This window comes from Delphinapterus leucas, chromosome 8 (assembly GCF_059928025.1).
Source record: "Delphinapterus leucas isolate spDelLeu-1000000601 "Yukka" chromosome 8, BTC_Dleu_Yukka2, whole genome shotgun sequence".
NCBI lineage: Eukaryota > Metazoa > Chordata > Mammalia > Artiodactyla > Monodontidae > Delphinapterus > Delphinapterus leucas.
The window spans coordinates 91,522,547-91,594,635 of NC_143136.1; the positions used below are offsets into that span (position 1 = coordinate 91,522,547).

Sequence of the window (72,089 nt, forward strand, 5' to 3'; positions counted from 1 at the left end):
AAGTGTTGAGAGCAGAGGGTTGCGATTTTAAACAGGAAAGTCAGGGAAGGCCTAATGTAGAATGGACTTTACGTAAAGACCTGAAGGAGATAAAAGAGTCATGGGTCTTCTGAGTAAAGAACAGGCAGAGAGATGTAAAGGACTAATAGCATTACATTGGGGTGAGGCGTGATTAAAGAGGGACTCAAGAAGGCATATAAAGTTTCTGGCCAGAGCTTCTAGAAGGATGGCATTCTTATTCATTGAAATGCAGCAAAGATGAGATGGAGAAGGTTGAGATGGAGAAGGTTTGCTTGGGGAGATTAGGAGCTTAATGTTTACGTGTATTAAATTTGTGTAAAGCCTATTACACGCTTAAGAAGAGATTCCACAAAGGCAGTTGTGTCTATAAATCTAGAACTCAGAGAGAGAGAAATCTAAGAGCTGTCTGCCTATCAAGAGTACTTAAATAAATTAAATGAACAGCCCCAAGGTAATAAGAGTAAGCATAGATTAAAAAAATAAAAGACCCAAGATTGAGTCTTTGCCACTCCAAAAGTAAGAGGTCAGGGAGATGAGGAGGACCTCAAAAAGAAGCTGTAGGGTTTCCCTGGTGGTGCAGTGGTTGAGAGTCCGCCTGCCGATGCAGGGGACACGGGTTCATGCCCCGGTGCGGGAAGATCCCACATGCCGCGGAGCGGCTGGGCCCGTGAGCCATGGCCGCTGAGCCTGCGCGTCCGGAGCCTGTGCTCCGCAACGGGAGAGGCCACAGCAGTGAGAGGCCCACATACCGCAAAAAAAAAAAAAAAGAAGCTGTATTAGTCAGGGTTCCTCAGAGAAACAAAACCAACAGGATTTATGTAGCAATATAGAGATATAGAAAGAGATATATAATGAGGAACTGGCTCACATAATTATCGTGGCTAAGAAGTCCCATGATCTGCCATCTGTAAGCTGGTGGCCCAGGAAACCTGGTGGTGTAGTTCCAGTCCAAACCGGAAGGCCTGAGAAACCAGGGGAGCCAATGGTGCAAGTCCTAGTCTGAGTCTGAAGACCAGGAGCATGAAGGTCTCAGGGCAGGAGAAGATGGATATCCCCGCTCAAGCAGAGAGCAAATTTGCCCTTCATCTGCCTTTTTGTTCTCTTCAGGCGCTCAATAGATTGGATGATGTCCACCTACATTGGTGAGGTGATGATCTTCTTTACTCAGTCTACCAATTCAAATGCTAATCTCTTCCAAAAACAGCCTCATAGAAATAAAGCTTTGCCATCTATCTGTGAATCCCTTAGCCCAATTATCTGTGAATCCCTTAGCACATCTATCTGTGAATCCCTCAGTCAGTTGACATGTAAAACTAACCATCACAAAAGCTCTAGAAGGACTTCCTTGGTGGCGCAGTGGTTAAGAATCCGCCTGCCAGTGCAGGGGACACAGATCTGAGCTCTGGTCCAGGAAGATCCCACATGCTGCAGAGCATCTAAGCCCAGGCACCACAACTACTGAGCCTGTGCTCTAGAGCCCGCGAGCCACAACTACTGAGCCCACGTGCCACAACTGCTGAAGCCTTCTCGTCTAGAGCCCGTGCTCTGCAACAAGAGAAGCCACCGCAATGAGAAGCCGGCGCACCGCAGTGAAGAGTAGCCCCTGCTCGCCATAACTAGAGAAAGCCCGTGTGCAGCAGCAAAGACCCAACACAGCCATAAATAAACAAACAAACAAATATTTTTAAAAGGCTTATACTTCCTTCTTATTAAAAAAAAAATCCTTAGAAGTAGTGGCAAATGAGGTGTGAGGCAAAACCTGAGAGGGGGTGTCCTGAAAGTCACAGGACTGCGTTTCAAGATAGAATGTGACAAATGCTGCTAATAGATGGAATAAGGTGAGGACTAAGGGTGTACCATTGGATCCAGTCACCTGGAGATCACTGGAGATGTTGAAAAGAGTAGGATCAGTGGAGTAGTATGAAGTAAACAGAATGGGCTCAAGGGAGAATGAAGTAACATGAAAATGAATGACAGTGAGTATAGAGAACACGTTTTTTTTGTTGTTCTTTTTTTTTTTTGCGATACGCAGGCCTCTCACTGTTGTGGCCTCTCCCGTTGCGAAGCACAGGCTCCGGACGCGCAGGCTCAGCGGCCACGGCTCACGGGCCCAGCCGCTCTGCGGCATGTGGGATCTTCCCGGACCGGGGCACGAACCCCTGTCCCCTGCATCGGCAGGCGGACTCTCAACCACTGCGCCACCAGAGAAGCCCTGGAGAACACTTTTGAGGAGAATTTCTGTAAAGGGAAAGACAGAAATAACTAGTAGCTGGAGGAGGAAGTAGAATTAGTTAAGAAATTTTTTATGTAGGAGAATAAACAGTAAATTATGATGTTGATGAGAAAGACCTAACAGAGAAAGGAAAATCATGGTTCAGGAAAAAGAGGGGATAATTGCAATATCTTTGAGCAAACTGGAGGAATTGGCACCCAGGGCACAATGAGAGACATTGGCGTTAGCTAAGAGCATGGACAATGCATCCAAAGTACCAGGAGAGAAGGCGGAGTGTACAGGGACAGATGCGGGTAGGTCAGCAGATGTGGGGGGAGTTTGCAGAAGTTCTTTTGGTTGCTTGTACTTTCTCAGTAAAATATAAAGTTGAGGAGGACGAACCAAGTCATCAACTAAGAAAGGAGGATGGGGGAAGAGGTAATTGGCGATTTCAAGTATGAAATAGTCCACTGTTAGAGTGGGAGAGAAACAGATATGGACATATAATTGCCAGTTAGCATGAAGAGCCCATGTGAGATGAGTGGTCATGAATTGAAAGTGAGGCCATTTATCATAGTTTATGCTTTTCTCTAATCATGTTGAGTTGCACAGTAGCAGGCATGGAGTAGACAATTGAACTTAACTAGGGCTGTGCTTTTCCCTATGATGAAGCTAGAGAGGGGCAGAGAAATCATGAATACCTGCAAGGGAAGGCTTATAATTCTTGGTCACAGAATTAAGGCTGGATGAGAAGGGGAGTGAATCCAGAATGGTCAGGAAAAGTGAAACATTGCTATCATTGATAGATTTTAGGTTCTGATGGGTTCAAAGGGAGGTTGGAGAGAAGATACTGGAAGGAGTGGGCTGGAAAGATAGCAGGTAGTCATCAGAGAGTGCAATGCTGGAAACAGAGAATATGGAGGGGACGTAGTTCAGATAATGACAAGGTCTGTGTTATATTCATGAGAGCAAATGGCTGAGGAACACAGAGGAGCAGATCGTAGGAAGAGAGGAGCTCTGGGACTGAGAAGCCAGGTTGGACTAGAAGGGCGTTGATATCACCAAGAAGCAGGAGTGGTGCAAAAGAAAGTGACAATGAGCCAGGATCAAAAATCTTCCAAAATTCAGAAGTAGCCTGAGTCTGAGTTGACGACTAGTACAGCACCTGATCCTCTGAGATTCAAAGTGTTTTTGTGGAGAAGGAAGAGAAAATACAAAGGAAGGAGCGACGAGCGAGTAAGAGGACACCCATCCCTCCTGCAAGCCCAGTGTAGGAGACTGCAGAAGGGCTAACAGTTATCATCTGAAAGGGCTTTCTCAAGAGAGAGTCAGGGTCTGAAACATAAGGAGTCTTTAATTATAATAGACCAGGAGTCCTATAAGTCATAGTGGGAAAGTTTTAGGAATTGGGTACAGTTAGAAGATGTGATCAGAAAACGATTTCATGGGGTTTAGCATATGGAGTATAGAGAATGAAAAGTTCTGTGTGATCTCTTTAACAGTGGAGACCAGGACTTCTGGGGTGGCTTTCTTTTGCTGAAACTTTGAGTTTCTTTAACTACTGACTGATAGTTTTGTCTAATTATGGAGGGACTAATTTCTTCTCATGGAGCAAGATGCACAGGCGTGAATACATATGTACTGGGCTGTGTTTAAGAGATAATTGTCCCTGTGCTGTGATGCACTGTGCCTAAGAGATAACATATGGAAATTGGGCGGAAAGCAGAATTTGGTTCAGCATAGCAAGATCTCTACAGATTAGGAGAGATTCGCACGGCAGTGGGAAGAAGGGGTTATTAGAGTGTAAAACAACATATCTGAAATCAAGCCTATCTTACTGTTATGGGAATGTTCCTTCCACTGTCAACAGTATGTCATGCCCTGGTATCGGTATTATAGATTTCAAAGGTGGAAGGAGGAAGAAACCGACTTACATAGATTTTGAGTCCTTACGTGAGTGATAGATTACATATTTCGAAAGTTACAAAAGCAGAATTTTAATTTATTTTTTCACAAATTGGACTTGGTTTTTGTTGCTTTCAATTTCATTTCCATCCAGTGGTGGAAAATATAATCGAATGACTTTTAGGTAAATTCAGACAAATAATGGATTACTTAGCCATTTTGAGTAAAAGTTCAAATTCAGAAAGTCTTCCTCTACCCATCCTTCTCTATATGTCTTGGGTAGGGAGAGTTTGGCTGTCACTCTAAGGGAGAGCCAGCACTTACATTTGGTCTGTATAGTGAGAGTAAAGTGAACAAACATGGTGCCATGGCCTGTTAGCAATGAACGCTACGTGACCACTGGCATCCACTGTGCTCTCAGTGTCTTCCAGCCCCCCTGCCCAAGAAACCCTCTCTGACTGCATCTCCTTATCGTGTATAAAATATCTGATGAGGACCAGTGGCCATTTCTTGACCCTTGCACACTCATTTGGGTATTAGAGGGCAGAGTGAATAGGGATCTCAGGAATGCTTTTTTGTGTCACTCTGGAGCTTATGAGAACATATCCTGGGGTATGGTGTCCTCTGTTTCCCTTTCTTATTTTTTATTTATTTATTTATTTATTTATTTTGCGGTACGCGGGCCTCTCACTGTTGTGGCCTCTCCCGTTGTGGAGCACAGGCTCCGGACGCGCAGGCTCAGTGGCCATGGCTCCCGGGCATGTGGGATCTTCCCGGACCAGGGCAAGAACCCGTGTCCCCTGCATTGGCAGGCGGACTGCCAACCACTGCGCCACCACGGAAGCCCTGTTTCCCTCTCTTGCCCTTACAGGTTTAGCCATGCTATGCTAGAAGTGACAGTTTTACTTTGCAGTAGCTCCTCATGATTAAAGAAAGATTGCTCTATGAGGTTTTCTGTCTCCCTTGCCGTGACCCAGGATGGAAGACCCAGATACACTATACTATCCGATCTCCAAATTTAAAATGTATTTTTTGTGTTGCCTCACACATTTGACGTGGAGTCGTGCATATGTGTTTCTTCTCCATCCCCCAATAACAAGAATTCTCTCTTATGTCTAACATTCCTTCTTTTCCAATAACCATATTTGCTATTCTGGGTTTAAACCATCTTTAGCTTATGAAGACATGGGAATTTGGTCAGGGCAGAGAGGAAATCATTCCTTACTGAAGTCATATGCTTTATCCTTGGAGTAAGACATTTGATGTCCTTGTTCTTTAGTTCCCCGTGAAGAGAAAACTTTGGGCATATCATTGGATATGACACATAGTAGGTTTTTACATTCTCCTGAAATATCCATTTTTATTTTAGTGAGAAGCTTGGGTTGATAAATGAAATAATATACCTGGCAACTGGCAAACTCTTTGCAAGAAAGGTGCTATAGGAATGGGAATAATTGTTTCAAATTCTTGGGGATGGTAAAGAGACAATGAGCAGGTGGCTCCTCATGCTTTCATTGGCTTCCAGTTTGGTTCCAAATGGCAAACTATTGCCTGGGCAAATATTTGGAATCGAAATGACCCTACTCCATTTGTTCAGAATATTTCAGTACTCTGTGTACTATGTAAGTCACGTTCACCATTATAAAAGGACATAAAACTCGCTAGGGAAAAAAAAATGTGATTTATTAGAACACTAGGATGGAGTTTGAAAAGGAAGCAAGTGAAAGAACAGATATCTATCACCAAATGACAAAGATGCTAACAGAGGAAGTAAAGAGTCTGAGCACATTGAGAAATTTGAAGTTAAGATGGCAGAGCTTTTCTCTAGGGGTGGGCAAACTCTATGTGCTTCATTGTTATAGAGACCAAAAGCATTGTCAAATGAAAAGTAGATCTTGAATTGTGGATTTTGTTCTAAAAAAGTCAAAGACAATATTGTGTAATTTTGATAGAACCAATCATTTTTATTGAGGAGATAACAGTATTTATTTATTTATTGCCTTTAGTTAAACATGAAATCACTGTATTTTGGAATAGCTCTTGAGAATAAAAGTAGAGCAGAATGATACCATGACTGAGGGCATCAATCAAACTAAGAGAGAGGGAGGAAGGAAGAAAAGAAAGAGAGAGAGAGGGAGAGAGAAAGAAAGGAAGGAAGGAAGGGAGAGAAAAGCATAGTTATTAAGTAACATGAATTAAGGTTTGGCGGGTGGAAACTGGCTCTCTTTTGAGCTCTCTCTAGTTTATTTCATGAGATTCATTTTAAAAACAACAATATGGGTGGTATAGAGCTGGCACGTGGCACAGTTTATGCTATCAGATAGGCCTGAATCTGAATTCCCACTGTACCACTTAATAGCTGTTTGATATCAGGCAAATCTTAACCTGCCTTAGTTTGCGCAACTTGCCAAAGTATCAAGTTTTCCCCTCTGTAAAATGGAAACATTAAAACCTACTTCATGATTTGCAGGAACGCAGTGAAATACATTGATTGCTTAGCATAGTATCTGGGACATGGGTTTAGGATTTTGCATTTAGTCCTTCTTAGTGAATTTGCTATGCAGAAGACTGCACTGATACCGTCAGAACTATTTGACTTTTCTTTCAAAGACATTTGGGAATAAATTCAATAAAAGAGCCCATTTGCTCTGCTTTTTCCCACTTAATGACTGACTAAAACTGAAGGCCCAATGTCCCATTGAAAGAGGCTAGAAGGACCTAGATATTAGCGTTTCCTCGAAATAAAAAAGATTTATTCCTTCTGGCTACAGTTTAGTTGCTCCCCTGCCCGCCCCCCCCCGCCCCCCCGCCAGCAATTAGTACATTCTGGCTCCGAGTTCTACAAGCATAAATTAGTCCTCCCCACCCCAAGCTAATGGTCATTCCTGAAACAGGAATCTATTATTCTCCTCTTGTTGTGACTTATCCCAGAAAAGAACATCGCACTGGGGGATGGGCTGGGGGAGGAGTCTCTAAAGAAAAGGAGAAAAAAAAAAAAAAGATGTAATCCTTTAAGATCCTGCTCAAAAGGGTCCTGTCCATGAAATCTGTTTCTTTAATCCTCTAGTGAGAATTAATTGTGTTACATTCCCCCAAGTACTGAGAGTTTCTACAGCTCAATTTTGCATTTCTGGCTCACTTTATCATGTATTATATTTTTCTTACTTGTCAGTTCACTGGAGCAGTCAGTAACAGCTGTCAGGGCCAGGCTGAGCTCCTCCTTCGCCGTCACTTTCCCATCCTACCTAACTTCCGGTCTTGCGCACAAGTGTCCAAAGTCAGCCCCTATCAATCACTCCCTCTCTGCAGAACCCCAAGACGTGAGTTTCTTGGTTACTGTGATCGTAGTCATGGAAATGCATGTTCTTAATTTGGGAATTGGGGAGATTTTTCAAGTAACCGTAATTATCTAATACCCCATTTTAAGGTAAGAAAGATCAAAGTTTGTGGAACCAGTTGCCCTTGTAATGCAGAAAGCCCTATCCTGGTCCTGCGGGCTTCCATCTCCTTGGCTGAGAAATATCACAGACTGGTAAAGTTCACCTCCAAGCCAAAGGCACATCTGTTTACACAGTTGTAGCTATTTCTGTTTCAATATTACATTTGCTTCTCCCATGCTCCTCTCCCTTCTCAGTAATGCTTTCTCACTGCTCCGTATAAATTCTTCTATTTTTCAAGTTATTAATATGAAAGGGGCAGGAGTGGCGGCTCTTGCATGAAAGGAAGAATCACTTGGTATATGTCGTTAACGTGAATGCCTGACATTTGAGTTTAGTTGTTACCCTCCTAAAAATTAAATAATGTCTTTTTAAGGCACAAACTTGGGACTGCTATAAAGTTTGGTCTTAAACAGCCTTAGGTATCTGGGCCAGGTCTAAACATATTTTTCTTGGTGGGAAATGATTATGTCTCACGGGTCCCTTCAATACTGTTGTGCACAGGCCAGCAGACACTGTTGTTTTTAATTGGAAAATGTAAATCATACTTAAGAATTGTTCCAAAAAGACTCTCGAGCTGAGTCCTTGGATGCAGAGTTGCAGCTCACTGCAGATTCTGATAGTTGAGTTACAACTCACTGACAATCAGCGTTTTAAAATGGAGGCACTGACAAACCTTCAAGCCAGGGCAGCACAAATGGCGCCTTGATAATTTATAATCTACAGGTTTATTATTACAATGACAAATGCACTGTCATCGTTAATAGGATATTTCCCAGCAAGGACTTCTTGTTATGCAAGCCAGGTTCGGTATGTCATGCAGCGCGATAGCAATAAAGTCTACAAGAATTTGTAATGAACTTCAATTACTAATAGATTATGGTTAATGGGAAATATGTGCGGTAAAGATATGGGTTTTTATATGCGCCTTCTGGTATGCTACAAGGCAATGATTTATGCAACAATTTATGTTAACATTTTCTACTATGAAAAGGCCCAATTTGGTAGAAAGCCACTTCATCCATAACAAATATTTAAGATAATTTTGCACATAATACAAATGAAGGTATAAAATTAGATATTAATCTATTTAATTTTAGCATTTTTATTTTTGTTGAAAATGGAGACTTTTTTCTCTCCTGAGAAGTATTGTTGGTTAAAGATTCTTCCTATAAAACAGAAGCATGAGATTTATTGATGTCTTTGAGTTAAATGTAACATTTTGTATGTTAATTTCTTTTTTTTAACTTCCTGCTGTAATTAGAGACCCACTTAAGATTTGATATATTCTGGTGTCTTACTTATGTAAGTATTATTTTAAATTAAGAAAACCCACAAGCATACATGTTAAATTAACATGAATTTGTAATCCACATCATGATTCCTCTTTCTACAGAGATTGATAGCTGTAATATGTAGATGTGCATGTATAAATGATTTATGTTTGTGTGTATATGGGCGGGTTGGCATACACACAAACACACACACACATACAGTTTATATACATGTATATACACTGTGACAAAAACTGACAAAACTGAAAAATGCTAACCACAGCTTAGTCAAGTATAGACCAAAATATATATATAATTAAATTTCAAAAAACGAAACAATTCACTAAAAGATTTTAAGTTAAATGATAGTGAATTTAAAATTATGAACAGAGCAGGCACAATCTTGGGAAATCACTGAAAGCATTTTTATATCTATCAAATGTGTGTGTAAGCATGTTAAGAGCTAAGATGGTTTATAAAAAGCTTGGTGTTTAAAATTAGCAAAATCGTGTTAATGCTCTTCCTTTTATTTTAATTCCTGAATTCATTTTTTTCGTGAGTCCTATATGGTATCTTGCAAATAGCGTTGTAGGCTAATGAACGCCGATGCACTTACTACTGTCCTTACTTGAATAACCTTTGAAACATGGTTTTTTCTCCCCGATTGATGATAGTGCTAAGAATGAGGAAAGGCCTTAGCATCTCAGAGTTACACTCTTGGACTTTGGAGCAGAGACCCAGCTCTGCCATGTCTTAGCTTAGAAACTGTGCAAGTCTATCTAAACTTATCAAACGTCATTGTCTTCATCTATAAAATAAGAAAAATTAGTAAAAAATGCCTTTTTATTTTGAAAATTACATGAAATAACATGTCAAAAATTGTATATAGTGCCTGATACATAATTGGTTCTCACTTCATTTAGATATTATTAAATAATAATGCAAATGCAACGTTCAGAGGCTACTGGTTCAGATATGTCAGTGAATGATGCAATATTTCTATAATTATTCCTATTATTTTTACCAGTATTCCATACAAGTTTCCATATCTGGTGAGCCAGAGAATCACCTGGTTGATTCATACAAAGACAGATTCCTGGGCCTCACACATGGTTCAGATCTAGGGTAGAACCAAGAAATTTGCATGTCTAATAAGGTTCCCAGGTGATTCGTCTGCCCATTGAAAATTTAAAAGTAGTGAGTGACTGTGGTTTACAGAATTTGTTGAGGTTCATGTCTGCATAACTTGTTGAAACAGAATTAAATACTATGATGAATGACTAATCTGCTAGGTGGATATGTGACATCATGCAGGTTAAGCATCTAGAATGCAGGTGATTGATAAAATAGGTACACTTATCTTGATATTTTAGCACTATTTGGGGAAAAAAAGTTTTTTTCTCAGAAATAGTCACCTACTCTCCTAGACCCAGTATAACATGTGTTGTATTTTTCAAAGTTTTTTCTTATTTTCTCAGTGTTCCTTTTGGCCTGCTTTATAGATTAGAAGAAAAAAAAAAAAGATTCTGAAAAAGATGGGAAGGACTTGGTTAAGATTAACCTACTTGTGGTAGGTAGGGCATGGATTCAGCCACTGCTACTTCAAATAAGTCAACATTGTACTTGGAAGGTAGAAAGTTATTTCTGTCTCTTGTAACCGTCTGAAGGTAAGCAGTCCACCCCTAATGTGGCAACTCTGCTTCACCAGGTTTAGGGACCCAACTCCTGTTGCTTTGCGTTTCCTAGGGCATTGCCACTCTTGTCTGCCTGGTCTGAGATTAGCTCACTGTCACATCCACATTCCAGCCATCTAGAAGGAAGAAAAGCAGATGAAGAGAACATATGTCTTCCTTTGTTGGCATATCCCACAATGTTACTTCTCACATCCCATTGGCTAGAACTTAGTCGTGTGACTATATCTGGCACAAAGGGAGTATGGGAAATGTAGTCTTCATCTGGGCAGCCGTATACCTAATTAAAAATTCGATATTACATTGTCACAGAAGAAGGGGAGAATTGCTACTAGGAAACAGTCTCTGCCATATTACCTTCGACTCTCTGGCCAGCTGGAGCTACACAGGCCTTATGATTTGCCATTTCAAAGTCTCTTGTGTTATGGATACTCACTAAGTGAAAATATGTGTACACGAGATTAAAATAAAAAATCAATTCACTGGGATTGTCCTTCTCTGCCCAAGAGGGCAGGCCAGTCATACAGGAGCTGCCGCTTGAAGATAATACATTGTTGGATCAAAGTTGATTAAGTCAAACAGGTGTTCTCTTTGTACCAGAGTCAGCAGCTGTGATCAGTCCCCAGGAAGTAGAATGAAAATTCGAAGCTAGGAGATAATTCCTATAAGGAAGCTTGGATACTTAGGATAGAAAGGAACAGAATCAACAAGGATCACCCTTAGGCAGCAATGTGATGGTTAAGAAAATGGTATCTGTGGTTTATCGCTATGGATTGGCATTCGCTGTGAGAATGTGGGGAAAGTTACATAAGCAACTTAAACCTCAATTTCCTTCTTTGTGAAATTGGGATAAAAATAATGACTATCGCATAAGCTTGTTACAAGGATTAGATTAAATAATGTGACACAATACCTAACACATCATAAACACTCAATAAATATGAACTATTATTAAAGTTGAGTCCTTAAAATTCCTTAATGTCTGTTATTTAGCAAAGAATCTCCATGATCAACTATTTTTCAGGCTGGAAATCTATAAACTAGAGAGACCAAAGAAAACACAGGGAAAACAGCTAAGCCTGGAAGCTAATATTTACTTCCCCATTCTGAGGACACACAGATGGGAAACCCATGGGTCGCCAACCTTGCCCAAATAAATCCCTCCCATGAGGTGTCTCCTGAAGCAGTAAGCCCTAGCTAATTTGCTTGTCCCATTTTCTAGGTGTCTTTTATAAAATGAGAAAGAAGTCCAAACTCTTCTCCCAGTCAGACCTGGAGAAATAAAAAACCTAATAGATAATAATAAACAAACCACAAAGACTGTTATACTTCTCCCATTAAAAGCTACTGTGGGATAGATGAAGCCACTTGGAAAATGTGCAGAATAGTAGCAATCTCTTGATAAATAAGCCACGGTTGCAATGTGTTTGTGCTGATAATAGGTAGCATGGAACAACTGCCTCTTCTACAAAACCCTGGGATTTATGTCCAGTCCGCCTGCAACGGGGGCTAGAGAATTAACTCATGAAATCCATCCATCAACATGTAGAATAAGGAAGCACAGTATAGAAATGAAATTAGCATAAAATTAGTTAGCTGTAGGACATAAATAGAGGGACCGACATTTTCCTGCCTCTTTTGTATCAAATGTCTTTGGAGAATTCACGAAGCTTGGACTGTAGTTGATAACCCCTGTGATTTATTTCAACATTTTCTACCGTAGGCAGGTTGTTTGCAAAGTCCTTCAAGTATCATTAAGACAAATCAGGAAACACAGATAATTCTTCAGGAGAAGAATCTGATCATGGGAAGACACTGATTATATAGGATAGCCTCCAGAACCGCACATCACTGTATTTATTAAACCATCGCTGCAGAGATTACAGCAATCTGACATGGAGTCCTAATGAATTTTTGGCACATTTGGAAATTGTGACTGTTGTTGCCCAGGGAGCCTCTTAAATCAACCCCCCTTTTACTGCAGTTGCCTTTTTACGGTGTATCTCATGTTGAGGAATGGATTACATGAGCCATAGCTTTAACTACCCTGCATTTGTTGATCGCATACTATGAATGCATATTGCACAGTGTATGAATCACGGGGGAGCTAGGATAGGGGTGACAGATAATTTAAACATGAAATGGGTGATGCTTGGGACCTGGTAGGAATAGAGGTAGAGAAATAAAAGCAAAAGTCAAGGCAAATGGATGAGAGAACCCAGGTATTTGGCAATAGATTAAAACTACCTTATTATTGAAGTACAGTGTTCAGAAAGAGTGCCATTTCACCATTCAGTGAGGTGATTTTTTTTTTATACTACCCTTTGACCATCCTATTGCTTTTTCTTTTCTGCAATCAGATCCCTTCAATTTGCAGATGGGCATTTGGGGGCAAAGGCAATTTGGTCTGATGCAGTGTTACTCTTTAAGATAACCTACATCTATGATGACAGAGGATCATAAACTTAATTTTCCCAATGTATAGAGGCACAGTGTGAAGTCAGAATGTGTAAGGGCTAGCTTACCTTCTTTTACAAACTTATTTTGAGAGCGGAGCAAGTCATTTAACTTAGTATCTCAGCTTCATCACCTCCTAAATGGGATAGTAATAATCAGTCTTTCAAATTCATTAATTAAGAATCAAGTGAGATCTTACATGTTATTCTAACAATGACATCTGGGAGGCAAGAGGCAGACACCCACACAGACACCTTGGGGAAAGGGGTACTTGTTTTCTGGCTAAACATAGACAGGAATTGGAAATGGTAAGGAGCATTACTCAAGACAACCAAAGCACATCTCCTGTTCCAAGGCCATATGGTCTTATTCTCTGCTCCATTCTTCCCTTTCTAACTGTGACATCCTAGTGAGGTCCTCCCACGTATGGCCACTGTGGTGGCTGCTCTGGACTAGAATTCATCTCATGACATTTCAGCCCACCTACTGTAGAAAGCCACCTAACCTCTTGACTGTCCTTCAAGTGTGTCAAGCTCATTCCCACATCAGGGACTTTGTACTTGCACTTCCTTCTTTCTGAAATGCTCTTCTCCCAACTCTTTGCATGGTTGCCCCTTCACTTCATTTAAATCTCTGTTCGAATTTCACCCTTTTTCTAAAAAAAAAAAAGCCTTCCTTGACCATTCCAACCACTCTTATTTTCCCCTCCAGTACTCTTTTCTCCTTATCTACTTTTGTTTTCTTAATCATGCCTATCATTATCTGACCAATATTGATTTTTCGGTCCACCCTCCCACTAGAAATCAGGTCACTGACGTTGGGAACTTTGTTTTCTTTACTACTTTATCACCTTTGCTTAGAACAATCAGTAGTGGTGGAATGTATATTTCATGAATGAATGAAAAGATGAAAACCTAATTTTCCCAGGTTTGGAATTCTAAATTGGTAAGAGAATTAAAGGGATGCCTTTTATATTTTGTGAAGAGAAACCACTCCAGTCAATCTCTGGCCAGCCTATGTATTGCCATCCTTGTGTCAGCTGCCCACCCTTTCTTTGGTCTACTCAGACAGGGTTGAGATGGGGCCACTTTTCATAGTATGGAGCGCTGGTACTTATAGCATCAGGCAAGCAGATGCCCTCAGGTGGGATTTGAGTGGCTCAGCCCTGGTGGCACTTAGGCTTCGTGAAGCACCAGTTCAGCAATAACAGAGAGGCCATCTACCTTTAGCTAGAAATGTCAAGGTCAGGGAATAGGTTGCTTCTTCTAGGTACTATCTCTCTCTCTGGCCTCAGTCATAATTTTCCTTAATTTTAATTTTTTTAAATGTGTTCTACATTTTATACTGAATTTTTTTGAGCAGTTAATAATAATTATAGTTAATATTTTTGAAATTCCCTATGAGCCTGTCACTTTATGAGCATATTTCTGTACCCTAACTCCTAGAATCCTCATGACCACCCTCTAAGGTTGGTACTGTGATTATCATCTTCATTTTGAAGATGAAGAAATCTGATAATAGAGAAAATGAATTGCCTGAGACCGCTCAGTGAGTAATTAATAGAACCAGGATTTGAACCCAGGAAATCTGGTTCAAGCTGTCCATCTAACAAGACTATTTTAGGTAATCAGTCCCTTGTGGGGCTTATCAAGAAGTCCTTATTTTCTTAGAAATAACATTCTGATGGGGTAAATATATGTAAATATGCTTTTAAAATGACAAAATACTCTGTGTAAGCTATTTTTATTAAGCAAACATTTTAAATACATTAAATATACTTTGAGTCTGTGCAATGTCACAGACTTAAGATCTAGTATTTTCTGTGACCCTTGCATCTGTTTTTTACGGATGCACACCAGAAATTTAATTTTTTTCTTTTGCCCAGATTGGCAGAGTTTTCTTTTTTTATTTTGTTTTATTTTTTTGTTTTAATTTTTTATTGAAGTATAGTTGATTTATAATGCTGGGTAGTTTTTGGTGAACAGGAAAGTGATTCAGTTATATGTATTTTTAAATTTTTCATATTCTTTTCCATTATGGTTTATTACAGGATATTGAATATATTTCCCTGTGCTATACAGTAGGACCTTGTTGTTTACCTATTATATACATAGTAGTTTGTATTTGCTAATCCCAAACTCCCAATCCACCCGTCCCCCATCCCTCTCCCCCTTCACAACCACAAGTCTGTTCTCTATGTCTGTGAGTCTGTTTCTGTTTCGTAGATAAGTTCATTTGTGTCATATTATGGTTCCACAAATAAGTGATATCATATGGTATTTGTTATTTTCTTTCTGACTTCACTTAGTATGATAATCTCTAGGTCCATCCGTGTAGCTGCAAATGGCATTATTTCATTCTTTTTTATGGCTGCATAGTATTCCATTGTATATATGTACCACATCTTCTTTATCCATTTATCTGTCAATGGACGTTTTGGTTGCTTCCCTGTCTTGGCTATTGTACATATTGCTGCTATGAACATAGGGGTGCATGTATCTTTTTGAATAATAGTTGTGTCCAGTTATATGCCCAGGAGTGGGGTTGCTGGATCATATGGTAGTTCTGTTTTTATTTTTCTGAGGAATCTCCATATTGTCTTCCATAGTGGCTGCACCAACTTACATTCCCACCAACAGTGTAGGAGGGTTCCCTTTTCTCCACACCCTCCCTAGCATTTGTTATTTGTAGACTTTTAATGGCGACCATTCTGACTGTTGTGAGGTTGGTACCTCATTGTAGTTTTGATTTCTCTAATAATTAGTGATATTGAGCATCTTTTCATGTGCCTGTTGGGGATCTTTGTGTTATCTTTGGAGAAATGTCTATTTAGGTCTACTGCCCATTTCTTGATTGGGTTTTTGGTTGTTGTTGTTATTGAGTTGTATGAGCTGTTTGTATATTTTGGAAATTAAGCCATTGTCAGTCACTTTGTTTGCAAATATTTGCTCCCATTCCGTAGGTTGTCTTTTCATCCTGTTTATGGTTTCCTTTGCTGTGCAAAAGCTTGTAAGTTCAATTAGGTCTCATTTGTTTATTTTTGCTTTTATTTCTATTGCCTTGGGAGACTGACCTAAGAAAACATTGCTATCTATGAATTATGTCAGAGAATGTTTTGTCTATGTTCTCTTCTAGGAGTTTTATGTGTCATGTCTTATATTTGTCTTTAAGCCATTTTGAGTTTACTTTTGTGTATGGCGTGAGGGAGTGTTCTAACTTCATTGATTTACATGAGGCAGCCCAGCTTTCCCAATACCACTCCCTAAAGAGACTGTCTTTTCTCCATTTTATATCCTTGGCAGAGTTTTCAATTAAGAAAGTTGCCTATTTTTACAATAAGCAAGGATCAAGGCCCTAAAATACTTTGCTCCACTTAATACTTTGGATTTGGCAGGACTCTCTAACAAATGCAGAAAAGTGTCAGAAACACTTTAAATAAGTTAAGGTTTATACTAAGGGCAACAAACAGTTTTGTTGGGTTTCTTGAGCTGTGGTTACAACAAGAATATAAACACATAGGTATAAGATAGGTGCTTGAGAAAGAAAGTAATCCATTACTTAGCATCTTCTCTATGCATGGCCCCATGTTAAGCACTGGGAGATGTATGATGATGTATAAAACAACATTCCAAATTCATGTTGTAGGCTTTTTTCCTGAACCACAAAAACGGACTTGAATATTCAATATGTGACTGCCTCAAGTCCTTTGTAATATCACGCAGTGCAGGCAGGAGCCAGTAGTTCCATCCCTCACACCTGTTGTACCCTTGTATCTTTCCACCACTGACTGGTAGGTAACTCCTAAGGATTTTCTCTTGAAAAAGGCTTGACTGTTCACATTACATTAAATTGAAGCAGGTGAGAATTTATTTATCCTCGTATTTTATAGTAAGGGCTGTATGAGAAAACGGCCATATTTACAAGCATCCGTCTATAGACGGCTAGTCTTCTTCATCTTTAAGCAGCATGGTAGTTCTATTCTTGTTTTGTTTTGCACATGTGCTTTTTAGAAAAGACCGTAATTTGCTCTGTAGTCTTGATTTCCTTTTTTTTGGTGAAGTTGTTCAAGGTCGTCATGGTCCATATCCATCAATCATGCCTGCTTCACAGATTTCCTTTGTCAGTAGTACGTATCAGTATGATTAATGGTTCAGGGTTCATATTCAGGAATCTGATTGGATAACTGTCATTTCATTTGTTGCAACTGACAATTCAAAAAAATATTGATAAAGTTGTCCATGAAAAGAGAGTAATGCAAGTCAGTTTTACTTATTATGAACAATAAAGCTTGGTAATTTGTGGGTAGAAATAGGCTCTATACTCCAGTGTATTTCCTGGGCCTGAAGGAAGGCATTAATCCTTTTTAAGTGACTATACCACAGCATTAAGTGGTAGCTCTGTGATGTGAAAGAGTGAATATCATACTATGTTGAACGTTTCATCACTGGTGAATCAGGGTCCGTGACCTCTTTAGTAAAACCTTACTTTTGTTCTGTTTCTAACAGGGAGTAGTAATTATTTACTTATATTTTTAAAATATATGTATTAATTATAAAATTACTTAATTACTTAAGAGGTGTGCTTTTTTTTTAAGAATGATAGATGTTTATTATTAAAGATAATATAAGGATTATCAAAAACTTTTCAAAAATCCTCTGAAATACTACTGTTAAAGATGATTTTTTTTAAAATATATTTATTTATTTTATTTTATTTTTAGCTGCGTTGGGTCTTCGTTGCTGCAAGTGGGCTTTCTCTAGTTGTGGCGAGCGGGGGCTACTCTTTGTTGCAGTGGCTTCTCCTGCTGCGGAGCACAGGCTCCAGGTGCGCGGGCTTCAGTAGTTGTGGCTCGCAGGCTCCAGAGCGCAGGCTCAGCAGCTGTACCACGCGGGCCCAGCTGCTCCGTAGCACGTGGGATCCTCCCAGACCAGGGCTCAAACCCATGTCCCCTGCATTGGCAGGTGGATTCTTAACCACTGTGCCACCAGGGAAGCCCTAAAGATTATTCTTGATCTTAGAGGAGATCTTAAGACAGAGGGGCATAAGGATGATGGAGTATTGAAATAGACTCAAGTGTTTTCAAGAAATTTAGTGAATGATAAAAGGTATATTTTAAGTCAGTGGGTTTTTATGTCAATTGTGTTGATATAGATGGGGTTTTTTTTTGAGGAAAATCAGCTTGTTCTCAACTCACTCTTGATACTTATGTAAACTTCAAACATATCAAAGATTTTTTTACAGTGAAATTATAAAATTATTATGATTAAATATGTTAATATTCTAAAGCCTTGGTTTTAGGAGGCCTTTTAAAATGTGTCAGAAGTCCAGAAATTAAAAAAGGAAAAAAACTAAATTTGACTGAATAAAGTAGAAAAACTTTAGTATAGCAGAAAACAAACAAAACACTACAAAATCATAGACAAAATTAAAAGAGAAAACAAAGTGGGAGGAAATGACAACACATAACAAAGTTAATTAGAGTAATCTTTAAAAATAAGAAACTACAATAAAGAAATGCACATAGAGAAATACTTCTTCACAGAAGGGGAAAAATCAATAAACATATGCTTTCTTAATGTCCAAGGTATCAATAAGCATATACTTTACTAGTATTTTAAAAATCCATAGCACATATTTTATTAGTATTCCAGGAAATTCCATTATAATCAACAAATGGAAAGGGTTTTATTGTCAATAAGCCCGTGAAACTTAGTTGTCTCATTTTTCCAGATTATGTGGTGTGTAGACAGCATGTAGTCTCTTTACCGATAGAAGGGATGGGATAAGACCAGCAGTGTCATATATGATTCCACATGGAAGTCCAAGAATATCTTGGGATTTTCTAGATTTTACATATCAGAGAAAATGCTCTGTTTATATTATGAGATATATTTATAATTTTAATGCACAAATAAGTGAATGATCAAAATTGTTCAAACTATAGTTTTTGAATACATTCTCATGGTGGACATTTATGCCTCAATCACTATGAAACTCAGACTGTTATTGAAAAGAACCTTTCCCTCTTTCTTTACACTGAATTCAGGCTTTTGCAGATCTTTCATAATTTCTGCTTTGAGATCAGGTGGTGCTGTTGTACTAAAGTTGCAGGTTTCTGTCAAAAAATCCCAAAGCAGGTCTCCATTTTCATTGCCATCAATCAAACAGTCAGATATGTCCATGGTGGAAAGAAGGTCATAACACTCATACTTAATCCTCAACTTGTCCAGCATCTGCATGAGGTCAGATGACGTGACATACTGGCAGAGGTCCTCCCGGGGTAAGTGAGATCCGTACTTTTTCCATAGCTTCTCCCAGCCACTGGTTCCTGTGCAACAGAACAAAATTCATGCTTTCAGCTATCCTTCTTTTCCTTTACCTACTCTGCCAACCAGTACACTAGATGCTTGGAATAGAGCAGTCAATTTAAAAAAAAGAAATTCTTGCCTTTGTGTAGCTCAGTTCAAGGAGTGAAGGGGGTGGGAGGAGAGAAAGTTAAATAAGTAAATAAATCGTATATCAGATGGTGCAGAGTGCTAATGAAAAACAAATCAGAGCAAGGAATAAGGGGGATCAAAGAGTTGGATGGGTTGCTGTTTTATATCAGGTGGCCGCAGATATAGTCTCTCTAATAATGTGACATTTGAGCAGAGACATGACAGCAATCCACACAGATGTCAGAGAGAAGATTACTCCAGGTAGAGAGAAGAGCAACTGCAAAGGACCTGAAGCAGGAACAGGCTTGGCATGTTAAGAACTAGCCAGGAAGCCAGTGAGATTGGAATTGAGTGAACAGAGGGGAGCGTGGAAGGAGAGGAGGTTGTACGGGTGATGGTGAGCAGTAGACTGGGTGCTAAATCATATGGAAAAAGATGGAAGCCATTGTAGTGTGGTCTAATAGAACTTTCTGGACTCTTGGACATGTTCCATATTTGCGTTGTCCAGTATCATAGCCAGTAACCACTTTATGGTTATGGAACATGTAAACTGTGGCTAGTGTGACTAAGGGAGTGAACCTTAAGTGTTACTTCATCTTAATTCATTTCACTTTCAGTAGCCAACTGTGGCTTCCATATTGGACAACACAATATTAGAGTGACTTAACCTGATTTGCATTTTCATAAGGTCACTCTGGCCATACAGATGGACTATTCTCTATTGAGAATAGACTATAGGGGCATAAGGACAGATCAGGAAGAACAGTAAGAAAGCTACTGCAATAATCTGGATGTTAGATGATGTTACGTTGCAGCAGCAAGATTGGAGGTGATGAGAAGTGGTTGAATTTTTTATATATTACACTCCTAGATCCAATGCCATTTGCTAATGATTTGGATATTGTTAACAATAATAATTTGGATAGTGAAAGAAAGAAAAGAATCAGTGATGATCCCAGTCATTTTGGCCCAAGCATCTGAAAAGAGAAAATTGCCATTATTGGAAATGGGAAGAATGAGGGAGGAACATGTTTAAATGTGTTATCAGGCATCTGGTTTTGGAGACATAAGGTTGAGGTCCCCGTTGGACATTCAGGTGGTGATAGGAGGAAGGCAGTTGTTTATGTTAGTCTGGTTCAGAGGAAAGGGTCTAAGAGTAAAAATTGAAATAGAAAGAAAGAGCACAGCAAATACAATGATAGTTTACCCAGACCAAAGATGGGGTAGCCTCTCATGTCTATACAATTACAGGATGCTGCCTTGGGCAGCAACAACTAGGTTGAGTCCTAAAAATTTTGTCCCCAGCTTTAGAAGATATATTAGCAGTGTATGTTGTATTTAGTTGAAAACCTGGCCCAGTGTAGAAGCTAAGAGATACAGCATCTGTGGGAGAGATAGGTTGGACTGTTCTGACACTTCATGAATGAGATGAGGTTTGGTATTTAGTCTCTCAGAACCTCAGTTTTCTCATCTATAAGATAGAGATAACCATACTTACCCCAAATGCAACTGCAAGTATTAAATGAGATAATTGAAGTGAATCATTGCTCAATGGTAAGCACATGGCAGATGTGTAATAAGTGCTTACAAAATAAATGAATATTATATGGAATTACTTTGATAATGTATTTCCACTGGTTGTAATCTTGAGAATGTAAAAAGACAAATCTGCTTTTCAGAAATCTGTAATAATACTAATAAATCAAAACAAAAGAACAGCTGTTTATGGACTTTCTAATATACGCATCTAATAGTGGGCTGTTACAGAGACAGTGGATATGTGCAGCATTTAAGAGCGGTCTCTAAAGCCTGACTTTCTGAGTGGGAAGCCTGGCTTCTCCTCTTACTAGCTTTATGAACCTGTGCCTCAGTTTTGTCATCTATAAATCAGGGATAATAATAGACTATCTTCATAGGATTGTTCCAAGGATCACCAAGTTGATAAAGTAAGGCACTTAGAACCATGACTGGCACATAGTAAACACTGCTCAAGTGTTAGGAAATTAAGTTGGACTTGGCCAAAGCAATATAAGAGAGAACTTACAGCTCTATGAGTTTCCAGGATTAAAAATTAAGATTTCAAAGGCGTGAACTTTTTTGGTTCCGAAAGCTCCTTTATGATGTAATCAAAGTAATCGGACTCTCCAGAAAAGTATACAAACACTATATAGCCACACAATTCTGCATATAATTATAGGACGTTGGCCTCATCCATGGGCTTGGCTAAAGTCTCCTGATTTAACTCAACAAAAGAGAATAACCAAGGCAGAAAATGGTAAATAATAAATAGCCTAGATAATTGATGTTCCACTAACATTTCAGAAGAGGGAACGATAACTACAGGATAAGCTCTAGAAGAAGGTGGAATTGGAATGAAGCAGAAAAAAATAAAACCTCAGTTCAGTGGGAAAAAAAATGAGGGTCATGAGCATGTACTACAAAAATCTTTCATTCCAAAGACAGCGACTGCCTAAATAAGAATTTGCCTGCAAACAAGACTACAAGAAAATAAATATTTCGGTGGTTGAGGAAGAGCTCTGTTATCATTTTTCTTTTTTTTCACCCTGGCAGAGAAAAAAGAACCAAACACGAATTGCAGAGAATTTGCTGGCGTCAGCGTTCTGTGACTCAGTGCCATTTCTGAGCTGAGCAGTTAGAAACTTCCTGACTGATACATTATCATAATGGCTCTCGGGGGGCACAACATATGGTGTTACTTTTGTTTTCAACATGATACAAACCAGGTCCCTCACCCCCACCCCCCTTATTAAAAATAACACACCATGATTTGCCTCCTTCCTTAGATAAGGAGAGGGCAAGACAGAAAATGTCACTGACCTCCTGGCTAATCTCCTGTAACCAGATAAGTTGCATTTTAATTAGCAACTCTCTCAACGAATGCCTGGCTACTACCTTTGCAGAAAAACATGCCACTAACATTATTTTAGTGTGGGATACTCCTCATTTTAAAAATCCACCTCTTCTTATTTCTCTTCTTTTTCATCCCCAAATCAAATCTTTTATCATTATAATCAGGAACTTCTGTTTGTTATAAATAAATAAATATTTACTGAGCTGGGCTAACTTTTTAATGGATACTTAGGAACTGGAGAAAAACCTCTGTTCTGCCTATTTCGGTGTGCACTGTGTGCGTGTGAATATGTGTATCTTCTTTATTGAGTCTTTTATTCCTGTTTATTAAATCCATCTTCAAATCTCCAGAACTTGCTGTATTCTCTGATTCCATGTCTATCATGTTAGCTAAAACACGGTATCTTTTTTTGAATGGACATTCAGAACTAGCTGTAGTTGGGATAGTATAAGGCAGAAATAATAAACAATTATTCAGTTCAATTCAAACACATTCACTGGGTGTCTTCCTCTAGTTGGCAAGGGTTTTGCAAAGATCTGGGACTAGAGGTAAGAGGCAGAGCCTCTTGCTCTCCGGGAACTCTCCTTAAACTCCCTATCGGCCTCTGATCAGAAATTAGCACCTTTTTGAAAGTATGTACATGTCTGAATCCTCCATTAGATTAGGAGCCTTTCAAAGGCAGAGGAGTAACAGTCATCTTTGCAACCCCGGAGCCTAGCAGTGACCAACTAGAGGAGCTCAATAAAAGCTGAATGAACCAAATCTACAGGACTAACCTATGCAGTGAACTTGGGACCAAGAGTGTAGGCTGTGTTTGAATATGCTGAATACACCTGTCACCTTAACCAGCCTAGGTGCCCTGCATAATTAAATCTAGAAACTGACCCCATATTTCATTATCTTAGAATCTAATAAATGGCAAACAGTGGGTGTCCATATGGTGCTCAAATAACTGAGTACTTCAGTTTATTCACAGAGAGAACGCATCAGTTCAGTAACAGGTCAGTGTCTGACTCGGATGGACAGGCAGAAGCCTTAGCTGTGGGGCATATTTAAGATGACCTTTTAGAGCAAGATGTTAATCCAGACATACCATTATGCACTCAGGTGAGATACTGGCTTGATGAGTGTTCTTAGAAATTTAATTTAGTGACTAGTTCTAGGTTTGTCTGACTCTGTTGGCATCGAGTACTCAGTTTGCTGTATTGCAATGAGGCTATGGATGAGAATATTGCCCCAAAAGAAAGGAAATATACAAACAGGCTTCTTCACTTCTGGGTAATTATGAAGCAGATTCCATTTAGAAAGTGACTGCAACAAATGTGATATAAACAGAGCCTAGTGTGAACCATTTTGGTGTGGGTGTTTCAAGTTTTAGGGTAATATTCAAGTTTAAGGAATGTTTTCATTGGGCAAGTATGAAGAATGGGGTTCAAGTTGGGGCTGAGAAGGTAGTTTAGGGTAATGGTTTTTCTACAGCGGTAAGGTAGGAAGTTGATCAGGCACCTCAGATGACCTGGGGAGCTTTCCCAAACCTGTCTGCTATCCACAGACCGGTCTGGCAGATAGGGATTTGCAGTGATATCATCGAATGAAAAAGTGACTAATCAAAATGTGGATCAATTCTATACATGTTAATTGACAACGATATAAAACAAATCTGATTGGAAAGTTCTTGCGATTAACTTTGTTTTCACTGTTGGAAATTGACTATGCTCTATTTTCCTGAAAGTTGACCCATATGTTTATATCAGCTTTATTAATACGACAAAGCAGTTCTTACTATTTTTAAAAAAGAAGACCATAGGCACTTCCATACACCGAGGGGCCAACAGAATTTATCTCAGAGAAATATACTGTTGTTAAGATGGGTTTATAGGTGCACAGGTTTATCTAGGTCAGACAGGCAGAGCAAAAGGGAGTTAAACTACTCTAGGTAACAAATAAGAGGGGTAGAAGGGGGAAGTAAGGAGCTGGTATCTTAGGAAGAGCACGGAGTTAAGAGGGTTGTGTGTTACCAGTGTTTTCCTCTTTGGGATACCTGCCTCCCACTGCTGTGTGCAGTAATGAAAAATTGTAAGCTGTGTGCTGAAAAAGTTAGTAAAACATCTCCACCGTCAAACTACAGAATGAATAAGTTTTGACTCAAAATACCTTTTTTTATGAAAGCTAACTGGTTTTTGTGCTTTTACTCCCTTTCTTTGATTTTTTTTCCCCATGAATGTATATAGACATAGTACATGTGAACTACATGTGTGCATAGATGCCGTATTATGTAGGTATGATCATCTGGAAATAGGCCTTGCATGAACTAAGACTCACAGACCAAGTTCACACAGCTAGGAAGTGCCTCAGCATTCTTGATTTTATGTATCATCCTGCATTTCACTGGACCTGTTTTGGTTTGCACATATCCTGATGCCAATAAACCATGGATTCTATTAACGTATTCATGATGTAGCCAGCAGAATACTGTATCCATAAGGGCACTTAGTCCGTTCTCAGTTGCTTGTAGACTGCTCATTCCACTTCCTAAACCTTAGGCTGGCTTTTTCTTATTGGTAGGCATATACTCATAGACAGCTGCCTTCTGACACTCAAATACTTGACTTCTGAAAATATTTAAGCATAAACCAAATATATATAACAGTAGATCTTCATTTGATATGATATATATCCTAAAATCAAACATATATGACTACTGGATGAATTGCTATTTCTGTCTGCAACACTGTTTCTTTATTATTGACACAGATTATCAAGAATAGACTGCCCTCAGTGTTGATAACTAAATTGACTTCTGTATTCCTAAATGCAGTACAAAGTGCTTTACCCAAGTGTCCTAATTTAGAGAGAGGTTGGTGGGAAACATCCAGTTTACAGAAGCCCTTCTAAATGGTAAGATAGAACTCTCCCACACAAATGAGTATTTTTAACTAACCTGAGATAAAAATAGTATATCAAATGTTCCCTTAGAGAAGAGGTTGTGTACAGGAACTCTCATTTGCCAAACTCCCACATGAGTTCAAACCCAGGATTATAGGCAACAGCTATGTTTGCCATCCTTAAAGCCATTCTTCATATTTAAGAATACATGGGGACTTCCCTGGTGGCGCAGTGGTTGAGAATCCACCTGCCAGTGCAGGGGACACAGGTTCGAGCACTGGTCCGGGAAGATCCCACATGCTGGGGAGCAACTAAGCCCATGCACCACAACTACTGAGCCTGTACTCTAGAGCCCGTGAGCCACAACTACCGAGCTCTGGTGCCACAACTACTGAAGCCCGCGCACCGCAGCGAAGAGTAGCCCCTGCTCGTAGCAATTAGATAAAGCCCACGGCCAGCAACGAAGACCCAATGCAGCCAAAAATAAATAAATAAATAAATTTATAAAGAAAAGAATAAATGCATTTTGCGACATATGGTTTCTGAGTACAGGGTCTGGTATAAGCTTAGGGAGATAGAGGCTGCTGTGTACGTGGAGTGAACCTGCCTAGCACTGTGTGGACAATCCACAAAGACTGCTGAATGAAAGAAGTAATGAATTAATGAATGCAACAATGTCTGTGTTTCATTTGCTAATCTGTTTACTTATGTTCTCTGTGTGGTACTTATTGTATCATTGGAAACAACATGACATGATCAAATGCCTTCTTTGGAAAATAACACGACAACACAAAACAAAACAAGGGGACCATGTTTGATACTTATTTGAGAAAACCTAAATGAACATTGATAATGGCTCTAGAAATGCAGATTAATCAAATATGATAGTGTCCCAAATATTTAAACCTTTATTTTATTGATATTTATTAATAAACATCACAGAAGAGAGACATTCAAGAGACAAAAAGGAGGTAAATAGAAATATTTACTATTTTTAGTCTCGTTAAAAACATTCCTATCCGTTGTATTTGCTGTATATTAAATATTTTTTATATAGAGACAACAAGGATATATTTGCCTGAGAGAAAGAAGTAAACAGACATTTAATTCCACTGGAACTCCTAAATTGAAAGCCGTTGTGAAGGATTTTCCTAATACTGTGTTAATTAATTGACTCTGATCAGAAGCCAAATCAAGAATTTCATAAGGAAGATGAAATATACCAGCTGCCTTCAAACACACGTATCCATGCGCTATCACTGTTTTAAAATTCAGGCTGAAGGAAAATAACTTACCGGACACAACAGTAATGAGAATCTTAGCACGGGTAGCTAAGAGACTATGGAAGAATTTCAGCGTGGCTGGGATGTCTTTTACATAATACAGCATCTAGAAATGAAGGAAGAGAGAAACGAGATGCTTTTCTGTGTCAATGTCTTTGTTGCTTGGACTAAATACTCACTAGAAGGTTTGATGTCCAAGTTGAGTGGATTTTTATTCAACAAAACACTTAAGAAATTTAAAAATTAAAAATGTTATATATAGAGATAGAATAATAGTGTGAGAAAATATTTGGGGAGAGGGGAAACTATGGTATTTACTCAACTAGAGCCAAACAGCTTAAACTTTACTCTTTCTGGCTTCATTAACACAGACATTTATAGCTCGAGACAGTCTGCATTCCACATGGGGGCACTGAATTCTAATGCTCACTCTATATTTTGTGAGTTTTGGTAGTTCTGGGCAAAAATGGTGCTGGCACCGTAGAAACATTCCATTTCATGGAGCGTTGTTTTAAAATTAAGCCCTTTGCACTAGCTTCACCGTAGGCTCACAGATGCTTTTTTTAAAATCATGGAAAATGTGACAGGCTTTGATGTTGACAGATTCTCTAGGGAAATGGACTGGATAAAGCCTAAAGTTACATGCATGGTCCCAGGGTGCTAGGAGTCAGCCCACCCCCCCCTTTTTTTTTTTTTAAATAGATCTTTATTGGAGTATAATTCCTTCACAACACCGTGTTAGTTTCTGTTGCACAACAAAGCGAATCAGCCATAAGCCTACCTATGTCCCCATATCCCCTCCCTCCCATCCTCCCTATCCCACCCCTCTAGGTGGTCACAAAGCACCCAGCTGATCTCCCTGTGCTATGCGGCTGCTTCCCACTAGCTATCTATTTTACGTTTGGTAGTGTATATATGTCCATGCCACTCTCTCACTTTGTCACAGCTTACCCTTCCCTCTCCCCGGGTCCCCACCCCGTGTCCTCAAGTCCATTCTCTATGTCTACCTCTTTATTCCTACCCTGCAACTAGGTTCACCAGTAGCTTTTTTTTTTTTTTATATTCCATATATATGTGTTAGCATACGGTATTTGTTTTTCTCTTTCTGACCCAGAGTGAAGTAAGCCCACCCATTTTTAATAACTGAACCATCTCTGGTGAAGTGCAGGGAGAGGTCTTTCCACCCAACACAGATAGAGCTTGGAATTAAACATTGGCAGTAGAAAATTTTCCCTAAGGACTTACATCCCTGGAGTCTACCCCCATAGACACTTCTTACGTCTCATCTTCAGCTCTCTTAAACAAGAATTCAATGCTTTATGTAGATGCCATGATAGAATTTATTGCGTAAAACATAAACAACCTAAGCTATGCCCCTCTCACACAAATGAATGAAATACAGTGGAGCTGCACACGGCTTGTGCAGCATCACAGGCCATATTTAGTATCATGTCACTCCATGCTGTTCATCACAGGGACCATACATAGACAGGCACCCAGATGCCGCTAATCCACAAGATGGCTAACCATCCATGACATGACCTGGCTGAAAAGAGGAGGTGGGTCATAGCAGATGCTCTGAAATTTGATCTAATAGACACAGAATCTCTGCAGTTGATTATGAATATTAAGTTGAAGGATGTCATGAGAATGCTAGGACCGCAAGGAGCAATAGAGAGACAGAGAAATAGCACAGAAAAATGCAGAGTAGATGGAGAGGGACAGAGGAGTAATGCAGAGGAAGCAGAGTTGCTGTGAGAAAGAAAGAACAGACGTGGTGCTTTTGAGAGAAACTGGTGAATGATCTCTGAAGCTGCAACATTATATAAGAATTTTATATATATATAAATATAGATATAGATATAAATACAGTTATAGATATAGATCTATTTAAGTAGCCTGATAGTACAGCAACTGCCATGAATTCTGTACACTAAAGAGAACAGTCTCACATATATTTTTCATTTTGTTTTATGTCATATTACCTTATTTATAGCATTCACTGGTATGTTTGTAGAATACAGATTTTTTTAGATGCTAAAAAAAAAAAAAAAAAGAAGAATTTTATAAGAATGGGATCCAGAGCATATGTGGAGGGATTGGCTTTTGATAAAGGGAGGCTTTTGTAATAAGGGGAAAGAAAGACATGGTGCGTACAGGTGCAGCTATGTTTGTAAATTTGGAGAGTGGAAGATGATTTTCTACCTGATGGTTTCTCTTTTTGCTACAGAATAGGACGTGAGGTCATCAGTTGGAAATGAGTGATGGAGGAGGGATTACAGGAGGTATAAGGAGAGAGAGGGAGGTATGAGATAGTTATACAGTAGGTGACCCTTGAACAAGGCAGGGGTTAGGAACACCAACACTCTGTGCACAAATATTCACACATAACACAGAGTTGGCCCTCCCTGTATGCAGTTTCTCTGTTTCTGGGGTTCTGCGTCCAGTCATGTAGCATTTATTATTGAAAAAATCCACATATAAGTGGACCCACGCAGTTCGAACCTGTGTTGTTCAAGGGCCAGCTGTTTGGGAAGGTAGGAAAGTAAGTCTACTAGAGAAACATAGGTTTGCTGAGCAATGTTAGGACTCCCTTATAGGTAAAAGATTTTGTCCGCTAAGAAAGCAAAGATGTAGGATTGCCTGCATATGCTGATCTTGGAGTCATTTCTTCCTATGATTTTAAAAACTTTATTCCTTTGGGATGACTGTGCTTGTGGACTATAGAAAGCAAAAAGCATCTTGTTGTTCATCGTGGTATTTCTAAAATATACACATCTTTTAATGGTAGCCAACACCCAAAGCCTATACACCTATATGCTATCCAGATATGTCAGTGGCCTCTGGAAGTATGTCCCCATACCACCTACTGAATTGTCTCCCCCTTTCCAAGAAATACACTACCGTATTTCTAAGAAATACACTATAAGTGCTGGACCATGGGAATAAATTCCTATGTAATGGCTGACTAATGTCAGTAACACTTTGTTGACCTGAGAAATCATCTAGCCTGCCCTTCTGTCATGTGCACACGAGCCAGGTCATCAAAAGAAGGCAAAAGCAAGAGGATTCAGAAAAACTCTGGGATGTTGGTCCATCCAGACCATTAGAGTTACTGGAGAATTGTGTTAGGATGTGCTACACTCTACTATCTATGAACTTTCAATCCCACAAAAGTTAAGCCAGCATTGAAAAAAAATCAGTAACTATGGGGGTATTTTGCATAGAGAAAACTGGCTTTTTAAATGTTACAGAGGATCTCTTAGTATTGTCAACATCTTTAACTTCAATTTGGACAGATAATGGTCACTTGTAAAATCAGAAATCAGATTTCATTTTTCTTTTTAAAGTTAAAATATTAGGTACTCTGAAATATTTCTGAAAAATCTTTCTTCTGAGAGTATATAACAATAAATATTTCTTACCTGAATCATATGAATAAAGTCCCACTTCTGAAGTTCTTTTTTCTCCATCATTCTATTTTGATATTCAGATGATGTCTCCTTATGCCAAGTAAACTTTATGTTCTCGAGGTTTGATGTCTTGGCTACAAGCTCTAAAATACGGAGAAGAGGTGGCACACCATCAATTTTAACTGCAAATTCGGAACCCATTTCCATTTAGAATTTTAATGCAATCAGTGTTATATACATAACAGATATAAAGCACATTTTTCTTTTTTATAAATCTCCAGAAGACCAAAGAGTTCATCCTAGTTTTTCCTCTAGTGTTAAATGAAATTAGAGAATGGAGTCAATAAGAAATAATTATGAGAATCCTGATCAGACATAGGTACTATTATCTTGGTGTTAATGGGAAATCAACTGGTGAATTTTATCAATGGAAGATTGATGTAAGACAGGTGATATGATTCTGTAAGTCAGGAATCAGCAAACCATGGCATGGGCCATATCTTCCCACCACCTATTTTTAAATAGACTGCAAGCTAAAAATTATACACTACTTTCTGATTTCGTGCTTCTTTCATATCTTGTGCCATTACACTTTTAAATGGTTGAACAAAATCAAAAGAAGAATAATACTTCATGATAGGTAAAAATGATATAAAATTCAAATTTTAGTGTTTATAAAGTTTTATTGCAACACACCCACACTCATTAGTGTATGTATTATCTATGGCTGCTTTTGGGCTTCAGTGGCAGAGCTGATTAGTTGTGACAGAGACCATGTGGCCCTCTAAGTCTAAAATACTTACTCTGTGGCCCTTTTTAAAGAAAAGTTTCCTGATTCCTGCTGTAAGCAATGAAACGTAAGCTCTTTAAGGGCAGGGATTCTGTTTAAATACCTCTGAATGAATTAATGACTCTGTCTCTAAGAATAAATATCAAAAATAATAGTTGATGACCAGGGGAGGGATGGAGAGTCAGTAAAAAAAAAAAAGGGGGGGGGAATTCTCATCACTATTTATATTCTGAGATGTTTCGTCATTCCTGCCAAGAAAACAAATTAATCAGGTTCTGCTCTCAATAAGCTTACAAAGAACATACCACAGCAGCTGTGTTGTTAATGACTGAAGGGACGCATTTGGGGTGACAGGCCTTTCAGAACAGAATTTGATCTACAGCACTGTGGATTACAAGTACCTTTGTACTTGGTGATTTGTTCAGCACTTGGTTCAACCACTTCAGTATTGATACTAACTCCTGGGTATTGAGCCTGCACTTTGGAGAGGATATGAAGATCAATTTCACCTGGAAGAAAAGCATAGGGAACAGATCACCTCAGTCCAGAAAGAAATGAGTAAGAATAATTTGAACGAGTTTATTATCTCTAGGAAAGCCCAGCATAAATAAAGAATAATACTCAGCTGTTGCCCTGCCACAATGTCTATGATGCAGAACAGCTAAGTTGTAAGTAGGAAGAATAATGTGATTTGAGGAGGGCTATGATTGCTGTTCATTCATTCATTCATTCATATAGCCTTTATTTAATATCAATTATTATATTACAGTAAGTCTAAGATGCCCTTCATTATAGGATGCAAACAGCCCTTCTTTTTATATCATTAAATCAGAAAAAACACTGTCAATTATAATTTTAAGATTTCATCAACTGGAAGATGTATATCAATTTCAGAGATGTTAAGTATGAAAAAAACATGCCATAGAATTGATAAATTAGGCTGGGCCAGATGCATACAAAATATATGTCACATACAAAATATGTCAGGTATAAAAAAGGATAAACAAGTATATCAGACATGTGCCCTCAAAAACACCATGGTCTAGTGGCATAGACAGACATGGAAAGAACTCTGGCTGGGTTGGACCAAGGTGGGAAGGAGAAAGGAGACAGTGAGGGAGAGGATAGGAGGAGAGACCAGAGAGAGGGAAAGCTTCATGGCAGATCACTCCTGAGTTCTCTGTTACAGGGTAAGTGGAAGTTAGCCCAGGGACTTCTGGGGAAATGGGAATTGCAGGTAGAGAGGACAGGAAGTCAGGAAACAGAATCGTATATGTGGGACTACTGGCAATTCAGAGTTTTGGAATGTTAGGCAAGGCAGTGCCTCCATGCAAGAGGTGATCCCAGAGAGGTAAATGGAGAGGAAGTTATGGCAGAATAGATATTTATGCATTAATTCATGCACCAGTGATTGATTATTTACTATGTGCCAGGCACTACACCAGGCTCTAGCAAATGATGATAAGAGGAGCAAATAGATACCTGCCCTGATGAAAATTTAGCCTGTAGGTGACTATGTAAGAGAGATAGATGACGGTAAGTTGGATAGACTTGAGTTCCAAACCTGTCTGATCCGCTTACTTGGTACTAGGACCTTTGGAAATTTGCTTTATCTCTCCAAGGTGCATTTTCCTCATGAGAAAAACAGCAATATTAATAGTACATAATTTATTGGGTGAGGGGATTAAATGAGGCAATGCTTATAAAGCACGGTGCAAAATAGAGTTGGCACCTAATAAATGTTAGCTGTTCGTTATTTTTATTGTTATCATTGAGTCCTTCTCTTTAAAAATCTCTCTTCTCTCCCTATTACTGATGCCTCCAAATTAAGTTTGCACTTTTATTCTCTTAGTTGTCATGTTGACCTTCACTAAAACAGACTTACGTGCTGGCAAGACTAGCATATGAAAATGACATTAGTAGTTAACATTTTGGCATAAATGGCATTAACAGAACCTTTACAAGGTTAGATATGGTGGGCGGAAAAAGCATAGGTCATAAGACTGAGAGGTCTGAAAAGAAGGAGATGAGGAAGATAAATCAGGAACAAAAGATGCTAGACTTGGAAAAGAGGGCCGTCTAATGGTATAATGAGAGTCCCAAGTACTGGTAATGGGAGACAGTGGGGATTAGGGGGGAGAAGATATGGGAAGGAAGCTGAAACAGAGGATGAAGAAGCCTATGTGACAGTTTTCTCCGTAGCTGGACCTGACACCTTTTAGTCCTTCCTTAATCATTATTCTAGCCGTCATTTATTGGCCACCTATTATTTGTCAAACACTGTGCTAGGCACTTGACTTGAAACATCTCACTTAATCCTGACCACAATGCTATCGCAAATGCCACAGTATTGTTCCCAACTAGATAAGGCGATTTGAGTAACTGGACGCCGAGGGGACATTAATGTGCCTAAAGTTTACGGCATACTTGTCTGACTCCGAAGTGTTTGTTTTTCTAACAACTTCATACTAAGCAATAGGAAAACACCAAATACTAAAAGGACATAGGAAGTTTTTCTCTACAGTAATTATTTTTGGAGGGTACAAAAGATAACTAAGGCAAAAGGCTGATAGGAAAATCTGTGGGCTAATGAGAAATAGAGAGATTCCACCTTGCCCCAAAGGCCCAGAGGCCAAAAGTTCTGTTCTTGCCTCTATCAGCCTAGCCATGTATTTTATTTTACTTTTTCTATTAGCATGCAGTGATTTTATTATTGTTATTTTTTAACATCTTTATTGGAGTATAACTGCTTTACAATGGTGTGTTAGTTTCTGCTTTATATCAAAGTGAATCAGTTATACATATACATATGTCCCCATATCTCTTCCCTCTTGCATCTCCCTCCCTCCCACCCTCCCTATCCCACCCCTCTAGGTGGTCACAAAGCACCGAGCTGATCTCCCTGTGCTATGCGCCTAGCCATATATTTTAGATTAAAAAAATCATTAATTCTGAGGCTCCCAAACCCAACATTTTAAAATTCAGATAGTGGGATCTACCCAAATGGAAGAATGTATCTAGCACATCCCCAGGGCTCATTCCAATCTTGTCCCTTTCCCAACCTGCAGAATGTTCTACCATAGAGCCACCCAGTCCCACCTCCTATGGCAATGACAGAGGACACAATGCTAGAATTGCAATGGAGACTCGGAACCCGTAGGTTCATGTAACAACCTCTATAGAGTGTGAGCCCACGTGTGGACACGAACCTTCTGTGCATTCACTGCTGGGTCCCTAGAAGAAATTAATGAACAACAAGAGGAGATAATGAAATTATTTCCTCAAGGGGTAGCACGTAAAATGCAGTTCTGACTTCATAAGTCAGGTGACCACACTTCTTGTTTGCCAGGGACAGTTGTACTTGCTCCTGGTGCTAATGTCCCATCTGGTTTTGTTTCCCAAGCTTCTTTAATTTCTAACAAAATATTATCACTGCAATTTTATTTTTGAAAATACTTTTAAAAAAATAACTATATTTTAAAGTTTTTTGTATTGAGATGTAGTTGATTTACAATATTATATTCGTTTTCAGGTGTACAACAGAATGATTCAAAATTTTTATAGATAATACTTCATATGTAGTTATTATAAAATATTGGCTATATTCCCTGTGCTGTTGTATAGCTTATTTACTTCATACATAGTAGTTTGTACTTCTTAATCCCGTACGTCTGTCTTGCTCCTACCCCCTTTTCTCTCCTCACTGGTAACCACTAGTTTGTTCTCTTTGAGTCTGTTTCTGTTTTGTTATATTCATTCTTTCATTTTATTTTTTAGATTGCACGTATAGGTGATAACCAAGTATTTGTCTCTCTCTGTCTGACTTATTTCACTTAGCACAAATACCTTCTAGGTCCATCCATGTTGTTGCAAATGGCAGAAGTTCATTCTTTTTTTATGGCTGAGTAATATTCCATGGTGATATATGTATCACATCTTATTTATCCATTCAACTGTTGATGAACACTTAGGTTGCTTTCGTATCTTGGCTATTGTAAGTAATACTGCTGTGAACATTGGGGTGCATGTATCTTTTCGAATTAGTGTTTTTGTTTTCTTTGGCTATATACCCAGGAGTGGAATTTCTGGATCATTTGATATTTCTAGTTTTAGTTTTTTGAGGAATCTCCATACTGTTTTCCATAGCGGCTGCACCAATTTACATTCCTACCAGCAGTGTACTAGGGTTCCCTTTTCTCCACATCCTTGCCAACATTTGTTATTCATAAACTTTTTGATGACATAAAAGAACTATTTTATAAATTGACCGATATAATAAAAACAATTTGTTCAATAAATAAATATTTCAAAAAACTGTAATAATTTTACTCCTTTCACTCCCTCCCACTCTCATTCTTAAAAGTATCCTGGGTTTGACAATAAACAATGTCACCATGCTCGTAAGGCACTTATTTTCTGTGTTATGTTTGTTATTTATAACAGACTCTATTATTTCTTATTGTGAGATTATGTATATATATATATATATATATATAGAGAGAGAGAGAGAGAGAGAGAGAGAGAGAGAGAGAGAGAGATCTCCCATAAGACAATATATTCCTTGATCTCATACCATATGTAGTTTGCATTCTTGTATCACTCAGAAATAAGAGAAATGCATTTAAAAAAATTATATGAACCTCTTTCCCCCATAAAAGAGAGTCAGTAGAGAGGTAGTTCAGATGTTCTGTAGTATTACAGTCTAAACATGTATAATTCAGTTCTAAATAAATTTAGTTACAAATATTTTCTTGATACATCACCTATCCTGTTTACTTTCCATCCAGACATCCAAGCTTTGCTCTTTTCTTCATCTTCCCTCCCTGGCCACCTGTAAGTTTTCCTGCTAAATGTTTCTTTACTTTCTCTTTTCCATCCATACTAGCAATGTCCATGTTTAGGCCCAAATTACCTATCTCTTGGAATACTAAAATAATAACCTAAAAGCTCAGCCTGTCTCTGCTGAACTTTGTCTCCCTCAAAGCCATCACTACAACAGCCATGTAAAACCCTGAGCTAATAAGCAAGCCCAATATTTCTGAGGTTAAAACCTTCTAATGACTAATCAACTGGATTAGGTCCAAACTCCTTAACTGAGCACAGACCACCTTGCCTGCTTTCTTATTCTCATCTCTCACAACTTCATGTTTTGAAACTCTTGTCTCTAGGAACCTTGAATTTCTTGTGTTTCTACGCTTCGCTCTCCCCCGCGCCCCCCCCATCGACATCATGACTCTTCCCTACATTTTGCCTGTGCTCTCTCCTCTGCCAGGAAGACTCTCCCCTCACTGCCTCACTTCATCCGACTGACTCTTAGGCATGAACTCTTCCACACATCACTAACTACAGGCTTTCTCACAGAGCCTAGCAGTAGCATCAGAATCCTTCAGACAGAAGCTGCCAGTTGGGCTTCCCTGGTGGCGCAGTGGTTGGGAGTTCGCCTGCCAATGTAGGGGACACAGGTTCGTGCCCCGGTCCGGGAGGATCCCACATGCCGTGGAGCGGCTGGGCCCGTGAGCCATGGCCGCTGAGCCTGAGCGTCCGGAGCCTGTGCTCCGCAACGGGAGAGGCCACAGCGGTGAGAGGCCCGCGTATCACAAAAAAAAAAAAAAAAAGAAGCTGCCAGTTATTTGATTGGAGTTGGCAACACAGATAAAACCTTGTGTTCCCTGATCTGAATTATTGCTTTAATGCACTTATTTTATTCACTAGCAAAGGCTTGATTCCAATGAGTTTGTTAAAAAGTATCAAGGACTCTAAAATGCTAGATTAAGCAACTGAGCAGGTTGATCATTAATCACTGAAAAGCATGTGAGGGGTTATCAGACCCTATAGTACCATGAGCCAGCAGTAAAGAGATTCAAACAATGAAAAAAAAAAAGAAAGAAAGAAGATCATTTGTTCTTTCTCGGCTGGATCCTTCTGAATAGGAGCCATAACATTATGAATGTGTTCCAGTATCAGACGTTAAATGCCCTATAAAGGCTTTTAAAGAGCACCCAAGCCAAACTAATATGCCAAAAGAATGGGGGAAAGTAAACTAGAAATGAATCAGTCAAATAATTCAGAAATTCTCCACAAATTCAGGGGTAAACAAAAGAAACGTGGAAGCCAGCAGTCTGCTGCTTTTATTGTGCATCGCAGAGCCTTCTGGAAATCTTAACTTTCAGGTCCAGAAAACAATATTTAAGAGGAGTAAGGGAGTACTTATTCATTTTATAGTCAGTCTCCTTTCATATATGATCTCTCGTTAGGCATTGCTTGATCATGATTCTGGCAATTGTAGACTACTTATTGATGACATCCTAAGCCTTTAGGCCAGCAGTTGTTTGAGTTAACTAAAGCCTTATTATTACATGTTTCCCCCTAAAGCTTTGGAACAAAATCTGCAAAGTTTCCTGTGACAAATGGAAAAAGTATAGGGATTAAGCAAACTCTTTCCAATATACCATCCTTCTTTTTTTTTTCTTTTCTTTCCTTCCCTCCCGCACCCCCTTTTGTGACTAGCAAAGCAAATTAATGATTTTGGAGTCTGGGCATTCTATGATGATGTAACTGATTTTCTCAGTTGATCAATATGTGGAGATTGAGCAAAGAGGAAAATCCAAACATGTGTCAGCATGAATCAAAAATTATTTTCTGTTAGGCTGAGTTGTGGGTTGTTTTTTGTTTTGTTTTGTTTCTTTGTGGTTTTTTTCTATTAGGCTGGGTTGTGGGTGTTCTGTTGTTTTTTTCTGTTCTGTTCACTCCTGTATTATTTTCTATCCTGACTTTTTGATTTGGGAAGTTAAATGAAAACTAACTTTTTAAAATCTCCTTCCTCGCAAATCTCTTTCCTTTGTACTACTCTGTCCCTCAAATCAGCTATAACTATAGTATGACTTCCCATGTCTCCTTTCTGACCTAAGTTGAGTGTTTTACTTAATTTCACAGTCAGGTATTTTTGTGGTTATAATATCTTGCTTTCATATGGGCCATATTTTAAATGCATCATACCTATATTTGAAGAACAACATACAATTGAAACCTGACAGTGGAACTTGAAAAGTTCAAAAATAGGGAAAAGGTGGGGACATTATCTTCCAGACAACTTTTCTCCATTGCCTGAACTTCAAGGATATATTTCATGAGCTAGCAGAGGAATGTTGCCTTTTTGCTTGAAATCCGAGGTCATTTGATTAAAAAGGAAAACAAAAATATGAAAAGGAAAAGTTAGAGGCTATAGAGAAAATTGAACTCAAATTTAGTATTCACTAGAAATGTCTTATGCAAATTTGTTAATATCTCTGCCCTTTAAATTGCATATCTGTAAATTAGGGATAATATGGTCTGCTCTGCAGGGTCACTCTGAATGTTAAAGACATTATATGGAGATAATTTACCACAGTTCATGATATATAGTCATAATTCAATAAATTGAAGTTATTATACATTAACTCAACAAATATTTTTAAGCACCTACTAAATGCTAGGTTCTAATCACTGGAGATACAGCAATGAATAAAATAGACAAAATATCCAACCGTTATGGATGATGATAAGTCCCATGGAGAAAACCAAGGCAAAAAATAGCAAGGGGAAGCCATGAGGGGAAGCTCTGTGATTTTCAGTTGGGTGGTCATGTAAGCCTCCAGGAAAAGGTGACATTTAAGAGAAGGCTGAAGGAGACTGGGAAAGAAGGAAATGAAGATTTGCCTTTCTAAATGGGCAGCTCCATAATAAAATGACACTGTGAAAGAGCACTCATCATGTATTCGTGATGGCTTGTCTTTCTGACTGAGCTACATTCAATGAAACACAAAGCCCAGCTTGAGAACCCTGGGGCTGCCCCAAATAAGAACATCCTCCATGCCAAGAAAATGGAGGATTAAAGACTGGTCAAGTTATCTCCAGCCATTTGATTTCCATCTATTCTTGCTTCATTTCTAATATCAAAATATATGTGAAGGGCTTCCCTGGTGGCGCAGTGGTTGAAAGTCTGCCTGCCGATGCAGAGGACGCGGGTTCGTGTTTGGGAAGATCCCACATGCCACGGAGCGGCTGGGCCCGTGAGCCATGGCCGCTGAGCCTACGCGTCCGGACCCTGTGCTCCGCAACGGGAGAGGCCACAATAGTGAGAGGCCCGCGTACCGCAAAAAAAAAAAAAAAAAAAAGTGAATTCTTTAGAGTATCAGCAGGAAAAATTTTATTCTATTACAGTTGCATTAAGATTACAATCTTCCTTTTTCCCTCTACTAGAGTATCAGGCACAAAAAAATTGTTTCTAGGGAGAAAAATTGCCCAGATAACTCTCTGCTTAGTGATGAAAAGTAATTTCAGCTATGGGTTTGCAACCAGAACAAGAACAATCTGATTCTGAGCTGCAGTGTAAAAGATGAAAGATTCTTGACGAGATCCCTTCTCTTCTCTTCTCTTCTCTTCTCTTCTCTTCTCTTCTCTTCTCTTCTCTTCTCTTCTCTTCTCTTCTCTCTCTCTCTCTCTCTCTCTATCTCTCTCTCTCTCTCTCTCTCTCTCTCTCTCTCTCTCTCTCTCTCTCTCTCTCTCTCTCTCTCTCTCTCTCTCTCTCTCTCTTGCCCCATGGGAGCCTCAGTATGGAGGCAGTTCTGTCAGTATGGAAAGACAAGAGTAGAATATTAAAATAGCTGGAGAGTCTCAGGAAGGGGATTATGAATATAAATTCTGAGCCAAAAGGGCATTGCCATTTACTTTCGTGTGTCTTCCAGCTGTTGGCCCAGGAACAATACTGCCTGATTGCTTTGCAACTTCAGAAGAAAAGCCATGCTACCAAAATGTTCTATGAAACACAAACATAGAGAAAATGTCCCAAAGGGTGATGAACACTGAAGTGTAGAGATATTTCATAAACAACTCAAAAAAGACTGCATTTTGCCTTACCTTTCAATTTATATATTTTAAACATAAAGATATTTGCTACTTCATCACATAGAGAGGTAAATTCTATACCTACCATATTATGATGTTTATAAGTTATATTGAATTACCCTTAATAAAGTACCAACTTTCTTCTACCTTCTTCATGCCCAAAGACAGGATTTATAAGATGAAACTACTTGAGCTGACAGAGGTAGTCCAAGATAATCGCGTCGTTGGTGTGATTTCATCAATATCAGCGTGCATCCGTGTTCTTACGCGCTCTTAACCTTCACGATCTCTCATTTGACCCTTACACCATTGGCCCGCCACATTAATAGTGGTTAAAACACAAATGTTGCCGAGGAAAATTTTCAGCCCTAGCGTGCGTAGAGTCTGAGAGCCTGTTGCCCTTGTAGAAAAAAAAGCAAGAAATAATCAACAGAAAACAATCAAGGACCTGAAGGACCAGAGAGCCGACAACCACCATCCTCTTGCCACGTCACCCTCACTCTCATCACCATGGCCACCATGTCCTCGCAGCAGCCATGGGAGAACAGATGGACTCCGAAGAAAAGATCTGCTAAGCTACAACACAAGCGAGATTGTTCTTAAAGTATTCGTCTGGGTGCAATATTATTACCGGTGGGTCAGAAATAACCAAAGGAAAATTGTCATGAAAACGTGTGTCAGAACAGTGCTTTGGGCGTCAGCCAAATAGCTGAAGGAACTGTCAGAAGTCAGTGAGTCTGTTCTTTACCATCATCTCTCATCAACTATAAAATTATAATTTAAATTGGGTTTATTTTTCCTGTCCCTGGCTGTAAAATTAATACTATAGAAAACTCAAGACATAGAAGTGTAAAGTAAAAATAAAATAAATATCTCACTACGGGAGAAAGCAAAGGCTAATGTTTTGGTTTATTTTCTCCTAAGTTGTTTTTTTCCCCTTTGAGCAAATAATTTTCTTTAGTTTACCCATTATGATTATTATGTATATGAATTATTTTGACTTTCCTACTTGAGACTTAAACCATGAATATATCAAAATTTATTTGAAAGTGCTATTCGTATTCTCAAAGACGGATATGTGGGATAATCAATTTCATTATTAAACTTTTATATATAATATAAATAAAAGTATCTAAAAAATATATAAATGTGTGCATTTATATGTGGAAATATATATGAATATGTATTTATACATAGAAATACATTTTTATATATAGTTTTATATGTATAGTTATACTTAGTTTTAAGTATTTTTGCTATTAGGCATCTGACAATGAACTGTGAATTTTTGTGCAAAAATCTTTTTTGCAGATTAATTCCAAGAACCAGAATTAATGATTAGAATGAGATCCTTGATCTTTGGTGATATAAAACAAAACAAAACAAACAAAAAAACAGGTGTGAGACGCCAGCTGCTGAGAAAGGATGCAGGCTAAAGAACTAAAGAACATTCTCAGAGGCCCTCTGGGTAGGCAAGACCAGTCCAATAGTTGGAACGCTTGGAGGTGGGGGGCTGAGGTACAGGATGGGTGGAGGATGTACAGAATCTATGAGGAGAGGCTGAAGCAGCAGCAGGGCCTGTGTTGGGACATCAGGGATTGGCTATTTACCAAGTATGTCAGTATTTTAACAACAAGCATCACAAGGGCCTTGTGTGATAGATGAATATCAGAACTGTTCTTGATATATAACGCCACGCTACTTTCAGGAAAACTTCGTTTCATTTCAAACTCTTACCTTTTGTACATGAAAGCTTTCATGTCACTGTAACCTCATCACTATTGCATATTTGCTTTTTAAATCTTCTCAAATTGTTCTCAGTAAAAATTTGAACTTTTCTTCAAAGAGGTTTCTTATATTTTGTACTGAATATATTAGTAGCTCAGCAATCCAGTATTTTTTTTTTAACCACTCCTATCAGTTTGTTATTGTTAATAGAGATAAAGCCTCAGAAGACCTTGGGCATTGACCCCAATCTCTAGGACCCCCAATCCCCTTGTGGCATATATAATTAGGTTCACCATGTATAAAATGAAGATGACAGCAGACACCCTACACCAGGGTTATGTGACTGTGTGTCTTAAATCGCAAAGTTGTATTCAATAGCGTATGTCAAGTAGAAGCATATTCATCGACTAAGAGACTGTGTCCCAAGCTGGCACAAGAACTGGGAAGATACAAACTTGTCCTTCAGCAAAATTACACATAACCACATGCCACAGACTTTCTAGTACATTGTAAAATAATCAAGACTGTAAATGAAGAACACTCAGATGTTGACAAAAAAAGAAAGGTGGATCTACCATATTGCTTTCTTCCTATTTTACCTTTATCAGGCCATTACTGCATTCTTATTAATTTTAAGGCTGTACAACTGAGTTTCTTTTCTTTTCTAAGTATACAGTCATTTAATCTGCAGATAATGATAGTTTTGTCTTCACTCTGCTCATTATCCCCATTTTCCTGTTTCAGGCCTTATTGAATTAGCCAAAACAATCTTGTTTATTTCGGTTTTAATGACAGTGGCTCCAGTATTGTAGCATTATGTTCACGTCTCTCCATTCTGTACTGTGTCTGTCTTTAACAGTACTTTCATGTTCACTGAAAGTTTTAAATACAATACAATGAGGTAAACTATTTCGGTAAATTTATATATGTAGAATAGTTTTTTTTCAAAATAACATAATTATGAATGCCTTTAACAGTACTTTGTATCTGATGCCCCAAATTATCTGAAGTAGACAGTCCTAAATCCTACAGATTAATAATTGACTAGAGTTCATATCCTTCCGGTTATGGAATAAGTGCTAGCATGCTGCACATAAGTAAAACAGTTCTTACTCATGTCAAGTTATAAAGCAATTAGAATCCAGACAAAAATCGTCTGCATGTCTAGAAGTCCTATTTAAAGTCTACTTCTTCAATATAACAAAACATGGTGTTAGCCACACCACAATGAAGAAATGCCTACCTCTTTCTAGAAGGTTACTCATAAGATCATAGATTTTCTGGACTGAAAGCACGTTCAATGGCCCAAACACCCAAGAAATCAGTGCCTGATTCCTTTCCATAGCATATGTGCAAAGCGTTTTTCCAGCCTAAGCTAGTACCCCTAGAGTGACTGGTCTTTATATCCCAAGATGTGTGCTTTCATTTCTGAACAGGTTTGATCATTAGTAAATTCTAATACCGAACAAAGAAATCTCTCTCTTTTAACCACTGGCCCTTTAGGGGCAAATATTCTGTGGTTTGCTCAATAGGAAATATCTGCAGATGGCAATAAGCACATTCAAATTCTTTTTTTCTAGGCAAAAAAAAAATCCCCCAATTCCCTATATTTCCCCAGTCATTCCTTAGTTGCTGATATAGACTGTTGTCTTACTCTAGACCATCGGAAACATTAACCTTTGCTTGCTACCAGCTCCTGCTTCTAAACTGGATACACTGGCTCTTCCAGTTCTTGCCTTAATTACATTTTTCTACTTCTATCCACCTAGCTTAAACTTCAGGGTCACCTTAACATGCCATTTATGAAAGGAAACAAGATTAATAATCTGATAAAATTAGATTTTCAAATAGCTGGTCATTACTAAATACCGAATCTCTCTTTTGCCAAGTCGATAGTTAACTTTTATATCTGTTTAGTACAGCTTGTTGGACTAGACTACAATCAAGAGACCTGGGTTTTATTCTGCCTTGATGGTTCTCAGGCTTTTTGTTTGTAGAATGAGGGTATTGATGGTCTCTGAATTCTCTTCTATTTTTTAATCTCTGTAGTAATGTTGGTGTCTATATGTTACAGAATAAGAGAACAACCTAACTCAACATATGTCGGCATAATTATTTTCCAAAAATTGTTATAAAAGGGTTTATACCACCTGTGTTTCATATGTGAATTGCTTCAGTGGATTAAAAATTTATCTGTATATACACTATTATATAAGTTATGACACCTGAGTTGGTACATAATAGGTTAATAAAAATAAAAGTAGAGAGCTGGATAAAATGAGATTACTTGAGTCCTGTCTAAACCTTATAAAATTTTCTGGCATTTGAACATAAGAACTGAACAATGCAGCAGATAAAGTGATTCTCCTTGAAGCAAAGCCCAGAGCAAGGAGAAAACATTGCCCATTATTGCCTTCTGGACCCTTTTTCCATGTATAAATGTGCACTGTAAATTAACAGCATTCTCCCTTACCAAAAAGAGTATGGGTTTCTTTTTCTTCATGTACCATCAAACATAAAGACAACACTCATTAAAAGTTGAGTAATGAAGAAGCTCCATTGGGTGGTTTAATTTTAGGAAGCATCAGTGTTGAAGATGGACCAAAAAACCATGTTCTCTGAGACTTGGAATACAATGCAGTTGCTCTCAATAGCTAAAAACAATTGGGAATTCCCTGGCGGTCCAGTGCTTTTACTGCTGAGGGCATGGGTTCGATCCCTGGTCAGGGAACTAAGATCCCGCAAGCCGCGCAGCCAAAAAAAAAAAAAAAAAAAATTGTTGAAATAAGCATGATATGAATACTCTGAGACCTTGAATGAAGCATTCCCGTTGCTCACTTTGTTTCATGAAAGTATACAAACTTATGCACATATACATACAGCGTTACACTTCTCTATTTAGCCTTTGTAAAACCTATATGGTCTATATTTCTGTGCATGGTTTGTTTTTCTCCTGATTTCCTCTTTTTCATTGTGGATACACATAATATTTATTTCAAACATTCTTCTAACATTAAATATATAGTCTATGAATAACAATGCTGCTTATCAGTTGTATTTCACTGATGTAGTAGATCACTTACAGAAGACCTGGAAAAGTTTTCCATCAGTTTCCTTTCTTTTGAACTGCTCAGAGCCCTAATAATTGCTTGGCTTCTGAACTGAATTGCCAGACACCTTTTTCTAAAACCTTACATTCTCTCTTAAATTATGAAATCCCTCTCCACCGAAATACCAACCTCTATAGAAGAGACAGAAGACAGATAGGGTACATAGCAGCCCCTGCTCATGTTTCTGAGAAGAAAATCAAACAGGCCCCCAAAGAATATGAACATTAATGATATAAATGCAGCAGTTTGATTTAGGGAAGTTTTTAGTTTGTTTGCTTTTGGTGTGTTTTTTCATCATGATGGTAAGAATGGTATCACCATTACAAATACAGAGAGAGTATTTGCACCAAAGATATGCAGAATAGGATCTGTAGGTATATGAACATCCAAAAGAAAACATCTAGGAAGTGAAACCAGAGAGGCCCATAAGCTAAGGCCAGAGTAGAACCCTGTAAGATGCATTATGGGAGCCGAGCACAAGGTGTCACATGGGGCCAATGGCCTCATTTGCCAGGGACTGGAGTTCAGACACTGCTTTGGAAGGATACCTAAGCCGCAGGATAATGCAAAAGTCTCAGGCACACTGTAGATTGTGAAACATGCGGCGAACCCATTTCTCTAAGGCAAGTACAGGAAGTTCCTCACTATATATTTTTCTTCTGCGCATGCAGTCCTTGCAGTTAGGCAATGACAGATTATTAGATAAGCATCTCCCAGTTGGTATATAAGCACTCAGACTAACTGAGTGAGGTGTCCTTTTCCCCAAAACACTACTCTTTCATGCCAAGGACCTCTAGACCTAGGGGTTTTAAGTGCCTTGCTTTTGATTTCATGTAACTTACTTGAGCAGTGAAGACTAAGTATTTACAGTTTGAATTTCTCTTGCAGTTCTTATGTTTCTGATCAGTTTCTTATGAAGAATGAGCTTAAAGGGCACCCATATTCTCTCCAAGGCAGAGCTTGTTATTAATACAATGTTAGGGCTCAGTCAGAAGAACACCAAGTACTGCTCCCTCTGTTTGGAAAAGTTCTCTATATCAGCCCCTATGTGCACCTTTATGTAAGGAATCACTGTGTGGGGCAAATGTTCCTTTCTCTAGATAGCTTATAAGCATCTTGCTTGATAAATTTACATTAGAAATTCAATTAACTTTATATTAAAAGGTCAATTAACTTGGCCACGGTAGAGTTTGTTTTTAATTACTTTTCCTTGTAGGGCTTCTTTTCTTGTCCAAGAACAAGTGACACTATCAAATGATAGTCTCATTGCCTGTGGTTGCCTGAAATTCATTTGCAAAACACACTGGAAATGACTGTCTTGGTTAAATGAATTAATAGGACACTCTTTGGGCAATTCATCACTCTTATAAACCTTAGGACATAAAATATCACAAGCAATAATAGAGTATTTTAGCTTAAACACACTGTATTAGATCATTCATGACAGTATCTTTCATTACCTGTCCTTGTTGGTTTCTGTTTTCTTGGTGAAAGATGATAATAACATAAAATTATTTTAAGAGTCAGTCCTTATTACATTATATTACAGTGTATTTTATGAAAAATGAGCAAATGATGACATCAAAAACTAGCTATCCTATTCCTTTAGAGGGCTCTTGGTTACCTTTGTGTTAAGATGGGCACGATTCAACTCATTCATGTAGGATTAGAACATTACACTTAGAAGACTCAAGAGATTACCATTTGGCACTATGTGACAAGTGGTAATGTAGTGTCCACTTGTTACCAAGTTGTAACCTATACTAACCATCACTCCATGGTTATTTCAAATGAAAACAATAATAAGGATATAAACATATGAATAATATGTTTAAATCTTATACCTGACTATATATTATTATATATGGATATATTATATATTATAAGTAATATATGACTATATTATATTATAGTATTAATATATCATATATATTATATAATATATATTATTATTATGGTAACTCGGACCTCCAGATGACTAGCAACTTAAAAGTAAAGCATACATTACTCAGGAGTTTGATATGAGGCAAAGTCTGGAGATGATTTTTCTTGTTTTATTTTTGCAGAAAGGACCTACCTCCACCTTATAGAAGCACTTTAGAAACTAATCTATATAAATCTCACTACAAACCTATGAGACAGTTCACTGTTCCCATTTTACTGATGAGCAAACTGAAGCTTATGTTTCAGCCAAGTTCACACAGTTCATTAGTGGCAGAGTCAGAAACTACACCCACATTAACCTGTCTTTCCAGACTTCCCATTTCCCCTAGGATAAAAGCACTGGCTCTAAGTAATGAGAACATGAACTGCTTACGAAAGGGAGTTGGGGAGTGTGCTGAATTCTTAGAGGGCAGCTTTAGAACTGAGCCAGAGGAAGGGAATGGTTTAGGCCAGTGCAACTCAAAAAGAGTGGGGTCACAAGAGTGTAAATTAACTACGTCATTAAGCATACTTTTCCCCATAGCAATGCTTTCTCAATGAAAGGAGCTGTGCACTGATTTACGTTCCAGTGCACACTTATCTTCTCATGCACCAGTAATAGTTTGCAAACCGTTAACCAGTCTATGGACCTTGCTTTAAGTGGCACAAGCTTAAGGAATGTCTTATGAAATTTTCCTTTTCTGTGAACAGTTAAATCATTTTGGATCAAAGGTATCCTCAAAGTTATCCTATATTTTTTCCATTTATATAAAAATAAAATAAGAAAGCCACACGTATCCATATCACAGATAATAATGAAGGCCGATGTCCTAAACGCTATAAATCTACGCGGACATTAATCCTAGTTGAAGTGGTATGTCTCTTACTAGTTTTAATAAACTAATCTCTGCTGAAAGCAAAGGAAGATGGCTTTCCTAAAGAATGAACAATATCGCTGTCAGACAGCATGATGTTTGGAGTGAAGTACAAATTTTAAAATGTGTTATTCATACCTGCACCTCCACCAATGCTTAGAATCTTAATTTCAGATTTTGTGTCTCCAATCCTGAAAAAAAAAAAAATTATGTAGTTTAAGAAAAATGTGCCAGGTGGTTTGTAAAATCTGATTATCAAGTCTAGTTGAAGAGAACAGACTAAAATTACAGTGAACAAAAACTAGGCCAACAAGAAAGGCCTCGATCATTTCAGTGGCTATATTGCTGTCTTCAGACATCTTTAGAAGTAAAGGTTCCACTTATTACCAACCTTGAACTGGGAGACTTTTAGAAACAGCACTATAAACATCACTATAAACATCTCAGGAAATAGCATTTGTTTGAAGATTGTTTGGAGAACAAAAACAGAAAAAGTGGGCCTTTGAGTCTGGTAATATAATAAGCCACTCATTGTAGATGGGAGAAAGGCTAAGGTGATTCATACTATCTCTGATATTTGTCTTGTTTCCTTCTTCTTGCTAACTTCCTTTCAATAAACAAATGTTTATTAAGCATTTATTATGTGCCTATCCTAAGCACTGATACGTAAAAATGAAGAGACCACTTTGCTGTCAAGTTGAAATGTGAGACAATAAAGCCCAGTATTATGGCTCTATACAGAAATAGAGTGGAACTGATGGACTGGGATGCAACAGTAGGACTTTCTTTAAACTGATGTAAAAAAAAAAAAGGGGGTCAGAAAAAGGACGAGGTGCACGATGACTGCCACGTTGTGAATTTGGATGACTGGGTGAAGGATGGTATCGAAAAGGAAGCTGGACAATATGATTTTATGGCAAGTTTATGTTTTTTCAGTGTTTTGTGTTTCTTTTTTTGATCTGAATTCAACAGACATTTGGATATGCAAGATTGAAGCTGGGTAGGAGAGAGATCAGGACTGATGATGTATTCTGGAGAATTATCATATAGTAATGGTCGAAACTAGGAGAATAGATTCTATCACCCAAGGGTATTGCAAAGAGAAGAGCAGTGGGATTATGACAAGATACCAACTTTTAAAAGTCATGGGATAATGGGGAACACACAAAGAAGACAGAGAGGAAAGCAGTAAAGCTCAGAGAGATGATAAGAGAATTAGAGAAGGAAAAGGCCATTGTACATGGCAGACTCTACTACTAAAACATAAAAAGAGGACAACTCTCCATTGAATTTGGCAATATGAATATCTTTGATAATAGCAGCTTTAAAAGGTGGTTAAGGGCAGGAGTCAGATGGCAGTGGGATTAAAAGTGAACTCAATAAAGAAGAAGAAGATCTAGAGATTTTTGAAAAAGGATGAAAGAGTGAGAACGAAAAAGGGAGACTGCTAGAGAGGAAACATGAACTGAAAGAACGGTGCTTGTTTGTTTGTGCTTCAGGATGGTAAACAAGCCTAGTTTTTGGCTAAAGTGAAGAGCCTGCCCAGAGTAATAGGAAGAAGACAGATTGAAGCGGAGTTCTTAAGGACACTGGGAAACACAGAGTCAAGGACACCTGTGAATGAGTTGCCTTCCTCAGTTCTAATTATCTTCCAATTCATAATAATGAGTCCTAATACACCCATCCCTGTCTGTGCCCTTGGTTAATGCTTAAAAATGCTTCTATCATTAGCTAGCATAGTGAGGTTACGGAGCAGAGCACCTAGGTTGAAATCCTAGCTTACTAATATGTAACCTTGAGCAAGTTATTGAACTTCTCTGTGCCTTTATTATTGATTCTAAGAAATAGGATAATAATACCACCTACCTTGTAGGGTTATAATTATAGTATCTGCCTTATGGAGGAGTTGTGAGGATTAAATGATGTAACTGATGTGAATCTTTTAGAAATGTGTCTGCACATGACAAACACTCAACTTATTATTATTATTCCAGGCACAGCTAAGTGATTTATATGACTTAACTCTTTTTTTAAAAAAATTTTTTATTGCAGTATAGTTGATTTACAATGTTGTGTTAATTACTGCTGTACAGCAAAGTGACTCAGTTATACATATATATACATTATTTTTTTATATTCTTTTCCATTATGGGTTATCATAGGATACTGAATATAGTTCTGTGTGCTATACAGTAGGACCTTGTTGTTTATTCACTCTGTATATAAAAGCTCACATCTGGGACATCCCTGGTGGTGCATTGGTTGGGGGTCCGCCTGCCGATGCAGAGGACACAGGTTCGATTCCTGGTCCAGGAGGATCCCACGTGCCACGGAGGGGCTGGTCCCGTGTGCCATAACTACTGAGCCTGCGCTCTAGAGCCCACGAGCCACAACTACTGAGCCCGCATGCCACAACTGCTGAGCCTGCGTGCCTAGAGCCTGTGCTCCACAGCGGGAGAGGCCACTGCGATGAGAAGCCTGTGCACCACAATGAAGAGTAGCCCCTGCTTGCCTCAACCAGAGAAAGCCTGAACGCAGCAATGAAGACCCACAGCAGCCAAAAAATAAATAAATAGATAAATAAGTAAATTTATATATAAAAAAAAAGCTCACACCTGCTCACCCCAACCTCCCACTCCATCCCTCCCCCAACCCCCTCCTCCTTGGCAACCACCAGTCTGTTTTCTGTGTCCGTGATTCTGTTTCTGTTTCCTAGGTAGGTTCTTTTGTGTCACATTGTAGATTCCACATATAAGTGATACCATATGGCATTTGTCTTTCTCTTTCTGATTTATTTCACTTAGTGTGATAATCTCTAGTTGCATCCATGTTGCTGCAAATGGCGTTATTTCTTTTTCTTTTTTTTTTTTTTGGCTGCACTGGGTCTCTGTTGCTGCGTGCAGGTTTTCTCTAATTACTCTTTGTTGCAGTGCACAGCTTCTCACTGCAGTGGCTTCTCTTGTTGCTGAGCATGGGCTCTAGGAGCGCAGGCTTCAGTAGCTGCAGCACGTGGGCTCCGTAATTGCAGCACGTGGGCCCTAGAGTGTGCAGGCTTCAGCAGCTGTGGCTTGCGGGCTCTAGAGCACAGGCTCAGTAGTTGTGGCTCACAGGCGTAGTTGCTCCGTGGCTTGTGGGATCTTCTGGACCAGGGATCAAACCCATGTCCCCTGCATTGGCAGGCAGATTCTTAACCACTGCGCCACCAGGGAAGTCTCACAAATGGCATAGCTGAGTAGTATTCCATTGTGTGTATGTACTACATCTTCTTTATCCATTCATTTGTTGATGGACATTTAGGTTGTTTCCATGTCTTGGCTATTGTGAATAGTGCTGCTAGGAACATAGGGGTGCATAGGGGTGTATATTTTTGAATTATATTTTTGCCTGAATATATACCCAGGAGTGGGATTGCTGGATCATATGGTAGTTCTATTTTTAGTGTTCTGAGGAACCTCCATACTGTTTTCCATAGTGGCTGCACCAACTTACATTCCCACCAACAGTGTAGGAGGGTTCCCTTTTCTCCACACCTTCTCCAGCATTTGTTATTTGTAGACTTTTTAATGATGGTCAGTCTGACCAGTGTGAGGTGGTACCTCATTGTAGTTTTGATTTGCATTTCTCTAAGAATTAGCGATGTTGGGCATCTTTTTATGTGCCTGTCGGTCATCTGTAGTGAATTAACTCTTTGAATTCTTACAACTCCTCTATGAGTTAGATACTATTATCATCCTATTTCATATATTATGATGATAACTAAGAATTATTGAAAACTTGCTATTTTCCGGGCAAGGATCTAAATGCATTATATGTGACAACAACAAACTTTACTATTTACAGCTGTATGCTATAACCATCCTCACCCTGTTTACCACCTCCAGATAGCGGATTGAATAATTCCTCTGTGAAAAAATAATCCACGTCACTAAATAAACTTATCTATATTGGCATCTGAGAATCTCCCATCAAGTGCAAAATCTACATCCAATTACTACAGTAAGCCAACTGCTCAACAGACTGTTCCTGTACATACACAGAGAGGACCTGAACTAATTTTTACTGCCTCATTATTTGATTGGATGGACAACCAAGACTCATCAGTAGTTGGGGAGCTCCCCTAACATGAGAGAGACCAAAAGAAACAGAAAAGGAGAATTCAGAAGAAACATGCACAGAGCAGAGGAAAATTTTATAATAGATAAAAGTCGGTATTATATCTATGAAAGATGAACAGGATGCTATAAAAAAGCAACATTCTTGGAAATTAAAAATACAATAGCAAACAATAGAGGGCTGAAAGATAAAATTGGGAAAACTGGAAATATAAGAAAATTAGAGAATCAACTGAGAAAGTCTTCTGTTTGATGAATAGAAGTTCCAGAAAGAAAAAAAAAAAAAAAAAAACAGAGGTCAGGAATGATTAAATAATACCAAAGCTTCCCTAAACTGAAGGATCTGAATCTTAATTGAAATGGCCCAGGGACTACTCACAAAAATGGGTGAGAAAGACCCACACCATAACTCATCATCTTAAAATTTCAGAATACTAGATATAAGAGAAGATCCTAAAAAACAAAAAACAACAAAAAGGTCACAAACCAAAGATGAAGAATTTGAATGGCATTAGATTTCTCAACAGTAACTAGAAGACCATGGAAAAATATCTTTAAATTTCTGATATAAAATCATTTTCATTGTAGAGTTTTATACCCAAACTATCTAACTATCTAACAATGATGAGCAAGGAGTGAAAGCATTTTTAAACACACAAAGTCTCAGAAAATTTACCTCCCATGTGCTCTTTCTTAGAAAGCTCTTAAAGGATTAGCAGGGAAGAAAAAAAAAAGACTAAAGAAACCAAGAAAGAGACAGCATCAGATCCAGAAGCTGGGAATTCAGTACTGGAGAGAGAAGGGAATTTCTAGAAGATGAAATAAATTCCTCATCAATACTTGTATAGCAGGCCAAAAGCAAATCAACCCAGACTGGAAAAAAAGAACAGAGAACTCCAGAAAAGATGTTCCCATGAGGAAAAATCAGCAGGTCACTTGATCTGTTGGAATATATTGAGAGGAGATTAATACTTCTGCTTGGGGTATAAGTAGTGATAGGTACATAGGAAGCTAAGTAAATAAACTAAAATCAAGACAGTAGTTAACTCTAGGAAGAACAAAAGGCTGTACATGAAAGGAAATATAATGATAGTAGTAATGATAGTATAAATGCATTGTTCAATTATGAAAAATATTTACACAGGCAAAATGATATGATATAAACAAATTAACCAAAATTTAGACATATATATGTATATATTCATATATATATACATACACGTATATATTATATATACCCACTATATATATCTATGTTGTATTGACATGATGGGGAGAGGGGTGTGCATGTTTATTTAGCTACTTTAATACATCAAAATTAAGAAAGAGAATAACATGTTATTTAGAATTAGGAAAGAAAATTCCATAAGCAACAACTAAATGTTTTCAGAGTGTTGAAAGTGGTTGTCTCCGGAGAGCCCCAATCAGGAATGAAGTGGGTAAGGCAAGGAACCACTATCTTTGTTGTCGTTACTCTAAGCATCCATAGTATGTCTTCAAACCAAACGGATGGCGGAAGTAAACCAAGGATCTGCGTAAGCCACAGACATGAACACAGATGCTCAGTATTGCAAAAGAACTCAGAAATTAACTCATTACCTTTAATTTTTGAAATGAACAAAAAGACTCAAAGAAGTAAACTATAATTAGTTCCTAGATAAGAAATTGTATTTGCTGTCTGCTTTGATTTTTGCATTGTTATCCTATTACTTATTAATATATGATACTCAATTTTAAAAAAACACATTTAAAAACTGAACCATGAAAAATAGAAGATAGAAAGGGAAATAAAATTCCATATACATCCAACAATGCCTTCTCTGGTCAGGTGGAGTTAACTGTCCTGGTGAAAGCATTACAGGCCTACAATAGAAAAATCCAGCAAAAGATAAAAATATCAGTTTCCTTTGCTGATAGGAAACTTTCCTTTCCAGTTGCAAATTGGATCCCCAGCCATTTCCCCCAGTTTTCCATCATTATTTCCTGAAGCGCAGAGTAAGTTCCCGCAATCCACCCCCAGATAAGTGATTTGATTATCATTGCCATGTGAAATCTGTTACTCTCATAATGCTTATCAGCTCTGGCACAAATTGAACACATTAATCACCCAAAAAAAAAAAAAAAAGGAGTCTGCGAGAAGGGTAGACACTAGTGAGTTTCACTGATAATGGGAAAATGCTTTTTTAGGGCCACATTGCTAATATTAAGTTGAAAGTAAAAGACAATTATTATTATTTTGGAGAGAGGTAACTATAATAATGGATAAGGAGAATGAATTTAAATGGGTATTAAGAGAATTGAGAGGCACCCACTCAGTCCTCAGGGGTAAATAGTATTTGGTAATTATTTGATTCTAATGCAAAAATACTGGACTTCGTTGGGGATTTTTTTTTTTTTTTTGGAAGGTAAAATTTGGAGGAGGGCTGAAAAATTTGAGCTCAAAGATTGGGATCTTATCTTTTCCCAAAGGAACGTGGATTTGTGCCTTCAGATGGTTAACGCTTATCTCCGAGCAGCTGGAAATCCAGCACAAATCAGAGCCTTTGAATGTTTCAAGCGAGCGTCTAACTGAAACGCGGCAGGAGAAGGGGCACCGGAGGGTCGAGCGGGGCGGCTGTCAGTACCTCGTTCTTATCCCCGCGCCCAGCCTCCCGGAATGGCCTTGACCCATCTATCACTGCACAGAATGAGACCGAGGCTTGTCCATGGGACAAAAACGGCCTTTTTTTTTTTTTTTTTTTTGGTTACCTTGCTATTATGCCCGGCAGCTTCTCGTCCATGAATTGCTGCATGCACTGATGCTCCGTGGAATTGTTGAGAAACCTCCGGAAAGATTCAACATATCTGCTGTGGTCAGAAAACAAGCTCTTCATGGAAGATGCCATGTTTGGTTTTCTGAGAAAGACAAGGAGGGAAGGGAGGTCTAACTTCCCTCTTCCCTTCCTTCTCTTCCCTGTTCCTTCTTTCTCTCTTCACCCGCACCAGTTTCTATTCAAGAAAAAAAAAACCCACAAAAAAGCCCTGCTTTGAATTTAATGTGCTGGAGAGGTTAGGTTTGCAAAGCTCGTTACTAAGTGACTGTTTGTACAGGACTTTGCCCCTGAGACTTTAACCCCAGCACGGGCGTTTTAGAAGAAATGAGTAGTAAAGCAAAGCAGTAAATCCACTGCTGAAACTTGTTCTAAAACTCATGAAGTTCAGAAAGCCCTAAAAACAGACGACATTCAAATCATTTCCTGTTTTGGCATCAGGGGCCAGCCAGTAAGTTCCCAGTGGGAACGTGGCTGCTTTCAGCGCCAAAGGCAGCAAAGGCAGGAATAAACAGGCCAGCTGCAAGGTTACAAACCACTTCCAGAAATCTACAGCTGCTGAATCTTTGACAAAAGATTGTCATCTGCCTCCAGGCTTTCTGTTGGGAGAGTTTCATGCCTTCACATCCCTAAACACTTGAACTTTAAACTCTGCTGCATTTCTTCATATGCTGATTGATTTGTTGTGATTCAGGAACAGAGCTATCTGAAAGGTCTGAGAAGCCTAGTTGGGAGGTGAAGATGGGGGAGAGGAGGAGGGGGCGGAGAAAGAAGTCTCAGGGAAGAATGCAGGACACTGGAATCCTTCAATCCATAGGAAACCTTCCCTAAGTGCTTCTGAACGTGGGATCCTAAAATGTAGGATTGGATGAGCCTTTGGAGGCCCAGTGGTGTCACCCATCTAAAGAGCCAAAGCGGGGCTTCCCTGGTGGCACAGTGGTTGGGAGTCCACATGCTGGGCCTTTTACCTGGGAAATGGTCTTTAAGAAATCCACCCCTTATCCAACATGGGATGTTAATAATAGTATCCAAATGATGAAGGAGTTATGAGAATTAAATTCATATACCTCTCTTAGAAATGTGTCTGCCTAAACCATTCTCTTCCTCTGATGCAGGTCCAAAGCTGCCCTCTAAGCATTCAGCGCACTCCTCACCCCTCTTTAATAAACATCTCATGGTCTCACTGCTCTTAGAGCCAGTGCTTTCATCCTAGGAGGAAATGGAAACTCTGGAAAGTCAGATTACTGTGGATGTATTGATAGTTTCTGACTCTGCCACTAATAAACTGTGTGAACTGGGCTGAAACATAAGTCTCAGTTTGCTCATCAGTAAAATGGGAACAGTGAATTATATCTCACAGGTTGTAGTGAGAATTATATAAATAACATTTATAAAGTGCTTTAGCACATTATTACTGCTTAATAACTGGCTCCTTCTGCAACAGTAGAACAACAAAAAAGCAGTGGTTTTATGTATGGACACTGAAAATTGAATTTTATATTATTTTCACATGTCACAAAATATTACTCTTCTTTGGATTTTTTTCAATCATTTAAAAATGTAAAAGTTATTCTTAGCTCGTGGGCTGCACAAAATCAAGTGCTGGCCTGGATTTGGCCCAGTGGCCCTGGTTGGTCGACCCCTAGGCCTCTATACATGTGCTACTTAACTCCCATCTCTATGCGAAGAGCCTCACCTTCTTCATACTGACTCTCACAAGTTTTTAATTCTTATATTACCATTTTCCACCCTTCTCTTTAGAACTTAATCCAAATCATTCATTCATGTATTCATCTACTGAACAAATATTTAGTAAGGGTCTACTGTGTGCCATTCTGCTGAGAAGAAATAACCTTAACCTCTATCTTCCTACTAAAAACTACCTTTAACTAAAACTCAGTCTTCACCTGAGGCCCTCACCTGCCTCACTTGTTCACACGTCTTTCCCAACAATCTGCTCTTCATGTGTGACTCATCAAGGATTTCCTCTCCATTCTTGTTGCTTTCATGATACTGAGATTCTCTCTTTTTTTTTTCTCACCCACTTTCCTGCATTAGGAGTCACACTTTCAGCATGACTTGCACTTGACTAAATGCTGGTTTTAGCAATCACAACTACCTTTTAAAATTGCATTTAGAATATCCATTTCGTAATCCATAATGCATCTGGAATGTCCCTGGAGATTAAAACATCTAGCTGGCTGGTTGGGATGACTAAGTTTTCCCCTCTTTTTTGAAAATTGGGGCAAACAGTCCAGCACATCTATCATTTACCATGACTTCTCGAAGGTTACTGGCCATAGCATCATTATTGCTTTTATAAATTGTTTTAGTACATTGGGATACGATTCTTCTAGGCCTTGAAAGATTGTCAAGTTTAGAATTCTTAGATATTCTCTTACCTACTTTGGGCTTCTGTTCCCTGTTACCTACCACTTATTAGGCTGTTACTGTGTCAAAGTGCCTTCCATGAATTATCTCCCTTAATACTCCTAACCCTCTGGGGATGAAACTATTGATATCATCAAGCAAGACTCAGAGCAAATAAGTTGTACAAGATCACATAACTCATGAGAGAAGAGTCTGGGTCCAAATTCATGTTGTTGAACTCCATGGACCGATTTTTAAAAATTACATCCTATTACCTCTCACCACTTTGTAGCTTTCCAACATAAGGATTATTTTCCATGGTAGAGAAGACTAGAACAAAACAAAAGTGGAGTAGTTCTGTATTGATCCAATCACCTAGTAATATAATACTATGTGTGCTAGGTCAAAAAGCAAAGGGTTTCCCTTGTTTATTCTTATTGCTCTTATATTCTTATTCCATTGCTTTATTCTTATTAGGCTTATGTGCTATTCCAAAAAAACAAACAAATGAACCAAAGAGAAAAAGATACATTAGCAGAATTCTAAGGACGCATCTTTATTGTGCATAGCATCTTTTGGCACTCTCATTCACCCTGGTATATAGTCTTCTGAATACAGTCCTTATTGGACTGGCTTCTTACCCTTAGTAATATGCCCCATAGCATAGCATATATGTATATGACAATGGTAATATTGTTAAATTATCCTAATCAAATAGTTAGAAGAGTTCATTTTATTTTCTCTCAACAAGAAAAGAGAAGGAAGATGTTTTTATACAAATTGATTGGCTCACTTGGTGTGTTGGTTTGTTTGAAATTTAGCAAGTAGGTGACCACAGTAGTCTTGAAGGGAGGTTTGAAATCATAGTACCTAAGATTTTAGAGCTCAATTAGACTAGCAATTTCAGGCAAATATAATAGATATCAGGAATCTTAGTTTCAACAGGACAATTGGCTAAGTTTCTCATGAGTGTAGAAACAAGCCAAGAAGCAAGAGACCTGAGTGCTGTACAAGCTTAGCCTCTTACTAACCAAACAACATTGGATAAACAACGTAAGTGCTCTATGCTTCCTTCCCCCGCATCCATGTTATATGTAAATATGGGAAAAGAAGGTAGACTAGATGATCTTAAACGTTCCTTGAAGTTCCGATTAGTCTTCATCTTTTAAAAAAAAAAATAACTGTGAGCCTGTGAAACTGAAAATAGATAGATTCATACCTAGGAGAGCCACTGTATCCAAAGACTGTAGATAATTGATAACCTAAAGATAGTCTCTGGATAGGCAGCCCCTTGACTTTATATGAAATGTCACTGGCCATATTTTATCAGTGTAAATTGCTTAAGCTCACATAGGTGATGATATGCCATATGTCTTGTTTTTAATAGCATAGCTGTTTCAATTGCACTTTATTGACATGCAGTTTATAATGGTTTTGTTTTAATTAACTTATAACAGAAAAAAAAAAGTCCCAAAATACCCAGAGAGGAAACAAACCAAACAAAATAATGCAGAAGAAATATTTGGGGATTCATTAGTTAAGAGGGAGAGGGGTGGATGGGTAGACAAATAATGTTAAAAGCTGTAGAAAACAGTGATATTCTAGAGATGTAAAGCTTATATGAAATGTTTAAGGGTGATTATGAGACAAGACAAGGAAGAAATAGTCTAAGAACTTAGTTCCTATTTAATAAGCCAAAAATTTAAAAAGTCACCTGCAAAAGTCTAGAATCCCTTGCAAAGATAGAGGTTGGTAAGTACTTAGAACCTGGTAAATTATCAGGAACTGGACAATTGTCAAAAAAAGAAAGAGAGAGAGAGAGGAAGAAAGAAAGAAAGAAAAGAAAAGAAAAACATAAAATAATACAATTCATCAAACAACCTTTGCTGAGCCTGTGATACAGATCATCTCGGTTACTGACTCAGTGACCCTAAGGAGTAGGTCTCATGTTGAATTAGGGATCTGGTGAAGGTTAAGGGTTCATGTAAGAGAAACTTTTTTTTTTTCTTAAATACATGGACTCCCGTATTTCTTTTTTTTCTGAATTAATTAATTCATTTATTTTTGGCTGTGTTGGGTCTTCGTTTCTGTGCGAGGGCTTTCTCTAGTTGCGGTGAGCGGGGGCCACTCTTCATCGCGGTGCGCGGGCCTCTCACTATCGCAGCCTCTCTTGTGGCGGAGCACGAGCTCCAGACGCGCAGGCTCAGTAGTTGTGGCTCATGGGCCCAGTTGCTCCGCGGCATGTGGGATCCTCCCAGACCAGGGCTCGAACCCACGTGCCCTGTGTTGGCAGGCAGATTCTTAACCACTGTGCCACCAGGGAAGTCCAAGAGAAGCTTTTATAAAGAGAGTGGTCATGGTAAATAAACTTCTCTGGCATTTGGTACAGGGGCATGTGCTCAAGAATGTGCCAGGCTAAAACATCCTTCCACCTGGGACCTTGCCTGTGAATGATCCAGAGAATGAAAGGATACACACACCCAAGAGGTCCCAAAATTACTTTTGTTAAAAAAATCAAAGCATAATTTACATACAATAAAATATATAAATCTCAAGTGTACAGATTGAGGAAACCTTGCACATGTATACATCCTAGAAGATTAACTCATGTCTGTAGTCAATAATACTGCCTGCCCACCACTCCAGAGAGCCACCGTCCTGACTTTTATCCCCATAGATTAGTTTTTCCTGTTCTCGAACTTCATGTGAAAGCTCCACACAATACATTCTTTTGTGTCTGACTACTTTTGCTCATCATCATATTTTTGAGATCCACCCATATTTTTTTGGGGGGGAGGCATCAGCAGTTCATTCTTTTTTATTGCTAGACATTATATTTTATAAATATTTCATAATTTTTAAACCACTTTTCTCTTAATGGATATTTGGGCTCTTCCAGGTTGGGGCTATTATGAATAAAGCTGGTAGAAACATTTTTGTACATATCTTTCGGTGGATATAGGCACTTATTTTTGTTACCATGAGTAAAATGTCATAGGATAAGCAAATATTTAACTGTAGAAGGCATCGCAAAAATGTTTTGCAGGGCTTCCCTGGTGGCGCAGTGGTTGAGAGTCCGCCTGCAGATGCAGGGGACACGGGTTCGTGCCCTGGTCCGGGAAGATCCCACGTGCAGCGGAGAAGCTGGGCCCGTAAGCCATGGCTGCTGAGCCTGTGCTCCGCAATGGGAGAGGCCACAACAGTAAGAGGCCCGCGTACCACAAAAAAAAAAAAAAAAAAAAGTTTTGCAAATGTCCACAATCACCAGCAAAATATAAGGATATTAATTTCTCCATATCCTCAGCAATTCTGGTATTGCCAGTCACCTTTTTTTTTTGTTTGTTTGTTTTTGTTTTTTTGCGGTACGTGGGCCTCTCACTGTCGTGGCCTCTCCCATTGCAGAGCACAGGCTCCAGACGCGCAGGCTCAGCGGCCATGGCTCACGGGCCCAGCCGCTCCGCGGCATGTGGGATCCTCCTGGACCGGGGCACAAACCCGCGTCCCCTGCATCGGCAGGCGGACTCTCAACCACTGCGCCACCAGGGAAGCCCCTGCCAGTCACCTTTGCTTTAACTCTTCTGGGATTATATAGCAGCATCTCTTTGTGGTTTGCATTTGAGTAATGATTTTTTCCAATACTTGTGGGCCATAAAAGTTACGTAATGTTTTATGAAGGGCCTGTTAAAATCTTTTGTCCGTTTTTTAAACTGTATCATTTGCCTCTTTTCTTATTGATTTATGTAAGATTAATTTTTATATTCTAGATATCCTGTTATATATATGTAAATGTATGTGTATGTATGAAATATCTTCTCCCAGTCTGTGATGTGCTGTTCATTTTTTGATGATTTTTTTGAAGAATAGAAATTCATCAACTTATCCTTTTTAAATCCCGACTTAATCTGGAAATATATGTGTTTAATAGAACCAAGTCAACTAAAACTACCCTCGTGCCTTTCATACCTTCAGCCACTGGTGTGGTGGAGCTGATTGTTAGAGTTTCAGGAATCTCATGAGCTGGTTGATATCACATTAGTAGCTTAAAATCACCCATAGTGGGAACATTTACACCATGGAAATTGGCAAAAGAAAGGGATCTAGACTTTTTTTTTCCTGGAGGGCAGATTGTTAAACCATTAGCAGCACCCCACTGCTTTTAGCCCTGTGATTATTTGCAAAGCAGCTGTGGAGAGCCTTCTGGTAAACTACCTGAGTTGTGGTAATGCAGCAGAGGCCTCCTTTTCCAGTCTCTAGCATGCCCTTCCTGAAGAGTTTGACCAGTCAAACTCTGGAAGAGGTGGTACCATCTTCCAGCATCTCTTAATTAATTGGTTGTACCCTCACTGTGATCTAGAATGTCTGGAATGTTACCAAATGCAAATTTGTGTGCCCTATGCACAGTGAGGCCGAACAATACCAAAACGTCAGAGTTTGGAGCAGAGAAAGGTTTATTACAGGGCCATACAAGGAGACGGGTGGCTGAGGCACAAAAGACTCCGAACTCCCCGAAGGGTTTCAGCAAAGCATTTTTAAAGGCCAGGTGAGGGAGGAGGGTTGCAGGGTTTGTGAGCAGCTCATGAACAATTCTCTGGTTGATGGTGAGGTAACAGGGCAGTTAACATTATCAATCCTTAGGCACCAGTAGGTCTGGGGGCTATGTGCTCATGCTTGTGATCATCAAGTAGTTAATTTCTTTCATTTGGTGGTGGTTTTTAGCATCTGAAAACCTCAGGAAATATGCCTGAGATACTATTATTTGGGCACTTCAGAGAGGAGCTACAGCAGAGGATATGACGGAGGGGGTCTGTGCCAGGCAGACCCCATAGGGTCGTGCTTCGTTATAAGCATAGCTCCTAGGTCTGCCACTAACTCTTATGATGTTAGGTAGGTTATTTATGTTCCCTGAGCCTTATTTTCTTGTCTGTGAAATAGGAATAATCACATCTACGTCATAATACTTTTGTGAGGATTACATGAAATACTGTGTAAAAGTGTTCGGCATAGTGTCTTAACACATAGTACTCTCTCTGGTGTGAGACAGGCCTCTCTAACCTTCACGGCCTTCATTTATAGGATGAGGACAATCGTGAGATTCAAGTCCAAATGGCAGAATCCATGTCAAGTGGTCCGGAGGGCATTTTTCATAGCGGGAACTAATTGTAAAGGTACTGGGAGAGCTGAAGGGGCCAACCGAGATGGTACGGCGACCCACCAGGAAGCTCCTACCACCTGTAGGGCTGTTACCAAACCCCTGGAGCCTGGGCTACGCAGTAAGAGCCAGAACAATGAAGGGGACTCAGCCGCTCTTGGAGATGGTCCCTGAAACCCAAGGAAATGGGCAGAAATGTCCAGTGTCTCTCCGCTTCCTACCTTCTCATCTTTGTCACTTTCCCTCTTTCCTAAAACAAACTGAAGACCAGTTGGCAAGAAAGCTCGGGTGACGTAACTTGCAGGGTTCAGCCCCCTTCAGTATGGCACAGAGCAGGGGAAAAACCAGAAGCAGCTCTCACAGAAAACAGGCAAAACCCAGCACAAGTGCCTACTGGATTAATTTGTTGTGAGAGTTAAATTTTTTTAAAAAAGTGTAAAGCGAAACACCTAGAACATATTAAATGCTCAATGAAAATCAATGATACTTCAATAAAATAGTTTTTAAAATGCTCAATGAATGCCAGATAATCACAGTAAAATAGTGAAAATAAAAGCTGTTTTCATTGTATGATGCTATTTTTGTAGCTATTATGGTATTATCATATATGTTATATATTATGTTGTTATTATAGTTATTATGATAGCTGCAGGGTCAAAGGAAGGCTGACATTTATAAAATCTTTAAAATGAGGAGCTGAGATATGATCATTAATTCCCTCAGGTCATCAGGAAGATTGGCTTTGTTTTAGGAGGTGGGTATTTGGTTGGTGTCTCTTGGGAATCTGTCAGGGTTCAGTAAGCTCATCACAAAGACCCATCAGTGGGCACGGGGGGCCGCTCTAACCTCTGAACGTTTCAGAGCCGGCCAGGAGCAGGGTCGGCTAAGTCCCCTCTTCTCTATGCAGATGGGGTTAGTAAGCAGAGCAGCCTGTGACTGCTGGTTCTACTTCTTGCCACTCTGCTTACTATCTCCATGTGTGACTTTGAGCAAGTATTTAAATCAGTTGGCCTTGAGTTTCTTCAAATGTAAAGCACTAGATTCCATCATCCATTTCCGGTTCTAAAATTCTAAGATTACTTGGGTATAAACCTGTTATTCGGAGCCAGTGGCTAGGATTTCAGGTAGGAAAACAGGATGCCACTTCTCAGAAATGTATGCCTCGTTCTCTGACTCTTTGGTGTTCCTCCTTCACTAAATTCAAAGCTATTTTCCATTTTTAAGCATAAATGATATCATCATAATGCACTAATTATTTGGTAAACATAAGGAGAGTATAGTAATTACCCATATGCTCTCAGGCAGTAGAAAATAATTAAGATCTGTTTATCAATATGGCTACTTAAAAGCAAAAAGCATGTATATATATCAAAATCTGTTTTTATTATTTCTTATATAGGCCTCTAAGAGTTGTTGATACCTGCAGGACCTGAAGAACTTACTCTTTTCCCAGGATGTTCTGTAATCAGACATTAGACATGGAGTGTTAGCCGGTTTCAGTAGCTAGAAGATGGTCTCCCATAAACACAATTGCTGTTACATTTCAGAGTTATCAGTTCTGAATGCATTTTGTGCAGTCAAGTGAAATTTGCAGTCAATAAACACATGATTTAAGGAAGCGGCATCGAGTGTACAAAGTGCATATGAAATCTCTCTATTCTGCTAGTCCAAAGAAATACTTCCACCTGGGACAGTTCTAGCAGCAGCGAAATGCATATTGGGTCAAAGGTGGTGAGAGTATGTGGAATTAACTCAGTCAATTTTGAAAATTTGCTTTGGGGAATTCTGAATACACGTGTGGGCTACCTTGCCGCCGAAACATCATATCACTCCCTCCTACCCCACAAAAAAGATCACAGAGTGATTTTTGCCTTCCACAAATGCCTGCTCTTTTTTATAGTCTGCCTTTAGTTTGGATGCCAGAGGAAACACTGGTTGGAATTCCAAAGTTGATTAAAACTTTTCACAGTATTTGGTCTTTCGCTGGCCAGATAAACACCGAAAAGCTCATCTGTTTTTCATAATATTGCTGCTAGAATCATTTTCTTAAGTTTCATTTTATCACCTTTTTATCTCCAGTCAGGATAAGAAGTGAATGCATACTGGAATTTAATTTGTGTAGGGAATTCATTTTGTTTAATTTGGTTTTAAAATGCTAGCTGTAATCCAGTATTGAGAAGAGATAGCTTACACTCCTTAAGAGCTCTATCCAGAGAGATTTTCATAGTGAAAATGGAGGGAGAGAGGGAGATAGATATTAATGATATTCAAACAAATAATTTTAGAAAACCCATGGAATGAACCTAAATTATGTATAAAGACTCACATTGGAATTAGAATTCAAAGCAAGGTCTTGGTGAATATGGGGTCCTGCACACTGCTGCTAGATGGCAGACAGAGAGAAGAATAAATGAGCTCTAGCTTTTGAGAAACTTAATTAAAAGTTGTATCAAACCTGGGATTCTCCTGAAAGAATTTGTACTTTCTTTAATAAAGGCTGTTTCTCATTGAGAAGCAATTCTAATTTTATACCAGGCTTGCAACTATGCTGAAAATGGCCCTTCTATGAGATCTTGTTCATTTTTTCGAAAACAGTATATCGCCACCCCCAGGACCTTCCTCTGGTACCCAGACAGGAGAGCATTTGCCAAAACAATGATAGGAATGCTTGGAAGATAATAGTTCTTCTCTGAACTTTATTGCTGTGAGCTACAGTACAACCAAAAATCCAGACCAAGGGCAATGCCAAGATAAAAAGGAAACCACATTTACCATCCACATGAGAAATTTTCATTTCCACATTTAAAATTCTGGTAGAGCCAGAGAATAGATGGGTGATGGCCAGGGGTTAAAGGTCAGGGGGAGGGTTTGGACTATGAAGAAACAACGAGAGAGAGTATTTTTGGAGTTAATGGGACTATTCCGTAGTCTGAGCGTGGTCATGGCATTTGTCAAGATGTCTAGAACTGTACGCCCCAAATGAGGACATTTTACCATATGTAAATTTAAAAATAAACAAACAAGCAAACGTTAGCAACTTTGACATTTTAAAAAAGTGTGTCAGTTTAGCTTTCTGTTACATAAGTCCATCAATAGACTTGACATCTTACTGGTACTTCTCCGCCTCCCTAATTACGATTTCAAAGGCCCCCTCCCTCTCACCTCTCCTCAGTTTCGCCTCTTCCTCAGAGCTTGCTATGATTTCCTGATTTCTCTTCTTGTGCAAAAAAACCTTTGAGAACCAAGGCATCTAATTAATGATGATGAAAAGAATTCAGACCTGGGATAGAGCATCAGGGGAGAAAATGTGCTGATGGAAAAGCGTCGCACAGAAAGTTGGTGGGGAGGCGAGGGGTTCCTTTTTCTGCAGGACCTCTGAAAGTGGGGGACTAGGGAAGGAATGACGAGAAAGATAGAATAATCCTACCTTTTTGTAAAGTGTGTTATAGTTTATGATAATCTTAAACGAGCTCCTGTAATATTCCATCTATCTGTTCGTGTAGGTAGGGTTCATTGCCCCCCCATTTTACAGATGAGAAAACAGGGCTAGTACGTGAAAAAGCTTGTATGTGAGCTAGGATTCCTGTGCTGAATAAAATGAAAACATACAACATGAGAGTTGTGAGTTTCAGTTTTATTTGGATACTGTAGTCCCAGGAGACAGTTTCTCCGGTAGCTCTGAGGAACTGCTTTGAAGAGGTAGGGGGAGAGACCAAAAAATATATACGATTTTGGCCAAGGGGTACGTGCAATCAAGCAAACATCTTGGTAGAAGATCACTGCTAGTCACATATCTCAGTTAAATGATTTTAGTGCTTCTCTAAGTATGGGAAGATGCAAGAACCTAGGTTCATAAAAAATTTCTCCTGAAATATTTCTAACTGTCTAAGGGCTTGCTTTGCCTATTTTCCCAGAGCACAGACTGCCTCATCCTCATCGTCACCCTGGATTCCTTTCAGGGTATACTGTAGGTCAGTGACTGTAGTGGCTAATGACTTGATTCATGTAGGACTGGATGGCGGGCCACATTCTTTGTTTTACATCGGGTTCTAAGCACTGGCTTCAATCTAGAACCCCATGTAGCCTCTGCCCAAATGCTATGAGTCCAGAGCCACTGACAGGGATGTCACCCCCAGTGAAATCCTTCTGGACAGTGGTCAAAGGGTGTGGGTGGGAATGAGTCTGCAATCTCCACTTTGGGTACATCTTTTAGTGATGATGTTGCAGCCAATGCTGTGTTGATGGGTTTGCTCTTACTGTTTTAATTTGGTCTAGAAAAGCCATAGAAATAGGTAGCTCAGGCTGGGGGACAGTGTTCTCTCAGTCAAAGGCCATTTGCACAACAGGCAGCGTCAATTTGAAAATCCAAACCCAGAAAAGAGTGCCTGAGATCTCCTCTCCCATGTGCTATAGGAAAGGGATTTGACCAATTCAAAGAGTGTGTCAGGCAGGTTTTCCCTCATGAGGCAGGAAGTAATTAACTAGAGATTAATATCTTTGTTTATGCTGTGCCTTGTTCCCCAAACGATTTGAGAAGGCTAGCTAGGAAATCCCAGATCTAGTCCTGTTAAGCAAACATAGTTCAAGGAAGATGGGCCCCAGCACTTCCTGAGACATTTCCTCAAGAGGCTTTGGTTTGCCCAAATGTTGTGTGTTTTACTCTCTGTAATGGATTCAGTATTTCTCAATATATTTCACAGTATAAATAGGAAACCAGTTGAGCAAATGCCTATCTGATTGTCAAATCTCCTCTTTTTAAACAGAGGAAAAGAAATTTGCCTTTGACTTAAAAACTTGGAAGAGAGTTGGTGTCTCTATTTCACATCTGATCTGGCCACATTAACTCATACCTGAAAGTCATCTCATCAGAGGGACAATCCCTGACCACCCCCCACCCCCCTTTCCAATCCCCTTCCTGGCCTCCTCCAACCTGTTATTCTCCAATATAACTTAGATCTTTCCCTTAAAAGAAAAAGATCGAAGATCCCTTAGATCTTCATTAGGCTGAAATACCAGAAGGGCCAGGAACTGTGTGCTTGAGCCATAGGTGGATCTCTGTCTATTCCTAGTGCCTCTCACAGTCCTTGGCACATGAGGTAGGTTAGATTAATAAATGGAGCACACGGCTATGGAGTGCCCATAACTATGGGCCGGAAAAGCTGGGCAGAGGAAGACTTTTCCTCCCTCCCTTTCATTCCTCCCTTTACATGGTAGGAAAAATGTGTCTCATGTCAGATGATTCTGGATACATGGGCAGCCCCCCAGGGGTGCATGCAACTGTGGGAGAATATAAAACCACTCTTCTACCTTCAAGGTCTCTTCTTGTGAAGGTTGGACAGGCTAGAAGGCAAAAATTAGGATGATTGTTGCTGGGGTTTGCTCCATTTTGGTGTGAGAAACTCAGTTTCTTAAAATGTAAAATGTGCAAAAACTTGTGGAACGAGCACTGGACTTACAGTATTGAAATCCTAAAAATAGAGCTGGAACTACTTTAGAAACCATCATGGCTGTTGGTTTTCAACCCTCACTGTGTGTTAGAATTGTTACTGAAAGCTTGGCCTCTCTGTACACAGGTGCCGAATCAAATCCTAGAGACAGAGTTTTGGGTGAAGTTTTGCTTTGCCAGGCAAACCGGGTCACACTGGGCTTCTGCCTCGAGAAACTATGTGTCTCAACCCCAGAGGATTTGATGATGGGTTCATAACAGTGGTTCAGGGTAGGGTCTCTGACAAGATTAGGGTCTATGTAGGGCTTACACTCCCTTCATCTCATCTTGATGAGCTTCTCTGGTCCCTTTAATCTTGCCTCAGGTGGTCCTTGGCTGTTCATCCCTTGATTAGCAACTGTTTGATAATCTGCCCTTTGGAACTCAGGGAAGGTCATGGAGGCTGGAGTCTTGCCTACAAGAAATGGTGGACAAAGGTGCTTCCATGCCTGGGAGCCACACAGGGCCCCACTTGGTTTCAGAATCCCCAGTGGAGACAGAAATAAATGTATGGATGCCTGGGCCCCATTGTTTGGGGATTCAGATTCATTTGGTCTCCTTGGTATTTTGTCTTTTAATTTGTCCTCAAAGCCCTCCCCACCCCCCCTCCCCTCCGACCAGGTGATTTGGCTGTGCAGCCAGGTTTGAGAATGATGCCTATGAACCAAAGATTTGAGATACTCTGGTCACCTGCTTTGGCTGCCCAGTAGCATCTGATCCCGGGCTCTGTGTTCAGGGAATTCCCCACCTCGTGAGTTGTGGTGGTGGCAACACCTTTTCCCAGGTCCCCAGCCTCCCTTGCAGCTAGAAGGTCATGAGGGCCTGAGAGTGAAACCCTTTCAATCAGACACACCAGCCTTGGATTTGGGGAATTGGAATGGGAATTGGAGATCCCAGGACGCTAAGGTCACAGCAGGTCTCTCTGCTGGCAGTGGCTGTGACACCAAGAATGAATTTCTTGGGCCACAGTGGAAGCAGGTGCATCCCAGCACCAGTTGCTGCAGCAGCAGTATCCTCATCGCATCATTCTGGCTTGTTTCTGGCAAGCAGCCCTCAGATCCACTTCTCTAGGCCTCCCTGTGAGAGACTCAAAACCCTTCAGAATGTTCAAGTAAATAAATGCCTTCTCTGCCCAGATCAGCTAGACTCAGGTTCTGTTGCTTGTAAAGCGGGATCTTGAATACTGCAAATGCTTTTTTTTTGTTGTTTGTTTCTGACTATATTTCTTGGAATCTTGTGGTTCTGTGGGTACCCCAGGAGCAACGTGGAGAAGACAAAGTACGCCAAGCCTGCATTTCTCTGGGTTCACCGTCCCCTTCAACCAGAGCAGTTCCATTTAATGTTTTCTTATGATAAAGGGTTTCTACTGCCAAGAAAAAAGTTTGGAACCCACATTTGGGTAGCAGGGAAGACGTTCTTTAGTCTCTACCAAATTCCATTAATTTTTCTGGACTTTCCCTGTATACCAAGACAGAGCTGTTCTTCCAGACTTGGGTGAAATATTCTGGTAGTGAAGTAAGCCACAGTGGCCACCTGGCCACCTGTTCCTTTTCCAACATTCAAAGTTTGTCCAGCTTATATTTTAACTGGGGGTCTGGAGACCCAGTGGAGATCATATTTCTTAGCCATGTCACCATGGAAAAATACCTTATTTCCACTAAAATTACATTCCCCTTTCGGTAAAATAGAACAACTAATACTCTTCTGTCAACTTCATATGAGACCTGTACGGCTCAAATGATATCATAACTTCAAATGATATAATGAGCAAAGATATCTTATGCACTTATAAACTGTTCTGGGCGTGCAAGATGAAATTATTATTACCGTTACTGTCTGCATGAAATCTTAAATCAGTTGGTGAGTTTATTTCCTGGATGTAAGTGAACTAAACTAGTTAACCCGAATGGAAGAAAAAGCTGGTTCTTGTCACAGAAAGATGTGTAGTGTTCTGCTGTGGCTCTGTGGTTAGATTCTGAGGCGACACTGACCTTTACAGTATACAGTCTTTATACTTCAAGGGCCTATAGGCTCTGAATGACTTATTTGCTTTTGGTATATTATTTGCAGAGAGAGCTAGCAGTAATACAAATGGTTGAAAGACAGTATCCCTTATATTTTCATTTATATAAATTTGTATAGTTATATATAAATGTCAATCAAAGAACAAATTTTATTAAGCACCTTCAAAGTATAACACAGTGTGATTCTATGTTTATATAAAGGCAAGGTTAGGAACGAAATTGGGTCATTTGTAGAGACGTGGATGAATCTAGAGACTGTCATACAGAGTGAAGTAAGTCAGAAAGAGAAAACCAAATATCGTATGTCAACGCATATATGTGGAACCTAGAAAAATGGTACAGATGAACCGGTTTGCAGGGCAGAAACTGAGACACAGATGTAGAGAACAAACGTGTAGCTACCAAGGGGGGAAAGCGGCGGGTGGTGGTGGTGGTGTGATGAATTGGGCAATTGGAATTGACATGTATACACTGATGTGTATAAAATGGATAACTAATAAGAACCTGCTGTATAAAAAGTAAATAAAATAAAATTCAAAAGTTCAAAAAAAATAAAGGCAAGGTTATATAAAGGCAAGGGTTGTTAGAACTCTGGTTATTAGCCTGAAGTGCTTAGATTCTGCTCAGTAGTTAAGCCATTAGAAGTATGTGAGAAGATTCAGACAACAGCACCGTTTCAGTAAGAAGTAAAGATTAATTGGATAATGATTAAGGCCTTAGAAGGGTGAAATATAATTCAGATTTCCTAACTTGAGAAATTGAGAGCATGGCAACGCCCCTAGAAAAGAAGTATCTGGCTCGGTGTTTTAGATGAACCTTTAGAATGTGTAAAAGTCTTTAAATATGGCCAGAATGAAAAGAAGAACAATGAGTACAGAGTATTCTTGATTTGCATCCACCTTTAACAACCACTGCCACCTGGTGGCTTGTGACCCTGTTTCCACTGAAAGAAGAAATCTTGTTGATTCTTGATCCTGTGGACCTAAGCAGGGTTGACGCAGAATAGAAAGAACACTGAGCTGGTATACCAGAGGTCTAAGTTTTTGGAGCACTGAGATTAAGAGCCATGTCACCTTGTGCAACATTATAACATGTCTAGTCTGTAAAGGTCCTCCAGCCATAAATATCTATACTTTAATGATTTCTTATGAAACTCACAGCCAGAGCTGGAATCCACAAGGTTTCTGATAGCAGTAGGTGTGATGTGAATTAAAACTGCAAATCCCATCACATATGTTCGAATTACCCCCTTCTGTTTCCTTTTGATTCAGTAAGCCTCAGATCTCTCTTAAATTACTGAGTAATAGAAGACATGAGAACCACAGTAGTTTAGGAAAGGAGTAATACGTGGACAAAATCACAGTGAGAAAGACAGTGAAAATGAGCGGCCCAAAACATTTCAAGGAATAAGGTAACAATTGAATTTTACTGAAGTAATATCACAGTATAGGTGCATAGCTGCTGATAATCTTGATCTCTGAGAGTGAATATTTACTCTCAGGGCCAACATTCCATCACCCGTAACTCCTTATGATTTTCCAAAAATAACAGGGCATTTTAAGATTTCTTGGTACCTTTCTTTTTTCTTTTTTTTTTTTTTTTTGCTGTACGCGGGCCTCTCACTGCTGTGGCCTCTCACTGCTGTGGCCTCTCCCGTTGCGGAGCACAGGCTCCAGACGCGCAGGCTCAGCGGCCATGGCTCACGGGCCCAGCCGCTCTGCGGCATGTGGGATCTTCCCAGACCGGGGCAGGAACCCGTGTCCCCTGCATTGGCAGGCGGACTCTCAACCACTGCGCCACCAGGGAAGCCCCTCTTGGTACCTTTCTTAATGCCTCCTGCTGCTTGGAAATTCCACCCTACTGTCTACACATTTCTTTCAGAAACTTCTTGTTCAAAGGCTTCCCTCATCCTGGAAAGCTTTCTAAAAGTTTCCCCAAGCAGATACAACACTTCTTCCCTCTGTGACATCACTGATTGCATTTTGTTTTCATCTTACAATGTTCTTATCAACTCCTCATTATACTTCTATCAAAGCAATGTATATTAGATCAGTTTAAATGCATATCAGTGTCACCACACTTTGGCCTTCTTCAGATCAGACACTTTGTCTTTCAGTTCTATATTCCACATATTCTTTTGGTTGACAGCTGCTAGAATAGATAACACCCCTCTCTCACATCCCAGGAGGATAATTCTGGGGAGAAATTTGATTGGCCTGTGATAGACGTGGATACCACTTTATATGAGGGTTAGGGAATGAATGCAGTTTATGTAAACATCTACATGCTTGCACCCATGGACCTGAGCTTCTAAATACTTTTTTAAGGGCTCACTCAGGATGCATAGGGAGAGTTTGCCAGCAAGTAGATTTTGTCATGGAGGTTTACCAAATTTTGGCTTTTTTTAAACCAAAGATCCTTTTCCTGACAATATGTAGACATAGTTTCTGGGGCTCTTCCATTTCTCTAGAGAGGACCCCTCTGCCTTTGCCTAGGGGTATAGCTCCTGACTGCCAGTTAGTGCTCTGGAAGCAAGACAAGAGAGAATGTCCAGGAAACCTAAGGTTAAATATGCAGAACATGGAGGAAACAGAGATCATCAGAGAGAAGAAACAAGATTATAAGGCAAAATAATGCTATCATTAACAATCTCAAATAGATAAGAGAAGCTGATATATCCATAAGACTAAGGTGCTATGAAAAATGAAATTAAATATACAATAGCCAAGGTAAATGCAATAGAAAGGTTAGAAGATAAAATTCAGGATAACTCCTCAAAAACAGAGCAAAAAAGGAAAAAGAAATAGAAGAAGGAGGCAGAAGAGGTAGAACCAGAGAAATGACATCATGAGAAAGATTTGATGGAAGGGGGCCATGAACCAAGGAATGCAGGCAACCTCCAGAAGCTGGAGAAGGCAAGAAGAAGGACTCTCCCCTAGTCC

At 39.2% G+C, this 72,089-nt stretch overlaps 1 protein-coding gene across 1 annotated transcript; it reads right to left on the reverse strand.

Moving 5' to 3' along the window:
- Positions 1-18,048: 18,048 nt before the first annotated feature.
- Positions 18,049-54,852, reverse strand: HNMT (histamine N-methyltransferase). The gene is made up of 6 exons (XM_022569632.3): positions 54,058-54,852; positions 47,336-47,388; positions 31,080-31,187; positions 29,901-30,031; positions 26,488-26,581; positions 18,049-19,325 (listed from the first exon to the last, which is right to left on the reverse strand). Exons 1-6 carry the CDS (start codon positions 54,192-54,194, stop codon positions 18,970-18,972), a joined length of 879 nt encoding a protein of 292 aa, XP_022425340.2. The 5' UTR covers positions 54,195-54,852; the 3' UTR covers positions 18,049-18,969.
- Between the last annotated feature and the right edge of the window lie 17,237 nt (positions 54,853-72,089).

Bases quoted from the DNA above. Each gene is read 5' to 3' on its own strand.
- HNMT (XM_022569632.3), bottom strand. From the start codon at position 54,194: ATGGCATCTTCCATGAAGAGCTTGTTTTCTGACCACAGCAGATATGTT. The intron at 30,032-31,079 runs GTACTTGTAATC...TCCGTATTTTAG, and splicing joins ACAAATCACCAAGTACAAAG to AGCTTGTAGCCAAGACATCA. The intron at 19,326-26,487 runs GTAAGTTATTTT...TCTGTTGCACAG, and splicing joins TCTCATTACTGTTGTGTCCG to GAACCAGTGGCTGGGAGAAG.